The 72,089-nt window shown below is 38.7% G+C and overlaps 3 protein-coding genes across 3 annotated transcripts in view; 1 reads left to right on the top strand and 2 right to left on the bottom strand.

Annotated features, from left to right (window-relative positions):
• Positions 1–2,708, top strand: part of GCK72_017098 (uncharacterized protein) — a gene marked incomplete at both ends in the record, with an annotated part of 4,746 nt that extends 2,038 nt beyond the window's left edge. Inside the window, 2 exons of the mRNA XM_003093676.2 lie at positions 820–958; positions 2,536–2,708. Coding sequence (XP_003093724.2) covers positions 820–958; positions 2,536–2,708 — 312 coding nt within the window. The remainder of the gene's footprint in view (positions 1–819; positions 959–2,535) is intronic.
• A 316-nt stretch (positions 2,709–3,024) lies between these two features.
• Positions 3,025–26,932, bottom strand: GCK72_017097 (uncharacterized protein; the record flags this gene model as incomplete). The annotated part of the gene is made up of 24 exons (XM_053731886.1): positions 3,025–3,130; positions 3,174–3,283; positions 3,870–3,946; positions 4,380–4,619; positions 4,673–5,109; positions 6,240–6,693; positions 7,048–7,266; positions 7,415–7,720; positions 8,895–9,020; positions 11,350–11,436; positions 11,486–11,571; positions 12,005–12,218; positions 13,257–13,336; positions 20,712–20,793; positions 21,630–21,778; positions 21,966–22,504; positions 23,510–23,759; positions 23,809–23,926; positions 23,976–24,325; positions 24,688–24,917; positions 25,441–25,569; positions 25,617–25,964; positions 26,637–26,855; positions 26,927–26,932. 24 exons carry the CDS (start codon positions 26,930–26,932, stop codon positions 3,025–3,027), a joined length of 4,962 nt encoding a protein of 1,653 aa, XP_053580799.1.
• Positions 26,933–50,110: 23,178 nt separating this feature from the next.
• GCK72_017096 (uncharacterized protein) lies at positions 50,111–52,423 on the bottom strand (the record flags this gene model as incomplete). Its single annotated transcript, XM_053731885.1, has 11 exons — positions 50,111–50,173; positions 50,220–50,403; positions 50,450–50,740; positions 50,789–50,982; positions 51,033–51,131; positions 51,183–51,219; positions 51,347–51,456; positions 51,505–51,591; positions 51,639–51,818; positions 51,863–52,257; positions 52,309–52,423. 11 exons carry the CDS (start codon positions 52,421–52,423, stop codon positions 50,111–50,113), a joined length of 1,755 nt encoding a protein of 584 aa, XP_053580798.1.
• Positions 52,424–72,089: the final 19,666 nt, after the last annotated feature.

The raw sequence follows: 72,089 nt of genomic DNA, 5'->3' as shown, positions 1-72,089 counted from the left end.
TGCAAACGCGCTCCATTGATAATTTGGGATGGTGAAAATTATATGAATCGAAAGCTGAAATTCTGAGAATTCTGAATCTATTTTCAAGTTTTTTCTGAGACTTAATTCAACCGAGTTATGCCGTCTGGAACCGGGTCCTCACTCAATTTTCAAAAAAGAGTGAGTTTTTGACTCTGTAAACGCGCTCCACTGTAAATTTTGAATAGTGAAAGTTATATGACTAAAAAGCTGACGTTGTGAGGATTTCGAATAAAGAACCTGTTTTCAGAATTTGCCTAGCGTGAAAACGGGCGGAGAATTTTTTTTTTCGAAATTTGGCACTGTCTAGACATGATGTCTAAAAATTTTATCTGATGGCCTAGAACTTCCGAATTAGAAATTAGTCCGCTTATCAATCTCAGCTTGTAATTAAGCTTTCGGAAAAGTACCCAAAATCCTTGTTTTATAACAATTTGGGTCCCACCACGAAAACTACAGTAACCCATATTTACAGTAGTCTTTGTGGTGTGACCCGAATTACCTCAATACTAGACGTTTGGGCATAGCAACTCGGTCGAAATTGATCGCAGAGAATTTTTGAAAACACATTACTCACGTTTTCGGCTTTTCAGAAATATAAACATTATTTGCAAAACTAAGGACGCAAAAGTAAAAGTCAAATTTTTCGAAAGTTTTGTTCTTCAAAACTTTTAAGGACAACCGCGCTTTCAATTTGAGCCAATTTTATAAAGATTTTCGGTCGTTAGCAAGAAATTTCAGTACCTAGAAATATCAAGGAAATCCCAAAACACCGCACTTCCCGAATTTCTAATTTTCCAGGAGCTAAACCAAATGCCAATCGAAAACAGCCATATCCACATGACACTATCCACCAGGTACCTCGACAAGCTGCGTGGTTTCGTAATGGAAAGAGAGGCGAAGAAACAAGAAGTCGGTGTCCCCCAATTCCATAATATCTGTAAGTTTTCTTTTCTTTCACTTGATTGATTGATTCGGATGTGTCAGAATGACGTTCCCTTTCCTTGGAAGAGTAGATGAATGTCGTTAGTCCGGCTCCGGTATAGACCAATTTGTCGCCGAGAGGCGAAAACTCTTTTTCGAAAAAGAACGAAGAGAGGGGACCAATTTCTTAGAGCAAAACATGCCTTTATTTCCGTATATTCGGATGAATCGAGAGGAAATTCGTGTTGTTGGGAACACAGGGAGGAGGAGTCTTTTTGCAAAAGTGTTCCTCGCTTTTTGGAGAATCTGGAACAGGGGGGGGGGGGATTATGAAATATAGGGGTCCAACTAGAGAATGAGGTCCGGGATGTTTCGAAACCGGAAGTTTGGAAACCGAGACATTTCGAAACCAGATTTAAAAATCTACTGAAAAATGAGGCATATTTCGCGATTCATGATAAAATTTTTTTCGAAATGTCATGATTTTGAAATGTCCTGGTTTCTACATGTTTCGAAACCAGAGAATATTCTAGACGTAAATTTTTGTCGATTTGAGACGTTTCAAGTAGCTAAAATTATTATTCTTTTATTTTCTTGGCACGCAATTTTTTTTGCTTTCAAGATGTCCGGTTTCGAGACGTCCTTGAAATTTTTTTTCGGTTTTTTTGACAAATTTTCAAATGTTTTTCTTGTTTAAAAACGCGTTTCCGGGTTTTCCGAGCTAGTTTCGTGATTGAATATGGTTTTCCAGCTAAAATACAAAATACGAGACATAATTTTTCCATTTAAAATAAGCTTCAGAGTTAATCTGATTAAATTCCGTCAATTTTATTTTTTTTTAACCCTAAATTTTGGTTTTTCGCTTATAAAACCGGTCTAATAAGCTTTTTGGCAGATTTTTTGTTGATATTCTGATAGATCAAATCGCGATTTCTATTTTTGTAGTTGACAATATTTTGATAGCTCTTTATGCATTTGAGATACGGGCGCTCAAAGTTACACAGTGAGGAGAAGAGACGCAAACAGTCAGACACTCTCGCTTCTTTACGTCTCTCCGTAAAGTTTGAAGGCTCATATCACAAAAGCGTGAGTAGCTATCGAAAAATTGTCAACTACAAAAATAAAGTAATAGATTTGCTCTACATTGTTGTAGTTGGCAACTGTTTGATAGCTATTCACGTTATTGAGATACATCACTTTGAAGCTAGAGACACTACAAAGAGACGCAGACAGTCAGACACTTTAGCTTCTCTGCGTCTCTATCACTGCCTGTAATGTTTATAGGCGCGTATCTCGAAAGCGTGAAGAGCTATCAAAAAACTTCCAACTACAAAAATGCAGCGCTTGATGTTATCTACACAATAAATACAAATTTGAAGCTCTGCAAATATCATAAATCTCTAGAAATTCGATAAATAAGATTTTTCTCAAAAAAATTGTGTTCTTGTTTTAGATTCCGAAATTTTAATTGTCCTAAAAAGTCTTCTAGATTCCATTGCTGTCAAAAACTACTTTTTCAATGTTTATCCTTTTTTAGTATTTAAAAAATTCAGTGTTTATCCCGCCACCCGCAAGAAAATCCGAAACTTCCAGACTCGAAGCGTCGCGTAAACATCTGCCAGTACAACGAGATGGTCATGTCTGCATCCGAGGAGTTCTTCGAGGACATGGAATCTTCCAGATGGTCTCCAGTAGCATACCAGACAAATGTGCACAAGGGGGATTATGTGAGACAGATGACACTCAATTCTTTTGATGATTTTTAGTTTTTATTTCAATTATTCAATAAAATACATGTTCTGATAAAAGACAAGCTTAAATGTGTATAAGGCATTCGTCGTGGTCATGAAAGGGATAAAAAGTGAACTTTAAGAATAAAAGGGTGCGGAGCAAGTCAACAGTATTCGGATGAGCATTGTTTCTAGAAAGATGAGAAACCGGAAGAAAAAGAAAACATGGGGGAAAACACATTTAATACATTTTAAGGATTGATATCAAAGAGGGGCGTGTCGTTCGTTGTATTATAATTAACAATTAATGAGACTAATTATCACAATTAAGGGGAGGGGGTGGATCACAATTTTATTGTCTAGACGAGAGATTCTCTTTCAGAATTCCATAGATATTGGCTCCTTTCGGAGTGTAGTCGTTGCCTGACAGGTTTCCGTTGCTTCTGTCAGATGGTTTACTGGAATAGACAATTATTTTAAGACTAAGAACATTTGATCTACCTGGTTACTTGATTTGGGTTGAGTTTTTCGATGAGACGCTCGATGGACCGGTCGATCTCACACATAACTATCTTCTTTTGTTCGATAGCCAAAGTCGTATCGTCCTCCACCTGTGAAATTTCAAATTGTTGAAAATTATTAGATGACTAGAAAGCTGGAGACGTGAGGATTCTGAATCTGTTTTCAGAATTTTTCTAGCGTCAAAATAGACGAAGTTACAAAGGTTTTAGTAAGAACTTCCGTATCTCTGATCTAGGAAAAATTTTGAAAACAGATTCAGAATCCTCACGTCTTCAGCTAGAATTTTCATACAAAATGTTTTAATGACTGGAAAGCTGAAGACGTGAGGATTCTGATTCTGATTTCAGAATTTTTCTAGCGTCAAAATGGGCGGAGTTACAAGTCTTAAGATTAACTCAAATTTTGGCCCAAGAAACAATTTAAAAACAGATTCAGAATCCTGACCTACAATTTTCATATTAAGTTTTTTTTCTTGCATGGCCTAGAATCCTAAAACTAGTCCCTACGTTAACATCAGCTCGTTCTTAGCTTTGGCCTAGTTTTGGCGCAATTCGGGTCCCACTACGAAAACTACAGTAACCCATATGGACACCACAAAAGCACCTATGGGGGGATTATAAGCATATACTGGGGTGGCACTGACTATCACAAGGGAATTGACCGAAAAAATCTTACCAATTTCTTTGCCTGAAGACTTTTATCCACATGAATCCGCAGTTGTTCCATACAGTCTTGAACGTGGCAAATCAGTGCTGAAAATGGGTGGAAATGGAACAAAGGAATATACAAGGGGAGGGGGAGAGAGAGCGAGATTGCATTCAATTCAATTTTAAAGAGTGTTTCGACAAAATATAACATTTGAAATTATATTGATTGTGTAGATTAAATCAAGGGCTACATTTTTGTAGTTGGAAGCTTTTTGATAGCTCTTCACGCTTTCGAGATACGCGACTTCAAAGTCGGCGACTTTTGCAGCGAGAGGGTGAGAGACGCAGAGAAGCGAGAGTGTCTGACTATCTGCGTCTCCTCCTACCGCCAAACTTTGAAGTCGCGTATCTCGAAAGCGTGAAGAGCTATCAAAAAACTTCCAACTACAAAAATGTAGCCCTTGATTAGATCTATACAGTTATTATAAATTCGGCTTATCATTTTCCTAAAAAAGTTGAAAAAAAGTGAAAAACTCACGATTCTTAGTTCCATCCTGCGAGTTCTCCATAAGATTCTGCCATTCATGCGAGTTCACCGAGCTACGTGGACTTTCGTCGCTTCCCAAATCGGGACCCTCCATCGACTTGTTCATTTGTTCACTCATTTTAGTGACCAAATAATTGTTTCCAGTACGGCGTGGGGTACCCGACGCGGAGAGGCCACCGCTACGTTGTTGGTCGTACAGACGACGGCTCGATGGGAGGCCGCTACCGATTGCTGAACAAATCTTATTAGGTCATCTGTTTGAGGAAAAAAGTTCGGTGACTTACGTCCACTACCCATCGCTAATGAGGAAGATCCTCTTGACGAAGCGGGCGAGAAATCGGATCCAGTCGTCGACCGATTTCCAGCAGTCAACGCTCTCTTATTAATACTCAAAGGCATCATATCCGAGTTGTTTGAATCACTCTCCTCTGATGTCTGATTCCTCCCCACTACATTTCCACTTCCACTCTTATTCTTCGCTCGATACCTCTCCATCTTCTTCTGAACGGCACCTCGAGCCATCCTCTGAGCGAACGGGCTTCCGGTGTCTTCGAATTGTTCGGGAGCCGTCAAGTCGGGGTTACTAGCCTTTCGCATCATTTGGATGGTATTGGCGAGTCGTTGACTTGGTGTGTTTTGAGAGCCTTCCATTGCGAGCCCCTCGTTGAGGTTGCCGATGCTTCGAGCCATCATTCGGGATTGGGCGAGGGAGCTGGTAGAGCTGAAAATATTGGTCAATGAGTTTTTGTGTAAAATGAAAACTCAAATGTCAGTACTTACAAAATGGAAATGTCTTTGTGCAGTTTGTCTTATCAGTTTTTCGAATCAACCACTTTCTATCATTAAACAAAGGCTCCACCCATTTTTTCATACTTGTGACAAAAAGTGTGCGTGGCGGTCAGGGAAAAATGAACTTTTGAGAGGGGTCTAAGATTTTCGAAAGGTATCACCGAACCGTTTCAGGCCGTGACAGCTTCGAGCTATCGTCACCCCCGTCGTAAGGTACTCGACTATACCGAATCATTTCGGACCGCGCAAAACAATTTCAGATCAGTTATATTATTTGAGGGCCCTGTCCTCTGCCAGTTTAGGTCATGTCGTATCGTTTCTGGCTGTGCCCGATGGTTAAGGACCTCGACAAACTGTGCCGCGGTAGAGTATGACACTGTACTGTACTCGGACTGTTCTATATTCTGATTATGTCCTGGGTCTACCAGGCTATCTCATGCCGCGCCGTAACAGATTCATGTCACAGTCCCAACGATACTTTGATACCGTGGATTGTATAATATCGTTCAAAGCCATGCTGAACTATTTCAGACGGCGATTTTTTTTTGGACCAAAATCAATTTCTGGACCAAATTTCGCCCATGCAAGGTAAGTTCTTATCATACTTGTCAACCGACCCAAAACGGGCCAACTCAATATTATGAGCTGAAAAATATACCAAAATGTAGATTTCACATTATCCCGGCCCGCGGCACATTAACGATCCGTCATAGTAAGTCACAGACATAAAACTCGCCGAGATCTACATTTTGGTATATTTTTCAGCTTATTATATAGAGTTTGAAGCCAGCTAAGTGCCGGCCCGTGTCGGCCCGATTGACAAGCGTGGTTCTTATTATACCTTGCCGTATCACAATAAGCTGTAATACACAGACTCCTATATTAATAGTGCCGAATCATGAAAGGCGAGTTTATATCGGTCTCAAACTGTAGCCGGAAAGACTATTTCGGGCCGTTGTGGACCATGATCTGCTATACCAGATCTATCAAACTTGATATGAGACTGATCTTAGAATGTCGGGCCAAGTTTCGACCCTCCCTTCACCCACCCTCAACACTCACCCTGATCTCATCCTGGAATCCGCATCAAACGTGCCAAACGACTCCATATTCCCCAAAACCTCCGCATTCCTCAAATTACTACTACTCCTTGTCCGTGACTTTGGTGTCGAATAGTTCGAAGCCTCTTCCAGATTCTTAAGCAGCGCCAGGTTCTCCGTCGACTTTCTCAGATTCTCACTGGACTGGTGGAGTTTCGATCGGACCGCCATCAACTTGTTCAGGGCGTCCGTACTTTTGCGCATCTCATCTCGTCCACGTGTCGCTGATCTCACATACGAGACATCTGAATCACGACGTCGTTGTTGAAGATTCCTGCCGACGATCGAGCTTCCAGTGGTTGACGATGGGCTCGACGGAGTGTCTCGTTCACGTGAATTGATCATTTGGCTCAGTGCCAACTTGTTCGGGCTCTGGCTTCGACTTCGGAGAGAGGATGCGAAGTTGAGGTCATCGGCTGCAAAAATTTCAGTTATTTTTATATGTATGAGATTAATGAGCCGTGGAAGTGGGTCCCCGAAAAGACATGGAATAGACAAAGCGGAGAGAAAAACAGAGAAGAGGCCAGGGGTGTCTAGACAAACGACCTCCTCGGTCTATCGTGTCCTCGGTAGTATAGTGGTGAGTATCCGCGTCTGTCACATGCGAGACCCGGGTTCAATTCCCGGCCGGGGAGAAATCTTTTTTCTTCTTTTTATTATATTTTTTCATTTACAATGAAGGTTAGAGGGAAGAAATAGTAAAAAATGACACAAGGGAAACGACATGCGACGATGAGAAGTGTGTTGCCAGTGAAGTGTTGCTGTATCACCTCTTTCAGATTTTCTCGAATTCGAAACACGCCGTCGTGCCACGTCGGCATCCCGAGTGTCTACTGTTACAGTACTCGGTCTTCGTTGATACTGACCCCGTCTGTGATGAAGCGTGGTGGAGGTGATGACGTCATCGTCATCGGATTCATGGTCCAACGAAATCTCGCGCGTTTGAACAGTGGTCGTAAAACGCAGTTTTTGTGGTTGCTTATCTGTGTCTGAAACGGGATGGTCGGGATCGGAGAGAGATTATGACAATTAAAGAGACGCAGAGATATCAGAGAGAGAGACTTAGACAATTAGTCAAAGGGATGGATTCGGGAATTTTTATGTTTTCATGTTTTCTTATTTCATAACAAGACTTACGTCGTCTGGATAAATTCGTCGTAGGAACTTCTAGATTTGTCGCCGCAAACAGATTCGAGTTGCTCCTCCGTGGTGCTCCAGAATTCGCTAGAGCTGACGGACTCCAGACAGTTTTTGGCTGGGCGCCGCCGTTATCCAGAAACTTCTTCGATAGACTATTCCTATCCATTGACTTTCGCCGGAATGGGGAGTTTGCTTGGATTTGTTGGAGGGCTTGTTGGGAGGGTGCGGCTGTCAAGACTCGGGATGTTGTACGAGGAGCCAGTGGTGGAGGGTGAGTGGTGTCTGGCATCGGGTAGGAGGGCGCTGAAAATTGATTAGTTAAGTTTTGTCGACTGTCGGTTGGGTGAAGTAAGACTGAAGTTGACAAGCCAGCGGCGCAATTTTGTTTCAAATTTTTGATAAATATGTCTTGAACTTAAAATTTGTTTTTAAGACAATTTGAATGGTGGTAAAAGAAAAACTTCACAATCCCTAAGAGCCGTGATTTGAAGTTATGGGTGTAACGTGGCCTACTCAAAAATGATCATTTAATGAAATTGGTTTTGAATTTATAATTTGAAATTTCATGGATAATACAGTACTTTTTAAGGCGGTTTGATTGATAGTAAAATCACATCATCACGATTATTTTGAGCCGAGTTTGGCACATTACTTTATAGACCAACATTTACTTGAAATGGACTCGGCTCGTTTTTAAGCAAAATTTTTTGAAGTTTTATATTTAGAATATAGCTTTTCAGGCAGTTTGAATGGCACCAAAATAAGTTCTCTACGACTTTTTTGAGCCGAGTTACAAAGGATTGAAGTTTGGCACATTACTTTATGGATCAAAAGATTGCTTGAAAATGGACGCATTTTGCGGCTTGTTTTGAAATAATTTTTTGAAGATTTAATATTCAAAATATGGTTTCGAAGGCGGTTTTAATGGTACCAAAATAAATTCTTTACGACTTTTTTGAGCTGAGTTTCAAATGTTTGAAGTTTGACACATTAATTTATGTAACAGAACACTGCTTGGAAATGAATGTATTTTGCTGCTTGTTTTGAAATAATTTTTTTGAAAATTTAATATTCAAAATATGGTTTCTAAGGCGGTTTTAATGGTACCAAAATAATTTTTTCTGCGATTATTTTGAGCCGAGTTGCGGAGAATTGAAGGTTAATACACTTACAAAGACAAAAAAGTTTGTACTGCAGTTGGTATTTAAGTAAAATTCTTGAATTTCGGTACTTTAAATATAATTTTTGAGACGGATAGAATAGTTCTAAAATCGATTCTCTATGACTTGTTTGAGCCGAGTTATGAGTCTTTAAAATTCTTAATTTTGAAAAAAAAAAGTAGGAACTTTTCTATGATTTCAAAAAAAGCCGCGCAGTTCCGCCACCTGCCAGCCAGGTGGCTGAATAAGGTCTTTTTGGAGATTCAAAAAACTACTTAATTAATTGATTGCTGCCCAATTAAAACCGAAAAGCTCACCATGATGATGATCATTCCTATAACCACCACCATATTGGTGTTGCGGCGGCGGGGCCATTGAAGTGGCCATAACCGGCGAGACGTGATGAATGTCAGGGACGACGACGGTGGACGATGGATGCCAGTCTAGAAGAAGAATAATTAGTTATTCATTGGAAATGTAAGGAGGAGATGCGCGGCGCCCAGAACCGAGGGGAAGTGAGAAAAGTTTGTATAAGGAGAAGAAATTGTCCGAAATCGGACACCTTTTGGAGGAAATAGTGTGGGAATTTGTGGAGACGCAGAGATGGGGGACGACGGGCGGTCTGATTGAAAAGGACATTTGAATTGAAAAAGGTGGTGACCCTTTAAAGGAAATAGTCATAAGGAGGGGGGGGGACTGTGAGGGCTCGGAGAGATGGAAAACTAATCAATATTTGTGCATGCTTCTTCTTATTCACTATTTCATCTAAGGGGGGAACACCTGTGCGGGATTGTTGTTTGTTAGGGCCACGGAGGGGGGACACATGAGAAACGGAAATGGTGGGAGGGGGAGGTCAAAATGTTTGTAAGACGAAGAGAGAGAGAGAGGGGGTGGGGAAGATGAAATTGTGCTTGTAATGAGTCAGCGGGGGAGAGGGGTGTATGAGATTTGGTAAGTGCGCTCTATGGAGAATCGCTTGGAGAGAGGTGGAGTGTGATTGCTAGGTGACTTGGACCTATTGGAATAGCCTTAAGGGATACCCAGTTAAACGCCACCTAATAAATGCATTAGAAATCAGCATCCCTCAAATTTTATTTTGAATTTGGGTTACTTATGTTACATTGAAATAAAATTGTATCCCGTTACGATCAGGCTTGGTCGAGAAAAACTTTTCGGGAAAATCGAGAACGAAAAAATTTCTCGAAACTTTTTTTCGGGAAAATCGAGAATTTTCGAGAAATTCGAGAATTTTGTCAAACTGACTTCAAATGACTTAAAAATAACTATTTTTCGATAGATTTTATTTTTATTCATTAATGTATACTTGGTTTCACAGTTCGAGATTGGTACCCCATCAATTAAACGTTTTGCTGGAGAAACATCAGTTTCGAAAAACTTTCAGCACTCAATAGTTTTCTATTTTGGAGCACCGTAGATGAAAATTGAGAAGTATTTTGTTCAAAAACAACAAAAAATCGGTTGAAACCCTGTAAAAATAAATGGAAAATTTCGAACTTTTGAATATTACTGTTACAAAAAATTTCCCGATTTTCTCGAAATTTTTCGGGAAATTTCCCGTCGGGAAAAATTCCCGAAAATTTTTTTCGAGAAAATTCCCGGTCGGGAAAAATTCTCGAAAAAATTTTTCGGGAAAAATTCTCGTCGGGAAATTTTCCCGAAAAAAGTCGGGAAAACCGAGAAATCGAGTATCCCGATTTCCCGACCTCGACCAAGCCTGGTTACGATACCTCTTACTGTGATCTTAGCTGAGACAGTGGAAAGTTGAAAATCTCGAAACTTAATACATATTTAAGACGTCCGTAACGGGCTCCCCAATAGTCCCTCTACTCCAAATTTTAGTTTATTGTGTAGATCAAACCTAGACCTCCATTTTTGTAGTTTACAACTTCTTGATACCTTTTCACGTTTTCGAGATATGAAGGTTTCCGCAACGCTTGCTTGCAGCGCAACAGGAAGAAGCGCAGAGAAGCTAAAGTGTCTGATTGTCTGCGTCTCCCCTCTCTTTCTCTCTCAGTCACCTAAGTTTGATGGCTCATATCTCTAGAACGTGAATAGCAATCAAAGAGTTGTCAACTGCAAAAATAGAGGTCTAGGTTTGATCCACATAATGAGCTAGAATTTGAAAAAATTGAGCTATCCACAACAATGTGACGGACTCTCAAGGTTATTCAATTTTCACTAGAAACCGCAAAATTATCCCAATTTAGGTATTTTGCCCTATTTTCGCTCCAGTTTGGACGCCACTGAAGTCAAATTTTTGTGAAGAGAGACGCAGAGAAGTCAGACACTCTCGCTTCTCTGCGTCTCCGCTTCAGCCACCTAAGTTTGAGGGCGCATATCTCAAAAGCGTGAACTGCTATCAAAAAGTTGTAAACTACAAAAATGAAGGTCTAGGTTTGATCAACACAATGAACTAAAATTTGAACCAGTGGTGGCAATAGGGGATACTATTCCTTGCTGTTAAAAATAGAAAAAATTTTGTGATTTTCACTGTCTTAGCAAATATTTACAGTTTGACGTATCGTAACCGGTTAGATTTTTAATTGATTAATGTTTTAATTGCCCAAGCATAAAATTTGAAATGTTATGAAAGTATGACGGGATCTTAAAGTGGAGGGGAAATAGAGATGCACCAATGTTCAATGTTTCAACATCTCATTGTTGCATTTTGAAAAAAGAATATGAAAATGGGATCCTAGCAACCAATGTCCAAAAGACGAAAAACTATAAGAAAATCCATCGAAAACTGACCATTATTATTCGATGACTGCGCCATGTTTTCCCACTTCATTCTGCCAGATGTTGGGGTGTTCGTTGATGACAAGTGGGAGGAGGATCCTAGAAACAAGATAATAAACTTCTAGGATTCAATGATAATGACACTCACCAGACTGCGAATTACGTTGGGATGCGATATGAGACATCATGAGTTCTTTGGCTGTCTGTACGCGGACACCACCGCCCGTTACGTCTCTGAAAACATAAAAAAGTTATTTGACTGGAAAGCTGAAGACGTGAGGATTCTGAATCTGTTTTCAGAATTTTTTTTGTAGTGTTGAAATAGACGAAGTTATAGTACCGTTTTTGTAGTTGACAACTATTTTGTACAAGCACTAGCAAGTTACGTGTCGACAAAGTAATTTCTTCCTCAAATCGACCAATTTCAGTGCAAAATAGTGCGATTTTTGAGCTGTCGTCTTAAAATGACCATAACACTCTAGGGATTGTCCGTACAAAAAAGTTGTCAATTACAACAATGGAGTTCTACTATTGGTCTGTTCGATCCATGAAAAGTTATTTCGTGGGACTGCTAGTTTTACTATGACACACTCTCAAAGTTGAGCATTTTCAACTGAAAAAGGCAAAACTTAACATACTTTCGAGCGGTACTGTACACAGCACTTACCGTAAATTCATCATCGATTTACTACTTTGATATTCTCTCAGGTGATCTGGAGTACTGTACAAAGATGGTGACGCCGAACGACGCGGATCGTTGATTGGAGCCGCCAGATACTGACCACTTCCTAAGTTTGAGTCTTGGTCGTCTTCGTCGGAAAATACTCGGTGCTTTCTTCTCGAGGATACGAAATCCGATTGGGTTTCGGAGATGTCGGTTTCTGGAAAAGTATCGAATTCTGGAAAAGTACTGAGTCGCTACGCAGCGGAATTGTAACCATTTAAAGTTTGAAGATATATTACTCGCCACAGTTATTACAACTGCGCTCCACCGAAATGTTCCTTGAAAAATGCCTTTTTTTCTCTGACTCTCTCAATTTCGCTTACAATTTTCTTCGGTTTCGGTAGAACGCGGTTGTAAGAAGTGTGCTGAGCTAATATGCTAACTATTTTCAAGGTCGATGCACCATGTTATAGCCAAAAATTGTGTAGTTATGTCAGTTATGTTCCAAATAATGCAAATTTTCAACCATAACGTTATTTTTACATTGTTTAGGCTATGAAAACCAAAAAAAAGTTCGGAAATAACTGGAAATCGTCCCATGCCTAGTTTTGTAAAAAAAATCTAAATTTTTTGGGTTTTTGGTCGATGCACCATTTTTGGTATCAATGCACCAATATACGATAAAATCAGAAATTTTTCAAAAACTGATGTATTTTTTGCTGTGTTTCAGTTCATGTGACCTAATTAAATTTTGTTTTTTCAAGAAAAAAGTGCCTTTTTGATTAAAAAACCAAACATTTAAATGTCGATGCACCGTAAAATGGGAAAATAGAATTTTCGTGTTTTTTTGAAAAAAATAACAAAAATAATTTTTCAGAACTTTTTAGGCAAAAACGTATAAATTCTTAACCTAAAGGCTTGAATATTCTCAAAAACTTTCAAAACCCTTTTGAAAACCAAGGCTTTTTGCGAATTTTCGAAAAAAGAAAAAATTTTGATGAAAACAAAAACAATTATTTAATTATCAAGGCATTTTACAATATACCACTTTAATTACTTAAAACTTGAAAAAAACACTTTAAAAAATAGTCTAAAGTTATAATTTTTGATAGATGCACCATGTTCATCACAAGTTTGCAGAACTGGTTAGTTGGAAAAACGGACAATTTGAACCAAACATCTTGATAAATCTCAAAAAAGTTCAATTCCTACTACCTTAAATCTATGAAGTTTCAAAAAAAATCCCATCACTTACCGTACTGATCGTGCGAGAATAGGTTCGTATGGGTCCGCCGTTCGACTGCTGGCGCAGACTGGACCGCCGGTGAGAACGAGCTGCAAAAAATGAGAAATTAAAAGGGGGCGGGGTCAATTTTCAGCAAATTTTAGGGTTTTTAGACATATAGACTAACCGAGCACATATCATGATGGGCATTTTCTGGGGGGATAGGGAGGTTCAGAAATTAAATAAATGAGTAGTGAAAAGAAAAAGAAAAAGTGAAAAGGAGGAGAGAATGTCTGCGTCTCTCCTCTTGGATCATCTCTAATCGAGAAAAAGGGATTTTTATCACTTCTTCTCTCTTTTCTCTCCATCCGATCTTCTTTTTCTACCAATCATTTTTGTTCGTATGCATGAAACAGAGACAGCTGATATAAGAGATTCGATAGGAAAAAGAAAATGATAAAATGAAAATGATTATGACAGAAAGTGGACAACAATAGATATAATTTTATATATTGTTTACGTTCTTGAAACTTTTCTAATCGGAAGAAGAAGTGAAGGTCGTGATCCATCGTCGCGACGTCACCTAGCAATTATGCAAATTCTTTCCAAATTCTTCCCACCGAAGAAGAAGGTCAAAATCACTTTGAAGAATAGAAATGCTAAAGACGACCAAATCAGTTGTGCAAACTATTCGAGGTGTTCCAGTTTCTTGTGGGGGTACTTAGCACGAGAGGTGTGACGTGGAATGTGGCAGGAAAGAAAAGGAGAGAAAGAATGATAAAAAAACGATTCGATTAATGCAAATGTGACAAGAAATGGGGTTTTGAAAAGAGAGACTTTTGTGGAGAGAAGAATGATTGGAAATCGAAAAATTGAAAAGTCGATGCACCATGTAGTGACATTTTTATTGAAATTCGAAGAAAATTGCTTAAAAATGGCTGAAACAGAACAAATTTTGAGTCGATGCACCATATTTCGGACATTTTTGGTTTCGATCCGAATGGAAAAAAGACTTTTGTGGAGAAGAATGATTGGAAAACGAAAAATTGGAAAGTTGATGCACCATGTAGTGGTCTTTTTGTTGGAGTTGAGACGGGCGGTTCAAAAATTGAAAACAATTGCTTGAAAATTTGCTAAAACAGAAAAAATTCTGGATCGATGCACCATATTTTGGACATTTTCGGTTTTGATCCGATTTCAGTGCGTCATGACAAAAACTGTTATAAATCAGGAAAACTTAGTGTCGATGCGCTAATTGACGCAAAATGACAAAAGATGTTGGAAATTAAGGGTTGATGCACCATCTGGGGGCGTCTTATTGGGGTAGATTTACATTTTAGAAGTTTTCAAGTCGGGCCTTTCAAGATTTGAAAAAAATTGCTTGAAAATTTGCTAAAACAGAAAAAGTTCTGGATCGATGCACCATATTTTGGGCATTTTTGGTTTCGATCTGTTTTTAGTACAGTATGACGGCAAAACGATTAAAAACCAAGAAAACTTAGTGTCGATACGCCAATTTTTCGAAACTCAAATGATCTAAAATGTTGAAAAGTGAGGGTCGATGCACCATCTTGGGGAAATGGGCACAAAATATCGAGGAAAAATCTAAAAGGAAAAAAAAATAGAAGAGCATGTCCTGATTTGTGGTATTTAATCTAAATGTATTTCAATCTATGCGCCATTTTAGAAAACTGGCCAAAATGTGCATAATTAGTTGAAAATATTCAGAAAATTCAGAATCGATGCACCATATTGAAACTCTTCGGGCAAAACCAATTTTGAAAAATAAAATTGAAAATCGTTTCCAAAAAAGTTATTGAATGTCACATTTATAATTTTGTGACAGTCTAAAAATATTGAAATGTGAGGGTCGATGCACCATATTTCGGTTATACATATGGGAATGGGCCATAGTGAATTTAAAGCCGATATCAAAAATTTAGGAGTTTTTGAAATGAAAATTTTTCTGAAAATTTGAATTTTGTCATTCTATCGTTAAAAGGGGAATCTTGGTCAAGTCACCCCTTCGCCCAATACCTCTGTAATAACACCAACCCAGAGGGTCCCCCTTTGATAAGACCTGCGTCACTGATCAAACATGACCTCTACAAAAAGAGAAATAGTTTCTATCTCTCTCCCTCCTGATAACAGCTGCGTTCAAACAAAAAGGTGATGAGGGGTTCAAATGTTCATCATGATTAATGAATGTATGTTGGGAAGAAAGGGGAGCAAAAGAAAGAAAACGAAAATATAGCATTGCAGAAAAGAAGTTGATGATGCGTGGGAGTCTGGTTGACTCCATACCGAGAACGAAAGAAAAAATTGGTCAAAAATACCAGCAAAACGGATCCGATGCGCCATTAGGGCGCCATTTGTTAGAATATATTGGATCAATTTCAGTTAACCTCCAGAATAGTGTCTTAAAACTTCCAAAAAACAAAACTAAAAAAAAATTGTGTCTATGCACCATTCTTGTGACATTTTGGCTCGATGAACTGTTTTGAAAAAAATTGTCAAAAACCTGAAATGAATGGTTTAGAAACGAGAAAACTAGGTCCGATGCGCTATCTTGCAGTTTTATGTCGAACAAAACTCATTAAAATTCAAAATTTTTCACCGATGCACCATTTTGAAATTTGAAAAATGTCGAAAGTTAGATAAAAAAATGGTTGGAAATTTAAAAATAGTTGAACCGATGCACCATGTTCTGTCCCGGTTTTATCAAATACTTATTTGCTAACGCATCATGTCTTGAAATGCTGAAAATTATAGAAAAATCTGAGAAAATTGGTCAGCTGCACCATGTGGTGTTTTTAGGAGCTAACCTAGCAACAAACACGTTTAAAATGTTACAATGCACAAAATAATAACTTTCCGATGCACCATATTCAGTCCGAATTTTACCAAATGATTATTTTCCACACATCTCGTCTTTGAAATACAAAAAATGGTCTAGAATGCACAAAATTGACTCAAAAATCAAGTCGATGCACCATACTGTGGCTTTTTGAAAAAAAAATTTTAAAAACCGAGAAAATTCGGGCCGATGCACCATATTTGGCTTAATGTCATAAAATAATAATTTTTCAGTTGGTAATGTCAGAAAATGCTAAGTCGTTGTACCATTTTAGAACCAATATTAAAAGAAAGTTGAACATTTGTGAAAATTTGCAAAAAAAAATTTCAAAATTTAAGCCGAAATGCGATTTTAATAGAAACTATTAAAATGTTATTGACTAATATTATAGAGAAATGTGAATTTAATATGTTATTTGTTATATCACAGAGAATTTGTCCTCCTCCTCCTGCCGGAACACATAAACTGATATTCGGAAAGGAAGCAAATAGTTTCGAAGTGATATCGTATAGAGAAGATGTCTCCCCTCCGAACGGTTTTCATGATGACAGCAGCCGCGGGATGAAAAGAAAACGAATGCAAAAGGAAAACAAAAGCCCCGCCGCCCGCAGAGACCGTTCCTTTCCGTTCCGACGCACTACGCGTGTGAAATCACGGGGAGAAAAGTTCCAAGAGACCACAAGGTGATTAGTTTTAGGGAGGGAGAGGTGACTGGTTTTTAGTGTCTTCTAGGAAAGAGGCTTCTGCCCAATGGCATCACTAATTGAAATTGGAAGTGAAGTGAGACGAATTGAAATTCCAGCAGTAATCTAGGTGGGGAATCTTGGAACATGAATAGAGAGCATAGGGTAAGAGGGAGAAAAAAAAGAAGGGACTAATCAAAAAAAATTGGAGATTTTTTGGAAAATTTCTGAAAATTCGTGTACCGAAGATCGTGATGTAGTAAAATCAAAGAGCCAACTTTGAAACGTATGGTACTAACTTCAAAAATATTTTTAACGCTACAAATTTATATTGGGTGTGTAGATCTAACCTAGTGCTTCATTTTTGTAGTTGAACATTTTTCGATAGCTATTCACGTTTTTGAGATATGCGCCTTTAAAGATGAGTACCTAACAGGGAGATAAAGAAAAAATTCCGTGTTTGACTATCCGTAACTTTTAGGGCATTTTTCCCACCGTTTTCAAATCATATCATCTTGTAGATCGAACCTAAATCTCCATTTTTGCAGTTGACAACTTTTTTATAGCTATTCACGCTTTCGAGATATGCGCCTTTAAAGATAGCTCCGTAGAGCCGAGAGGGTGAGCGAGGTGGAGAGAGAGGGAGGGTAGAAAGGCAGAGAAACGAGAGTGTCTGGTTTCTCTGGTTTCTCTGCGTCTCTTTATTTTTTTTCTAACTAACAGAACATAAAGCTTTGAAACCACCCGAATTATAGAAAAAACAATACATTTAGAAAAAAAGAGAGACGCAGAGAAACCAGACACTCTCGTTTCTCTGTGTCTCTCCCCTCTCGCAGTTTCAGCAAAATAACTTTAAAGGCGCATATCTTGAAAACGTGAATAGCTAGAAAAAAGTTGTTAACTGCAAATATGAAGATCTGGGTTTGATCTACAATACTATATAAAAATCAATAACATTGGAAAACGTTGCAACGCTTCAAATATCGTGATTTTCAAAAAAAAAACAAAAAAAACCACAGTATGGTGCATCGACTTGATTTTTAAGTCATTTTTGCACATTTTAGACCATTTTCTATCCATTTTTGAGAGTTTTTTTGGTCAAATTTAATGTAAATGCGTAAAAAAGAAATCAAATGTACAAAACTGATCCACTTAGTATATATCCCACAAGTCATTCCTTCGCCCTTTCGGTTCATTGAACACGAACAGTTATGGAAGGTGGGACAAAGAAGAATAAAGGAAACTGTACGAAATCCGAATCGTCTTTTCAAAAAAGAAGTCTTCGGTTACAAAAGAAATCGATATTCGGGGGTGAGATGATGAAAAAGGTGTGCAAACTTCTCATGGAAAGAGAAATAGAGAGAATAGAAGAGGGAGCCTCCCAAAAACGGGAAGTGTAAATAGAGGAATCGAAATGGAACACCAGGCAGTATACGTTTGTAGAAAGAGGGATGACATCTAGTACAAATATACCTTGGAGAGCATTTGTTTTTGTGGTTATTGGTTGTCATTGATGTGGAACAAAAGTGAAAATGTCAAAACTGTATTATTCCAATTTTATGTTTTTTGTGTAGATCACACCTAGAACTCCATTTTTGAAGTTGACAACTTTTTTGTAGCTTTGCAGGGTTTTGAGATACGCGCCTTTAAAGAAAAAGTAAGAGAGGGAGAGACGCAGAGAAGCCAGAGTGTCTGACTGTCTGCCTCTCTCTCTCTCTCTCTCTCTCTCTCTCTGATGTCACTAACTTCAAAGCGCTATATTTCAAAATCAATCATTTTTTGGCAATTTTCACTCTGAAACCTTCGAAATTCGACATTTTACAGTCATTTTGAAACTATTTTTCCTAGCCAGTAAAATCAGAGAAGACAGAGAGACGCAGAAAAGTCAGACACTCTAGCTTCTCTGCGTCTCCCTCTCTCGGCTCCAAGAAGCTATCTTCAAAGGCGCATATCTCAGAAGTATGAATTGCTATCAAAAAGTTGTCAACTACAAAAATGGAGATCTAGATCTAATCTACAATATTATATAAAAATAATTAAAGGAAAAGAAGTGGAAAAATGGTGGAAAAGCGTCAAAGTTCACCAAAACTAATCAACTCCAAAATCATATTGCCCAGAACATTTTTGATTAGAAAATTTCTGGAAATCTAGACCACAATCTGAATCGGGAAATTCATGTCTTTCGGTTTTATCTCAGAAAAATTGAGTTTTGGTAGCCTCAAAACTTCAAAAAATAGTTTCTGTTGCCATCGGGGTGCTCTCACCCGAAACCGATGAGCCGCCGATGAAAAACAAAGAGAAAAAAGGGGACCGGAAAGGCAAGTCCGTTTCTCGAGCATTTAGACAAATAGATCAATTTCTCTGCACCGTCTCTCGGATTCACGTGCTCTCTCACCTTCTCTACCTAAACCAAAGTGTTAATTTGCATAAAGGGAGCGTATCAACTAAAAGAGTATGAAGACTGACTGGTTCTGTAGTGGTCACTGAGTGGTGTCTAGAGGGGGGTCATCGATGGATTATGAAACTTTGAAACTAATTCCATCAAAAATCAGATCAACACTATAGTTTGTGGTCAGAGAGAGAGTGTGTGTGTGCATTCAAAATTTTATGGGGTATACGAAATATTCACATCAAGTTTTTATTGGGGGCTCATAAATTGGCGAACAGCCGGAAAATGAGGCGGGGGGTGATGTCATAGATAGTCGGAATTTGTTGGTCAAAACTCTTCGAAAAGTTTTCGAAGAAACGGTTCGAAAAATTTTGGGAATTTCTCCTGAAATTTTGAAAATTTAAATTGCAAAAAGGTGATTGTCCTTGAAACTGTCCTTGAAATACTTAAAGTTTTCATACAAATTCAAGATTTTTGCCTCCAAAAAACTCATTTTCAGACAGTTTTCTTGGCATTATTTTTCTACCGGGATTTTTTCTTGCACAGCCCTGGTTTCTAAGCCTAAAAATTGGGTAAGGCTAAGCCTAAATATTGGGTAAGCCTGAGCCTAAGGATAGCTTAAACCCTCAGAACTAATCGATTCAATTATTCATAGTCTATGTATGTACAAACAGTAAAAAAACCGACCACGCTTCTTTTTTTTCAAAAATTTTCGAATTTTTTTTGATGATTCACAACTAACTGACCACCCTGACTAGTTTATGTGGATTAATTAGTTATATTATCTGGGCGATAGTATTTTTTGGGTTACTGTAGAATTACGAAATTCAGAAAGATTAAAAAACGTCGAAAAATTCGCTAACCATCTCACGGCGCTCTAATTTGTGATTATTGTGTAGATCAAATCTAGACCTTCATTTTTGTAGTTGACAACTTTTTGATAGCTATTCAGTCTTTTGAGATATGCACGTTGAAAGTTGTGCAAGGAAAGGGGAGAAGAAGAGAGACGCAGACAGTCAGGCACTCTAGCTTCTCTGCGTCTCCCCTCTCTCACCCTCCAAACTTCGAAGGCGCATATCTCAAAAGCGTGAATAGCTATCAAAAAGTTGTCAACTACAAAAATGAAGCTCTATTTTTAATCTACCAGAAAAATTAAAACGGATATACATAGAATATCCTCAAAGTTGGAAAACGAGTACTGTATAAAGAAAACTAGATCGAAGTGAATGACTTTTTTATATCTAATCGGATTTACTGTGTGTGTGTGCCTCTTCCTCTCAATGTCAATCCTCCGTGAAAAGAAAAAAAAGAAAAGTTTTCAAGTGGTTTAGGTGCCAAAAGTAAAGCCAACACACCCACACCCACTACTATCTACATATATAATAGTGTGTGATATAACAATAACAACAACAATATGTGTTTGTACCGCCCAGAAGAATGCCACAGGTGTAGAGGAGAAGAAGAATTGGAATATTTTGATGTGAGAAGTGTAAGAAAAGTATAAAAATGAAACGGGCTGGAGGAAACATTTTGAGTATTTTTCTGTTTAAACGCACCTATCTCCGACACGTGCGTAACTCGAATTGCCGATCAGATGTCCGCCGTTCGGGAGGGCTCGTTTTGTTCGACTGCTGCGGACTGGAAAAATTATATATATTTATATATATTTGGCTGAAAATCGCAGAAATTTTTGAATTATTTGAGTTTTGTAGATGAAATCTCGGCCTACATTTTTGCAGTTGATAATTTTTTGATAGCTGTTCACGCTTTTGAGATATGAACGGTCAAAGATAACAAAGTGAAACGAGAGGAAGAGATGTCGCAGACAGTCAGACACTCTAGCTTCTCTGCGTCTCTCACCCTCTCTCCTTCTCGTCGCCAGAGGTTGCTGACTTTAAAGGCGCATATCTCAAAAGCGTAGATAGCTAGAAAAAAGTTGTCAACTACAAAAATTTAAAGCGAGATTTCTTCTATAAAAATGTACTAAAAACATTAAAATCGGACAAGGGGAAAAATTGTGGCAAAGCGTCAAAGTTCATTAATTTCAGAGGTCTGTCACAAACTAATTTCCTGTCCAGGTTTATAAATGTTTAATTAAATGTGTAGATCAAATGTAGGGCTATATTTTTGCAGTTGAAAACTTTTTGATAGCTGTTCATGCTTTTGAGATATAACGCTTTGAAGATAGATACCATACAGAGAGACGCAGACAGTCAGACACTCTCGCTTCTCTGTGTCTCCCCTCTCTCCCACTCTCTCACTAAAAATGTAGTCATCTTTAAAGGCGCATATCTCAAAAGCATGAACAGCTAGAAAAAAGTGGTCAACTACAAAATTGTAGAGCGAAATTTGACCTACAAATTGGCAAAAGTTTTTGGGACAGTGGGATACTGACGCCCTGTCAACATTGATCATATTTTGAAAATTTCATAAGATTTACTCGAAATCGCTGAGTAGCGACTCAAATACCGTACCTGAACTCGAAAATCTCGTCGAATCGTCGTCGTCAGAATACAACGACGCAGAGCTGCCAGAAAACTCGGGTGCTCCCAATGGTCGTGTGAATGAGTTGGAGCTGATAGTCTCACTTCCACTTCCGAGTAAACTATCGGGGGTGGCAGTTCTAAATAAATTTAAATGTTATTATTATTGTTATGAAAAAGCTTCGCAGAGAAGCGTCTCCGCGCGATGATCGAAAGTGGAAAAAGGGGAATGAGCGATTAGAATCTTCTCCCTTGTTCTCGGTTCTCGACACGCTCGATATGAATCTTTTTGTCTCCCAAGGAATCGATGGCCCAAATTTCAAATACCTCATAGTAACTTCTTCCATCAGCCGAACTTGGGCGGAGATCATTCGTTCCGTCAGATTCTTTGCCAATTGCCAAACAAAAATCGCTCCGTTCGACGTGGTGACAATCACATTTTTGAAGTCATCCGAGAACGTGGCATCTGTCGGAGGGGCTCCGAAACCACAAAGTACTGCTAGACAGACACCTGTCCGAAGATCCACCACATACACATACTTATCGGAGCACACTGATATCGCATAGGATCCAGAATGATCTACAGCCAGCTTCTGAATCTTCCCACTGTGTGCCACATCGTCATCAGTTCCCTTGACTTCTCTCACTAACTTCCCATTGATATCGAATTGACGAAGCATGCGGTCATGTCCACCGACTACGAACATCTCCACGTATTTGATGAATGTCATATCTCCTATGCTAGAAGTGACGGAGATCTGTTGGACACGTGTGAACTCCGAGTGCTGGTCACTGAATGAGTTGAGCTTCCAGATTATGAGACTTCGGTCGGTGGCGGCGGTGTACAGATGGAGTTGGCCATTGTTCTGAAAATATTGATTATCAAGTTGACGGGCTTGTCAGAATGATAGTCATGTTTCTAGAGTGATTTTGACATTGGAATAGTTCTGGAAAGGTTTACACATGTCCCATAGGTAGGGACCTTGTTAAACATGATAGCCTGAAAAAAGTTGTCAGAGGGTCGATAGAGCGCGGTTACAAAAATGTGTCAAGTGGGATAAAAATTATGTTTGTTCATAGATTTTCAACTATTTTCAACGGTGTATTGCAAGTTTAAATATTTTGATAAAATTACGAGACGAATGGTACCAAAATGCAATACCACTCCTAAACTGTGAAAAGCTTCAAAAACATAGAGACTGCCGGTTCAACACCGTATCATAAAACACGTCAGTGAGTCTGGGGCTACATGCCTATTATAAATCTTTTTTTATCCGTTTTATACCAAAATGATCAGCATTTCAAGACGATTCGAATGGTAGTAAATTCTAATCGCTGTGAAAACTTGTGCACGTTTAAAGCATACTTGCAAACCAGGCCAAAACGATCCGACAGGGACCGGTGCCTAACTCGCTTAAAACTCAATATTATGAGTTAAAACATATACCAAAATATAAAACTCGGCGAACTCTATGCCTGCGACCTGCAACGGGCCGGATGGTCGTTAATGTGCCGCGGGGGCCGGAATAAAGTGTCTAAAAACTCAAAGTTATCAAAAAGTCATGCTAGCCCGGTCATCGGCACATTAACGATTTGCCATCGGGCCAGTAGTAAGTCACAGACATAAAACTCGTCAAGATCTACATTTTGGTATATTTTTCAGCTTATAAGATTGCGTTTAAGCGAGTTACGCGCCGGCCCGTTTAGAACCGGTATTTGGTTATGGAATCCATTCTCTTCCCAGACTAGGCTACCTAACTTATCGTAGACCCCTCCAATGACTCATGCAAAAATCGGAAGCAATAATTTTCCCCCGCTTATCTACCTTCCGGATCTCATTTAATTTCCCAATTTCCCCTCTTTCCTCTTACCGATGCAAACTTGATCGACTTGATCGCCGACTGATGCCCATCCAGCACTGCACAATGCACAAACTGCGAGCTATACGGTATCCTTCGAAACACGTGAACAAATCGATCCCGTCCTCCAGATGCCAAGAACATTGGTTGATCGTGAGATGAGGTGGTGGCGTGATCGGAGAAGTCGATGGAGGTCACGTCGTTGTCATGGGCGTTGATGACGTCGATGATTGGAGTGTCCGAGAAGGATAGGTCGATGAGGCTGGAAATTTTTGTATGAATTTTGGCACATGGGTACTGTAGTAGCTTACTATAACATTCCTGCGGATGTGCCAGCTATCATCATTCTGCCGTCATGAGTTACTCGGGTGCAAAGGACTCCGGAGGATGACGTGGCAGGCTCCTCGTTAGAAGGACCAATGGATTCTACTGAAAGCTTACTGGTCTTATTGGAAATCAACTTTTTAATAAAACTTACAATTTCTCTTATCAATCAATAGATCCGGATTCTCATCCAGGTAGACCACTTTCAGCAGGGAGGGGCACAAGATATTAGCAATCTCCTTCTTATCCTCACTCTCTCCACTGAAATTCCAGAATCTTACGGTACCATCGGCGCCACCGGTTATCAGAGTTCCTGCTGGTAGACATGGAGACGAGGATGGGAAGGGTTCGATGCAGTTGACAGAACCAGTATGACCGAGACTTGCTCTTCGGAATGACCATGACTTGTTTTCGCGGGCAAACTCGATCAGAGATCGATCCGCGTAGCCGACGACGAACGTAGCGTTGGAGGTGGAGGCGACGAGGCAGCGGGGTTCCGGGAATCTGGAAGTTTCAGATTTGCTGCGTAGCGACTCGGAACCATGGTAAATGGTGCAGAATCTTCAAGACAAGCTGAACTCGTGATGTTTGAAAATGATTGTTAATGGGGACTGACCGTAAAAGTCCCTCACACCAATAAAAAAATTTGCTATATGGAAGAATTTTAGATGAAATTCATATGTCTGGATAGCTGCCGTCATGAGGATTCTCAATATGTTTTTAAATGTTTTCTAGCACCGATTTGAAGCAAGATACACGCTCTCAAAGTAGGCCGGTTATCTCGGTGTATTTCTATTCTTGTCAAAATCTAACTGCAGATTCAGAATCCTAACCTCTTCCGCTTTTTCCCTCAATATTCTACTCACATTGCATCTTCTGGATGATTCTGCAACTGTTGCGACTCGTAGACATTTGATGGGTCTTGAAACAAGTGAGTGGGCGGGGCCAAGTCTGCCAAGAAATCCAGATCTTCCCCGATCAAACAGAACAGTCGAACAAGGCCATCCGAGCATCCGACTAGCAATCCTTCTGGGATTTTTGCAATGCAAATCGCCTTGAAGTCTCCACTCTCTTTCCAGGAGTAACATTTGACGTACTGGAAAAATTAAAATCAAAAAAAATGAAAACTTAGAAAAGGAGAAAATTCAGCAGTTTATATTGAAATAGAACGTTCAAATTTATAATGGCTGCGTAGATCTAATCAACGCCTACATTTTTGCAGTTGAAAGTTTTTTGCATGCTCTTCACGCTGTCGAGATACACGACTTCAAAGATGGGCGGTGGAGAGAGGAGACGCAGAGAAGCGAGAGTGTCTGACTATCTGCGTCTCCTCTCCCCACCGCCCATTTTTGGAGTCTCGTATCTCAAAAGCGTGAGAAGTTATCAAAAAGTTGTAAACTACAAAATCGTTGAAAATTTTATCAGCTACATTTTTGTAGTTGAAAACTTTTTGGTAGCGGATCTAGGTTTTGAGATGGAACACTTTGAAGCGAAATTCAAAAAGACGAGACGCAGACAGCCAGACACTCTAACTCTCTGTGCTCTCTCACTGTAATTTCTAAGGCGTGTATTTCGAAACTCTGCAGAGCTATCAAACTACAAAAATGTTTATGATCTACCTTCTTATTCCCATTAAACTCCAATAACTCCCCACTCGATGTCACCGCAACCATTCGATTCGTCGCATCACAAAACGTCGCGTCGACAAAGTTAACGTTTCTCTTATCAGCCAGAATAGCTGATCGACTCTGCAACAAAATTCACGTTTTCAGAGTGTCTTTTCCCGAAGGCTTACCGTCAACCCGGTCCTCTTACTCATCCCATCAGAAGCTAGTGGCAAGAACCAATATTTGACAGATTTGCTTCCGACAGTCACACACATGCTGCTGTCGAAAGATATCGTTAGCGCGTTGACAGGCGACATGAGCTTCCCGACTCCAAGGTCATGACCGTTCCTCCAATCCCACGTAATTATTTGAGCGTCGTGTTGACATCCGATGGATATTAGAGTGGAGTCATCTGGGGTGAACCTGACGATGGTGACGGATACGGTATGTGCTTGCATGGATCGGATGAGCCGTCCGATAAAGTTGCCCTGCTCATCACGGAGTTGCCAGAGACGGACTGCCGGTTGGTGGCCGGTCTGGAACAAAGAATATTGATGGAAGCATGCTCCACAGAGGGAAGTGAGTTACAGGATGTAACCTATATCATTAGAAAGCTGAAAAAACGCTGATTCCAAATATATACTCAGATTTTTTTTTTGAAAAGCGAGGTCAAAGTTTTGACCGCTGTCAAGAGGTACCACCAGGGAAGTGCGGAACGGTAATCGGAAATTCCGAAATTTCCGAAATTTCCAAAATTTCCTACTTTTTTCCGTCGATAAATTTCCGTGTTTTTTTTTGGATTTTTCGGAACTTTCCGATTTCCGTGAAATTGTTTCGGGAATTTCCGCAATTTTATAAATTTACACTGAATCAAGAGAAAACCAAAGTGAACGGTGCCAAAATATCACACTTGAGTCAAAATTTACAAAATTTTTAGTATTTACTGCATTTTTATTGACTTTGACTATGAAAAATATAAAACCCCAAGTTTCCGAAAAGAATAATTCGGAAAATTTCCGAGTTCCGAAATTTTCGAAATTTTTAAGTTCCGCACATCCCTGGGTACCACGCTGCCGATATGTTTCACACGTCGGTAGGGTAAAAACTTTGACCTCGTTTTTCTCGAATACCAGACCTCGAGTGCAAAAACTGAATATATATTTGGAATCAGCGTTTTTTCAGCTTTCCAATGATATAGGACACCATACCTCGCCAGTCGCCGCGTATTTCCCACACGCCGTCACAGCGACACATGTGAACTGTTGTTTTGTTTGTGATATCAAATGCCCTTCGAATCGATCGTGTCCACCCGCTGAGCTGACGATAATTGAGCTACCCGCCACTTGGAGCAAGGTGTCAGAAGAGTGATGGAGAGCGATGCCATTGACGGTCACACCGCTCCGACCGACCACGTTTTTTAGTCGGGCCTGAAAAAAGATCCCTTTATATATGACTGATGTCCTGATAGAGAGTTCCCAATTTTTTACACTTTTCACACTTCCATGGAACAGATGAATGAAAACAGATGCTGGCCATCTGGAACACATTCTCTTGGAACATTATACAATTGGGATTGAAATTATATTTTAAAAACGATTTGCAACACAAAACATAATTCTGAGCTAGAAAAAAACCAAGAGTTCGAAAACTAGACAAAATTTATGACATTCAAGATTTAAAAAAAAAACAGCCAATTTTGAGGTGTTGTCACCGTGTCTGAAATTATTTCATGGTTTCAAATTTTTGATATGTTGTAGAATGACTCTTGAGCTTCATTTTTGTAGTTGACAACTTTTTGATAACTTTTCACGTTTTTGAGATATGCGCTTTTAAAGAAGCGCGACTGATAAAAGGGGGAAAAGAGACGCAGGCAGTTAGACACTCTAGCTTCTCTGCGCTCTCTTGACTATATTTGTGTTAGCTTGGCTATTTTATTATTGATTTCAGAAAAAACTGTTAAACAGGTGTTATGATATGAGAAATGTCAATTTTCTGAAACTTTGAGCAATATGAAAAATCACCAAAAAATATAACTTTGACGCTGTTTCATTTTAATTCATATTTTTCCAATTTTTCCAAATTTTTGATATGTTGAAGATCAAACCTCTCTTTACATTTTTGTAGTTAGCAACTTTTTGATAGCTTTTCACTCTTTTGAGATATGCGCCTTTAAAGATAGCCGACAGGAAAAAATGGGGAGATGAAGAGAGACGCAGGGAAGCTAGAGTGTCTGACAGTCTGCGTCTCTCCTTCTCTCTCGCTCTCAAAACTTGAATACTTGTAACTTCGTCATCTTAAGATACTGAAACTACCGTAAAACTCTTGCAAATAGAGACGCAGAGAAGTCAGGCACTATAGCTTCTCTGCGTCTCTCTCTCTCTCTTCATGTCTCGTCTTCAGCAGCAGGTATTCTTTAAAGACGCATATCTTCTCAGGGAATTTTGGGCAATTCGCCCACCATTTAGGGCGATTTGCCCAACAATTGGGCAGGCTTGCCGCCACGATGGCGGCAAGGCCGCCCAAATCGAGGGCGAATCGCCCATTTTATGTTGTTTCTAGCGTGCGCTTCGCTTGCTCCCCTCATCGCAATCTATTCAAAAAACAGAAGAACATTTATGGATTTAATCAGCATTTATTAATTTGTTCAAAAATACAAAATCAAATGTAAAACTATGTATGTGAGAAGAGTTGGTGAGCAAGAAAGGGTTAGACGGGAACAAATTCTATCGGAGTAGTGAAGAGAACGGCGGGCAGTAGTCTGTTTCGACGTTTTATATAAACGAGAAGTCTTCGGCGAGGGACCTGGAATTATATTTATAATAGTAGAATTCGTTAGTAGCAGCAGTGCTCCGTCTTCGAAGAGATTTAGCTTTTCATCGTATCACTAGTATTATGAGATGGTTTAGCGAAGGAGAAGTCGAATCATGAGCTGACATGTCCACTACAAGATAACTTACTCTGAAGTCCCAAATTATTTTATTCTGGATTAATCAGTTTTTTCACTTACGAATATCTCCTTTACTCTCGGATGGCATCTTTTCCAGTAGTTTAAAGCATGCACTTGATAGAATAGTGTATTTAAAACGAATAAAGAAGAAAAATAAGAAATAACGTGGCAGCAAATCTTATGATTTTCAGAGTGCAATAGAGCGCATGTTTATAAAGTGGGCGAATTGCCCTACAAATGGGCAACTTGCCCTACTCCATCCTCAAGCACACCCCCACTTCTTCCACCCCACCCTTGCCCAACTCTTGCCCAACCCTTGCCCAGTGGGCAACCTGCCCAAAGTGAGGGCAATTCTCCGAAAATAGTGGCAAAACGCCGGCAAGGCGCCAAACCCTCGCCTAAAATTCCCTGAGTTAAAAACGTGAATAGCTATCAAAAAGTTGTCAACTACAAAAATGTAGAGCTAGTTTTGGTCTACTCATACCACATAAATTTAGACAATTTCAGACTAGCGTCCCCCGCCTGCCGGCGGGCTCCGCAAGGTGGCGCGGTGCCAAGCAAGCTTTGAATTTTTGTTCTACGACCATTTTAAAGCAAGTTATGAGCATTTTTCTATTTTTAGCGACCCAAGCAAGCAGTCGGCGAAGAGCTTTCAAATGGTAGTAAGATGAAGGTTCTACGATAATTTTGAGCCGAGTTATAAGGTTTTGAAGTTTGGAGGTTGGGGCGCCGCGAGGCGCGAAGCTTCTGAAGTCTATCAGTGGGCTATAATCCTGTGGGGACACATCTGAGTGCCACCACGGCAAAACTGTAAATCTACCACCCTGTGGGGACACATGTAACGTCTTGGTGGGAAGGTGAGATCCTGGGTCAGAATCCATTCTTCTAAGGAGTCAAGCGACATCAGGTGATCTATTTCTCCCGAATACAATAACATCAAAAAATCCTTCACGTCTTCACATTTTAGAAAACGGCTCATAACTTTTTATGACGTGGATCAATCCAGAAACGGACAACACGTTTGGAATCATCTATTTTTCACGAATCCAGTAATATCAAAAAATCCTTCACGTCTTCACATTTTAGAAAACGGCTCATAACTTTTTATGACGTGGATCAATCCAGAAACGGACAACACGTTTGGAATAATCTATTTTTCACGAATCCAGTGATATCAAAAAATCCTTCACGTCTTCACATTTTAGAAAACGACTCATAACTTTTTATGACGTGGATCAATCCAGAAACGGACCACACGTTTGGAATCATCTATTTTTCACGAATCCAATAACATCAAAAAATCCTTCACGTCTTCACTTTTTAGAAAACGGCTCATAACTTTTTATGACGTGGATCAATCCAGAAACGGACAACACGTTTGGAATCATCTATTTTTCACGAATCCAGTGATATCAAAAAATCCTTCACGTCTTCACATTTTAGAAAACGGCTCATAACTTTTTATGACGTGGATCAATCCAGAAACGGACAACACGTTTGGAATAATCTATTTTTCACGAATCCAGTGATATCAAAAAATCCTTCACGTCTTCACATTTTAGAAAACGACTCATAACTTTTTATGACGTGGATCAATCCAGAAACGGACAACACGTTTGGAATCATCTATTTTTCACGAATCCAGTGATATCAAAAAATCCTTCACGTCTTCACATTTTAGAAAACGACTCATAACTTTTTATGACGTGGATCAATCCAGAAACGGACAACACGTTTGGAATCATCTATTTTTCACGAATCCAGTGATATCAAAAAATCCTTCACGTCTTCACATTTTAGAAAACGGCTCATAACTTTTTATGACGTGGATCAATCCAGAAACGGACAACACGTTTGGAATCATCTATTTTTCACGAATCCAGTGATATCAAAAAATCCTTCACGTCTTCACATTTTAGAAAACGACTCATAACTTTTTATGACGTGGATCAATCCAGAAACGGACAACACGTTTGGAATCATCTATTTTTCACGAATCCAATAACATCAAAAAATCCTTCACGTCTTCACTTTTTAGAAAACGGCTCATAACTTTTTATGACGTGGATCAATCCAGAAACGGACAACACGTTTGGAATAATCTATTTTTCACGAATCCAGTGATATCAAAAAATCCTTCACGTCTTCACATTTTAGAAAACGACTCATAACTTTTTATGACGTGGATCAATCCAGAAACGGACAACACGTTTGGAATCATCTATTTTTCACGAATCCAATAACATCAAAAAATCCTTCACGTCTTCACATTTTAGAAAACGGCTCATAACTTTTTATGACGTGGATCAATCCAGAAACGGACAACACGTTTGGAATCATCTATTTTTCACGAATCCAGTGATATCAAAAAATCCTTCACGTCTTCACATTTTAGAAAACGACTCATAACTTTTTATGACGTGGATCAATCCAGAAACGGACAACACGTTTGGAATCATCTATTTTTCACGAATCCAGTGATATCAAAAAATCCTTCACGTCTTCACATTTTAGAAAACGGCTCATAACTTTTTATGACGTGGATCAATCCAGAAACGGACAACACGTTTGGAATCATCTATTTTTCACGAATCCAGTGATATCAAAAAATCCTTCACGTCTTCACATTTTAGAAAACGGCTCATAACTTTTTATGACGTGGATCAATCCAGAAACGGACAACACGTTTGGAATAATCTATTTTTCACGAATCCAGTGATATCAAAAAATCCTTCACGTCTTCACATTTTAGAAAACGACTCATAACTTTTTATGACGTGGATCAATCCAGAAACGGACAACACGTTTGGAATCCTCTATTTCTCCCGAATCCAATAACATCAAAAAATCCTTCACGTCTTCACTTTTTAGAAAACGGCTCATAACTTTTTATGACGTGGATCAATCCAGAAACGGACAACACGTTTGGAATCATCTATTTTTCACGAATCCAATAACATCAAAAAATCCTTCACGTCTTCACATTTTAGAAAACGGCTCATAACTTTTTATGACGTGGATCAATCCAGAAACGGACAACACGTTTGGAATAATCTATTTCTCCCGAATCCAATAACATCAAAAAATCCTTCACGTCTTCACTTTTTAGAAAACGGCTCATAACTTTTTATGACGTGGATCAATCCAGAAACGGACAACACGTTTGGAATCATCTATTTTTCACGAATCCAATAACATCAAAAAATCCTTCACGTCTTCACATTTTAGAAAACGGCTCATAACTTTTTATGACGTGGATCAATCCAGAAACGGACAACACGTTTGGAATAATCTATTTTTCACGAATCCAGTGATATCAAAAAATCCTTCACGTCTTCACATTTTAGAAAACGACTCATAACTTTTTATGACGTGGATCAATCCAGAAACGGACCACACGTTTGGAATCATCTATTTTTCACGAATCCAATAACATCAAAAAATCCTTCACGTCTTCACTTTTTAGAAAACGGCTCATAACTTTTTATGACGTGGATCAATCCAGAAACGGACAACACGTTTGGAATCATCTATTTTTCACGAATCCAGTGATATCAAAAAATCCTTCACGTCTTCACATTTTAGAAAACGGCTCATAACTTTTTATGACGTGGATCAATCCAGAAACGGACAACACGTTTGGAATAATCTATTTTTCACGAATCCAGTGATATCAAAAAATCCTTCACGTCTTCACATTTTAGAAAACGACTCATAACTTTTTATGACGTGGATCAATCCAGAAACGGACAACACGTTTGGAATCCTCTATTTCTCCCGAATCCAATAACATCAAAAAATCCTTCACGTCTTCACTTTTTAGAAAACGGCTCATAACTTTTTATGACGTGGATCAATCCAGAAACGGACAACACGTTTGGAATCATCTATTTTTCACGAATCCAGTGATATCAAAAAATCCTTCACGTCTTCACATTTTAGAAAACGACTCATAACTTTTTATGACGTGGATCAATCCAGAAACGGACAACACGTTTGGAATCATCTATTTTTCACGAATCCAGTGATATCAAAAAATCCTTCACGTCTTCACATTTTAGAAAACGACTCATAACTTTTTATGACGTGGATCAATCCAGAAACGGACAACACGTTTGGAATAATCTATTTTTCACGAATCCAGTAATATCAAAAAATCCTTCACGTCTTCACATTTTAGAAAACGGCTCATAACTTTTTATGACGTGGATCAATCCAGAAACGGACAACACGTTTGGAATCATCTATTTTTCACGAATCCAGTGATATCAAAAAATCCTTCACGTCTTCACATTTTAGAAAACGACTCATAACTTTTTATGACGTGGATCAATCCAGAAACGGACAACACGTTTGGAATCATCTATTTTTCACGAATCCAGTGATATCAAAAAATCCTTCACGTCTTCACATTTTAGAAAACGGCTCATAACTTTTTATGACGTGGATCAATCCAGAAACGGACAACACGTTTGGAATAATCTATTTTTCACGAATCCAGTAATATCAAAAAATCCTTCACGTCTTCACATTTTAGAAAACGACTCATAACTTTTTATGACGTGGATCAATCCAGAAACGGACAACACGTTTGGAATAATCTATTTTTCACGAATCCAATAACATCAAAAAATCCTTCACGTCTTCACTTTTTAGAAAACGGCTCATAACTTTTTATGACGTGGATCAATCCAGAAACGGACAACACGTTTGGAATCATCTATTTTTCACGAATCCAATATCAATAGGAAGGGCGGTAGGATCGGCGACAGACAAACAAACATACAGCCGTTTGCGTTTGTTACTTGAAAAGATATTTCTTTCAACAATCTTTTAGAAAGTTCATACAAAAAAAATACAAAAACAAAAGTAAATCGGTTAGATTTGAACCACCGCCCTGCTGATTCTCACCCCCGCCCTCAACCACTGCGCCACCGATGCACGAAATGACGCCCTCATGGTGAGCGTAGAAAACAGGGGCGCTTCTCGCAGCAGTACAATGACACATACAGTGACAAAATGGTCAGTGTATTCGAAAAAAATGTCAGTGGAGATTCAGGTTTCTCCACAGAATCGTCCGGCTTGAATATTTTTTGATCGGACTTTTTGGTTCCATTAGATCTCCAAAAGTTTAGATCGGTGTCAAAAATTCAGAGCGATTCAGTGAATCCAGTTCCCAGGACAGCGAATATAAAAAATCCCAACAAGACCGAAATCTAAGAAAATCACAAAATCCGGTTTCCTGAAAGTTTTACCAGCTAAAAGTATATTGAATTTTATATGATTCGATAGAGATTTTTTTCTACACATTTCCTTTTTTATGGATCTTGAAATTTCTCAAAACTGAGCGAGTTACAACCGGTGAAAGAAATGAGCGGGAATTTCGGGGTACTGTAGTTTGTTTGATTTTTTTGGCAAATCAACAGCCGTAGCGGGCAGGGGGTGTCTTAAATCACAATTCTGACGCGATCAGATGATTCCCCGTCTCATTTTGCATCTATATACCAAAATTCAAGAAAATCTGTCTAATAGAACTCGAGATTTAAGAAGGAAAGTAAAAAAAATCGGAAATTTTCAGAAAGTTCAATATTTTTACGTTTCTCTCTGTAAATTTTTTTGAAAAGAGGTATCAAAATAATTCTTTTTTCACCGCTTAGCCCTGTTTTTTCTCTACGTAGTCATATAAAAATCTTATATTTACACCCAAAACTAAGCCCACAACAAAAATCAAAAGTCTAAAAAACATTTAAAAACCAAAACTTTTCAAGCCAAAATGAAATGACTTTCACTCTACGGCTCATAGCTCGGCCGCAAATGATGGAATCACCACCAAATTTTCCAGGAATGACGGGACGACGATTTTCTAATTACCAAAAAAAGAATTTTGTGAAAAGCTCAAAAACGGGCAAAGTTATTAGCGATGCAAAAAGGGGACAATTTGGTCCCTCTGCGGCAAAAAATTTTGACAGATGCGCCTTTAAGATTTGCCACCCTCATACCTAGTGGGGTTAGAAGAAGAGGTGTGCAGACATACCTAGTGGGGTTAGAAGAAGAGGTGTGCAGACATACCTAGTGGGGTTAGAAGAAGAGGTGTGCAGACTTTTGGTGACGTCGAGACGGGCTCTCCAAACCGGTCTATACTAAATTCTTCAGATCCCTTTTTTTTACTACTTTTCCACTATATAACCAGTTCCCTCATCTCTCCCCATTCCACTCATCTTGTAAATACTAATTACACAGAGACCGTACATGCCATTCCCAAACATGGAATATATATACACATTATGCAAATCAGTTCGCTTTCTCCTCATCTTCTTTTCCAATTTCCGCGTGGGAACCGATGATTCTTTGAAGGACACACCCATCTCTTTTCATGTAATTGTCCTGTACTTTTTTCAGTGAGTCATGAAGGTTTCTGGTGTCTGATGCCTATTGTGTTATAGAAGAAGAAAAAATAGTAGTAATACTATAATTGCACAGTTTAGACAAGGAAGGGAAGGAGAAGAAAAAAGAAAAATGGTTTTATGGGTCTCGGTGGGGACTAGTTGGCTACCTAGGTCACTGAAAAGGGGTGGATGTCCAAACATCCGAATTTCCGGATGTCCGATGGTTCCCGATATCGGAATGAGGGGGTGCTTCGATGTCCAGACGTCTGGCTGTCTAGAATTTCGGATTTCGGATTTCCAGATGTCAGTAAGTCCGGATGTCCAAACTCAAAAATGAATCGTATCTCAGATTCTTAAAAAATTTTCTGATTCGAAAATAATCCGGGTTTCCAGCTTGAGGGAATGCAAATGCATACGTTCGTCTGTCAGTCTGTCTGTCCAGATGTCTACCTGACCAGATTTTGGTGTTTTAAACTTCAACGTTTTCTCTGGAGAATTACATTTTTTGAAAAAAAATCCAAAAAAATTCAGTTTGAGAAATTCACTATGAATTCAGATGTCTGTACGGATGTCCTTGTGTCCGGATGTCTGATGTCAAGAACATTCAAGCTTACAATTAGTTATCCACAATCTCAGAAACTCAAACGGGCAGAAATTTTCAGAGCTAGTTGTTCAATAGACCCTGATTTGAATTTGTTTAACTTTTTTCCAAAACTTTTTTTTCTGAAAATTTTCCATATTTTTCCTCAAGTATGATATATTACTCAAAAGCAATCGAGATCTACAAAAATCGTTCTTAAAGGAGTTTAGGTCCAATGGTTATAATGTTGGCACAGATTTTCCAACATTTTTTTTTCAAGTTTTAAAAAATCCCGATTTCTTAGTGGGTACCAGAGTTGCATGGAATTCCGACTTTCGACTTCCGAGTTCCGGATAAGAAATTTTCACTTCCATGCAACTCTGGTTGCTAGCACTTCCCCATTTTCATATCACTTTTCTCTCAAAAAAACCGTATCCCTGAACATTTGACCTCCATCCCTCTCCTCATAGAAGCCCTTCCGATCCGATCCATTTAAATGCAAATATCATGGTAAATCAATTTCTATACATATATAAACGCACGTATAGTTAGCGTATAGCATTCGATATCTTTTATGCGAAAAAGAGAAGAAGATATCACCCATAAAACGAAACCGCCATCTTGTCTCTGTCTCGACGGTGGCGAAGTGAAATGACGCATGGGCGGTATCTACCGAACCGTGAAAAAGGTTATGGTATATGTACTGTACTGGTGTGAAACTATTGATAAGTGGTATCAGTCGGAAGGTCATTTTTTCTTAATAGTGTCTTCAGAGACCAATTAAAAAGATAATGACTCCCCGACGAAAAGAGAGGAACGGACGGAAATTAGCAGGTTTCGTTTCTTGTGTCATTTCATTCCGACTGACCTGGTTCTGTTTTTTTATTCACAGTCCTGTCCTCATCAATTTAACGGGTAGTAGTGTCTTTTGTCGGGTGGGGTAGAATTTCTTAAGGAGGAGAAGAACATGCCGATTAACGGGATGATGGTGGAGGATGATGGATAATAATAGGAAGGAAGGAAGGACACGTGGCACCAGTTGACTTAATGTTGCAACAATAAAAAGAATTGATGGAGTGGCCTTGGGCGAGGGGGGATTAGGGGGGAACGGTGTAGGTAATTAATATTAGAAGAAGTGAGAAGGGGATAGGCGTAGGAAACATCGTCACTAAACCATTTGGAGTTTAAATTTTTGAAATCTTCGAGCAAAATTCAGATTGCACAAAAGCTGACCTTCTATTCTTGGACAAAGGAAAAAGGCATACTTTCAAACCGGTTCGACACTCGCTTCAAATATATGTATTATAAGCTGAAAAATATACCAAAATGTAGATCTCGACGGGTTTTATGTATGTGACCCACTACGGACCGGATGGCAAATTGGTAATGTACCGCTGAAATGGATTTTTGAACATTTTTGCGTTTTTTGGCACTTTAACGATTAGCCGCCCGGTCCGTAGTAGGTCTCAGATATAGAACTCGCCGAGATCTACATTTTGGTATATTTTTCAGCTCATAACAGTGAGTTTTAAGAGAGTTACGCGCCGGTTATGCAATTATAGAAAAAGGTTATCTGGTACATAGCCGTGAATTTTAACGTACAATTTCAAATGTGTTAATATAAAAACTCTATAACTACTTTGCGCAAAATTATAGATATTCAAAATTTTGGTAGTTTGCCTCGAACCAGAGCAATTACTTCTTACCTGTGTTTTAATCATAAGGGTAAGCTAGCCAAGACGGTTTTACTGGTAGCACAACGAAACCTCTACGACAAATTGGCCGTAGTTAGGACTGTTTTATAATCGGCAATTTTACAGCTTTGGAGCAGGAAAGGGCAAACGATTTTGTTGTCATCGTGTTCAGAATGGTCTAAACTACCTATGAGGCAATTTTCAGCAATTTCTCGAAAATTTTCTCTAAGTCGTTCCCTTGTTAGACGTAGGCTTACATATGTAATTTTTTATAACTAGAATTTAAATATGCTAACAAGCTTCTCGAGACGATTCAAAAGGTAGTAAAATCACATCTCTAAAACAGTGTAGAGCGGAGCTGTGGCGTTTTTAAGTCTTTCATCGTAACTTTAACAACTTTACATAGGTCTTATGGGTTTAGTACAACGTTTAACTATATTTTAGACGGTTCTAATTTCTAACTTGTTCAAAAGGAGTACACCGTTAAATTTTCTTACAGCAGATTTTTACTACAATATATGCCATGGCACCCTCATATTCTTCGCCCCGTACCAAACCAAAAGTTCACCTCATAAATAACAAAGAGAGGGGGTACTCCCCATTGGATTTGACTCTCTTTTCTTTAAATTAATGGGATTTTCTGATTTTCTCACATCGAACAACTGTTGTTGGGAAATAGGGAAATGAATGAAAAAAGAGAGAGCAAAACTCACATAAGACGGCGTTTCATTTTGCATTTCGTTTCCACCTCCTCGTCTTCGTTGTGATCTACCAAAAGATTTCTGATTTAAATATATGTTACTACTTGGGTGTGGTTTTCGAGGATAAGAGAGAAAGAGAGAAGGATTCAGAAGAAGAAGATGCCGATGTCAGAATGGCATCGAGATCTGAATTTGAGATAGTTTCGGACATGTGTGTTGGTATTTAGAGAGAGAGAGAGGGAAGAGGAGGAGAGAAAGAGAGAAAAAGAAGAAAAGATTTATGAAGGTGGCTGACGGTTTCTGCGCGAAAAGGTGTGAAACTGTGTGAAAAGAAAAAAGTAACATGAGAAGGGGAGACTCAGAGAAAAAGGAAGCGGAGAAAGTTATATCGAGTAAAAAGTTTGACCTGGAGAGTATGAGATGGCAGGTCTTTTTTTTGAATTCACATAGAATTTGTAGATCATATTTAGGGCTATATTTTTCTAGCTGAAAATTTTTTGATAGCTATTCATGCTTTTGTGATATGAAGGTTCACAAATAAACGAGCGCTCAAAATCCGTAAACTTTGAAAGCCCGCCACGGACTCATTTTTTGTCAAAATTTCAAATTTTCTAGTTGACTGTATAGATCAAACTTAGGGCTACATTTTTATAGTTGAAAACTTTTTTATAGCTCCTCCCACTTTCGAGATATGAAGGGTCAAAGATAACGATGTGATAACAAGAGGGAGAGAGAGCGCAGACAGTCAGACACCACCGCTTCTCTGCGCTCTCTTCCTCTCTCCCCTCTCTTTTTTTTCAGCAAGAGAACTTTAAAGGCGCATATCTCAATAGAGTGAAGAGCTAGAAAAAAGTTATCAACTACAAAAATGAAGGGTTAGATTTGAATTTTTTGAAAAATAAATAAAAATTGGAAAATGAACAAAATATGGCTTAGTGAAGAGGTGTCAAAGTTGGGGATCATGTTTTTTCTACTTTTTGTGTTATTTTCAGCCACAAAACGCGTAAATTCTATAGAACTGAAAACATAAATGTAATACCATAGCTGGGTGTGTGTAGATCAAAAATAAACAAACAAAATTTTCAGTCCAAAAACAGGAAAGCATTTCAGCGTAACGTAGGAATCAAAAAATCGTCATTTTCACAAAAAGAGTCAAAAAGCGAAAAAGTCTTAGTCGTTTAGGCGTATGTGTGTGTGTGTGTCACTGTTTGCCTCCCGGAGAACTAAATAGTGAGAGAGTGAGAGACGCAGACGTCCTAACACCTATTCTTATCACATGTATATTTTCCCATTTTCCAAAGAAAATGACAAATATTCGGGAGGGGGGACACAAATACGTATACGTATGTATTACATGCTCTGATAAGGGGAGAGGGATGGCAACTATTATGTACATACCTGTCTTCTAAGGCGCCGCAGGCGCCCCAGCGCTCTAAAACTAAACCTTAAACCTTAAGCCTAAGCTTCAGAAAATCTCCAAAAACGCGTCGGAGGCGCGCCAGCCGCCTGGAACACAAAGCATAGTAAAAAGTTGTGAAATATATGTATATTTATAAATCAATGTGTTGTCTGTCTATGTCTGCCACACTATACATGGGAAAAAAAGAACTAGAACTAGAATAGAGAGAGAGTGAATTCAAAACCAACGTAACACACAAAAAAACATGATGGACACGGGAGGAGAGAGAAGTAAAAAAGGTCTCGGACGGGAGACACTTGGAGACGCAGACATATGTAAGTTCTGCAGGGGGCGGGGCTTATTGGAGGGGCGCCGGACGCTTAGGGAGCCGGGCGATATTTCCATGGTGACTTAAGGCGTCTGTGATATGAAAAAGGTGGCGATAATGATTGATTGACTAAATAAACGGAGCAAAAAGGTGACGGGAAGAGTGGTGAGTACACAGAGAATACGGTTTGGAACCGTATTTCTTTGTTTTCCCCCTTAATAATTATTTCTCGGCTTTTGATATTAAATGGAAACAGTTTACGGAAGAATTGATGTGACATCCGGAAAGTTGCGGAGATTCTAGTTGTGAAGATAGTGGTGAGGAAATGTTTGAGAGCTTACAACCACTTTGAAAACGGTCCAATTGCTTTTAAGTTATACTCGTTGTGTAGATCAAAATTAGGGCTACATTTTTGTAGTTGGAAACTTTTTTATAGCTCTTCTCACTTTCGAGATATGAATGGTCAAAGATAACGAGGTGATAACGAGAGGGAGAGAGCGCAGACAGTCAGACACCCCCGCTTCTCTGCGTCTCTTCTCTCCCCTCCTCTCTTTAGGTGTCTATCTTTAAAGGTGCGTACCTCTAAAACATAAAGAGCTAGATAAAAGTTGTCAAATACCAAAATGGAGAGTTAGATTTGAAATTTTTGAAAAATGAAAAAATTTGAAAAATGGACAAAATATCACTTTGTAGCGAGGTGTCAAATTTGGGGATCGGAAATTCATGTTTTTTCAATTTTTGTGTTGTTTTCAGGCACAAACCGCGAGTTTACAATTTAAAACTGCACGTTTTTGATATCTATTCATATTAAGCTTCCGAGAAACAAAAAAAACAACACTCTTAAGACGGCTTCGGCTTCACAGCAGGGGAAAAGCTGGAGACGCAGAGAAGCTAGAGTGTCTGACTGTCTGCGCCCTCTCTTCCGCTTATTTTCACGTCGTCACCTTTGAACGTTCGTATCTCAAAAGCGTGAGGAGCCATCAAAATTTTTTCAACTGAGAAATTGTAGCCCTAAATTTGATCTACACAGCAGACTTTAAAAAATGTAATTTGGACAAAAAATTAGTTTGTGGTGGGCTTTCAAAGTTCGGTGACATAAAATGTCTGTTAAAATAAAGAAAGTGGACTAAACTGAAAAGGTGGTTTCGACAGAACAGACTTTTACATTTTTCAACTCCAAAATATCTACAACTAGTCCAGTCGATCCCGCTGGGTCAAAAAAATTGGATGTGACAAAAAAAATGCAGTAAAGCGATCTTTAAATTTTCGTTATTTTTGTAGTTGACAACTTTTTGATAGCTCTAAGTGATTTTGAGTTATAAGACTTGAATTGAGTATACTGAAACTGTAAAACGTGAGTAGCTATCAGAAACTTGTGAACCGTGAAAATGAACTTCTGTTTACATATAATTTCGAACTTTCTCGAAATCAATAAATTTTAATCCTCCAAAATATCATTATGCGAAACAGGAAGATTAAGCCGACAGGGAGAAGATATGATTATACATATATATGAAAAAGTGGAAAAGAAGGGGCGAAAAGAAGTTTGGAAGGGGGAAACAAAGAGAGGCTGCTTGGAAGAAGACGAAGAATAGGAATTGACGGTAATTTTGGTGTTGGAAGACGGCAGAAGATGACAAGATGATTGAGGTTTACCCTCTTCCTTTTTCTACGGAAGACAGAAAACTTCAGAAAAAATCATACTTGTCAACCGGGCCGAGCCGGGCCGACGGTTTTTCTTAAATAACTGTTTTCAAAAAAATCGCACAAGGTTGGTTGATAGCTCAAAAGATAGGTATTTTTTATTGTCATCCATGAAATATAAAATCAATTTCCCAAAAAAGTTACCCGAGCTACAATCTCTCTCGGCCCGGTTCGGCCCGGCCCGGCCCGGCCCGGACGGGCCGAAGGCTGTATTGGCTTGCCTGTTTATTTTGGGAAATTGATTTTATATTTCGTGGATGACAATTAAAAATACCTATTTTTTGAGCTATCAACCAACTTGGTACGATTTTTTTGAAAAAAGTTATTTAAGAAAAACCGTCGGCCCGGCTCGGCCCGGTTGACAAGTATGGAAAAAATGTTTGATGCAAATGCGCTCCAAGTCAGTTTTCGACCGATTCTCAATGGAGCGCATTTGCATTTTTGCTAAAAATAGATCTTATCTTGCTATTTTGAGCTCAAAAACTTTCAGAAAACCAAGAAAAAACTATTTTTAGCTCAAAAGTTGTATTCCCGCTCGATTTTGACAAATTCTCAATGGAGCGCATATGTACTTTTCACTGAAAAATTTATTTTTCTTGCTATTTTTTGCTTAAAATCCCAGAAAACCAAGAAAAAAACGATTTTTAACTCAAAATTTGACTTCCCACTCGATTTTGACGAATTCTCAATGGAGCGCAATTGCACTTTTTGCCAATTTTCGTCTAAATTTGGTTGTTTTTGACCGAAATTCTTGGTTTTGAACCGATTTTTCAGTCAAAGATTTGATTTTTTCACTGAAAAATCAATATTCCAGCAATTTTTCGAGAAATTCTCAACAGAGCGCCGCCACGTCATCCATCCGGCATTTCATTTCGACAAGTTGCAATAAAAGGTTGAAAATGTGGAAGGAAGGACAACATTAATAACAAATGAGAGGTGTACTCACTCACTCTTTCTCATGTCAAACATTTGACGCCTCACTTCAACTAATACTGGTTCTGACTAGGTGTCTGCACAAGGGCTCATTGAGCACTGACAATACTTTTTTTCCAAAAAAAATCTTATTTTCGAAAGTTTTTTGTACAAAAACTATTGGTCACACTTTTCAAATGAATTGAATTGAATTTCGAATGTCATTCTCTGTCAAGGGCGGTATAATTAGGTCAACAACTTAGTGTATGTCGCTTTGTTCAAAAAAACAGGTGGGCACTGGCGTGCCGGTGGCGCGAAGCGGTCTGAAGGAAATTTCATCCGAATAAGCTTTGTACTCCTTGTGGACAAGACGATTTTTGAAGATCACCGTTTTTCGATTTCCCAATTTTCAGAAATCAGTCACATTTCTTATTAAAAAGTAGAAACTCCTTAAAAAACGGAATAAATCAGATAAAATTTCAAAGAACTGGAACTGACTTGTCCACGAGGAGTACACGACAGGCTACACTGACTTTCGCGAGTTTCAATTCGTTTTCATGCTTTTAATCTCAAAAATAGGTTCAAATCTAATAAAAATTACAAAAACTTTTGAAAAAAAAAATGAAGTTATCAAAAAATTCAAAAAAAACTCAATTCGACTTGTCCACGAGGAGTACATTGCGGAGTTCTTAAGTGGGGCGAGTTTTGCTGGATTTTCTTTTTTTTTCTCAAAAATACGTTATAATCCAATAAAAATGTCAAAAACTGAAAAAAAAAAAATGAAGTCATCAAAATTTTCAAAAAATTCAAAAAAAAACTCAATTTGGCTTGTTCACGAGGAGCACACGGCTGAATTTTTGAATTTTTATGTTCCTGTCGGTTATACCTAAGAAAAAGAAAATGCAACAAGAAAAAAGCTCCCACTTATACACGAGGAGTACACGACGGGTCATCTGGATTTCGATGGAGCGCGATTGAGAAAACTTATTCTAGAATATATTAGCACGACATGCCTCTTACAAGCGCGCTCTATCAAAATCGAATAAAACTGTATGCGAAACTGAGAGACTCAGAGAAAAAGAGACTTTTTTCAAGGGGGTTTCGGTGGAGCGCAATTGTAAGAACTGTGTCGAACTTATAAATAAAATTCAACGGCAAATCATAAAGAACTACGCATGTGAAAATGAAAAACACTCGAAATACAATTTTCCAGTCGAGAATCAGACTCTCGACCAGATTTAGTAGGGGGATAATCCTAGAGGGATGAACACCACTGCCACCAAAGAAAGTTGACAACAACACACAGGAATAATTCATAGAGAGAGAGGGGAAAGAGAGCGTCGTATTTCGTTTAGTTTAAGAGTAACAAAAAGTGAAAGAGTGATACTTTGAGGTGCCTGTGGGGTGCCTGAAGGAAGGTGTCAAATGACCGAACGGGCCGAGAGAGTCCTCTAGACAAAACACATTGGGCACAAAAAACTTTTTTTTTTCGCAAAATCGCAAATTTTTGGAGGTGTGGTTGTTGGTAGTGGTCGTGTGCACTTGCTCTCCGAGAGGAACAAACATACCGGACAGAGAGACCTGTGCGCAAGGATTATTGGAGGAGAAGAAGCAAAACGAAAGGAGGAGAAAGAGTCGGAAAGAAGATGGCCGGAAAAGAGAAAGAAATCGGAAGATATAATTAGAGCGGTGAGATGGTTGTAAAGAAGGGATTTGGTTACTGTAAGAATATGGGGTAATGGTACCAATTATGAAACCGTGCCGCACGAAGATGCATCATATACCATATTAGCCCAGAATTTCTTACAACTGCGCCCCACCGAAATCGCTTCGACTCTATTTCTCTGCGTCTCTCATTTCCCTACTTTATTTCCCCCCAGTTTCAATAGAGCGCAGCTGCGAGAACACTGTGAAGTTAATTCCTTAGGAAAGTTTGAAGAATCATAACTATGCAGGATTTGGTACCACGTTTTCAAAGTTTAGCTCGTTGTATAGATCAAATCTAGATCTTTCTTTTTCCAGTTGACAGCTTGTTGGTAGCTATTCACGCTTTTGAGATACATCGCTTTGAAGCTAGAGACTTTCCAGGGAGACGCAGACGGTCAGACACTCTCGCTTATCTGCGTCTCACCCTCCCTTCTTTTCAGTAGGCAATCTTTGAAGGCGCATATCTCAAAAGTGTGAATATCTATCTAGAAACTGTCAAGTACAAAAATTTAATCCTGGAGTTGATCTACACAACCTGATTCCCTAATTTTTCTTCTCAGTTCTCAAAAACCATGATTCCTATTTGTTCTATCTTAACACACTCTCTCAAATAGCGCAAATGTTCGAAAAATGATCAATCGGAGGGATAGAGATTGAAGTGTTTTGTGGACACGAACGGAACTCGTCCATTCTTCTACGATCATTTGCACTTTTTTGTTGTAAAAAATTCATGTTTGTTCTGGAAAGAGTTGAACTTTGACATAACTAGTTCCAGTGATAAAAAGTCATGTTGTGTAGATCAAACCTAGCTCTCCATTTTTACAGTTTACTACTTTTTGATAGGAATTCACGTTTTCGAGATATGAACGGAAGAAAGTGTTATAAGCTTGTGGTAGCAATCTTTAGACTGATTACACTGAAATCGAGAGACATTTTAACGATTCTTTGTCTTTCATATAGTCAGATGATAGTCAGTAAATGAAACAATCAGGTCACATCGTAAAGCCAACAAAGTCAGTGATCATCGACATAGAATTTGCTAGAATTTGACTTTATAAGAGTTGGCTAAAGCTGAGGTATGTTGCCTATGGTGCACAAGAGCGCTCTATTGTAACTATGAAACTAAAAAATCTGGTACTGTGAAAAAAATAAAGTTTCGACAAGGATTTTCAAAAAAAATTTTGGCGGGAAAAACACTTTAGTTCACAAATGCACTAAAGTGTTTTTCCCGCCAAAATTTTTTTTGAAAATCCTTGTCGAAACTTTATTTTTTTCACAGTAGTGGCAACACTGATAACTATAACTACGCACTAACAATAATTAGACTTTGTCAGGGAATTGTACCAGTAACCGTTATAGGATTTTTGATCAGTCGAATAATTTTTGTAGGCACACCAGTTATGGATTATAAACAATTTGTTCACATTTTTTAAAACTTACCGAAAACATTAATACTTGAAACCGGGCAGGAACTGACTTCAAACTTAATGTTCTTAAGCGAAATCATTGCTTCCAGATTTTTCACGAACTTTATAGAAACTCCTAGAAACTTCCAGAAATTTCCGAAAATCCCAAATTTTTTCGGGCGTAACTCGCGTCAAACTCATAGTCAGTATTATGAGCTCAACAATAAACCAAAATATAGATCTCAGCGAGTTCTATGTCCGTGGCATACTACCGGCCGGATGACTATTCGTTAATATGTCGCGGGCCGGGCTAGAACGGCTTTTTTAGCCATTTTAGCGTTTTTTGGTACTTCTTCCCGGCCCGCGACATATTAACGACTAGCCATCCAGCCCGTAGTAGGTCACGGACATAGAACTCGCTAAGATCTACATTTTGGTATATTTTTCAGCTCACAAAACTCAGTTTGAAGCGAGTTACGCGCCGGCCCGTGTCTGCAAGTATGTTTATAACACGAAAAACCGGAAAAACTACGAAATTTTGAGGAATTGAGTAAGAATCTTGTCCGAGAGGACTACACGGCCGCGCGGAGAAATTCTTCCACCAAAGTGGCGTTCAGAGCGATTTTTAGCATATGCGTCAATAATTAAAGTCTCTTAGAATTTTCTGAAGAATTGGAATCTGCGATTAGAAAACTGTGACTTCCTCAGTCCTCCTTGGTGATATCACCAAAACACACGAAACACTATTCTTGATCTTCCCCCCTTCAAGTCTGTCGACACTTCCTTCTTGACTGATTTACACCTTTCCATTTTATAGCCCTTCCTTCCGCTAACTATAAAACCTTCACCCAAATTCTCAAAATTCCTCCCAAAAGATATATCGACACTCACCGCAAACTGTCCATCTGCCTCCTCGGGTTTCCCGTATCTCGCCACACTCACATCACACACCTTCGTCGTGCTCCGTCGACGAAGAAGTGCTCCACGACGACGGATTCGGGAGGACATGTTCTGAAGAATTAGATGGAATTCAGAAGGATGAGGAAATGGAGAGACTAGACATGAATTATTGAGGAGAGAGGGTTCCAAGTGGTACCCCTCCGCTCCAAAAAGAGTTAGAAGCCATTATTTCTGAATGAGATGGGCGGGAGAGAGAGGGAGGAGAGACTTAGAGGGAATGAGAGAGAGATAGATATTTTTGCAAAAATGTGTGTTGAAGCCTGTCAACTGGAACAGTTATCAGAGAACTATGGCGCGTTTTTGAACTTCTGGACTTTGAGACACACAGATTCAGAGAGCTGGGATTCATCCGACAAGGAAAGTCCCCAAAGTGTAGTAGATTCCGAATCTGAAATAAAATTCTGCTAAATCCTTCTGTGAGCAGAGTTATGACCAATTCGGTGGCGCAGCTTAATCATAGGACAAGTTTTACAGGTCATAACACGGCTCACAGAAGGATTCAACCAAATTTTATTTCAGATTCGGAATCTACGGACTCGAAAGTATCAGGTGACATATTCTTGAGTCGTTTTCAGTTCTATTACATCTACAGTAATCCTACTCAGGGAATTTTCGGCAAGGGTTGGGCATCGGGTGGGCATCAGGTAGGCGAATTGCCTACAGTATCGGCGATGAGCCTTCATTTAGGGCGAATAGCCGGTGTTTTGGGCGAAGTGCCTAGTGGGCGAGGGTTGGGCGACGGTAAGATTGTAAAATTGAGAGTGGAAGAGTGGTGGGGCAGGGCGAAGTGCCCATTTGCAGGGCGATTCGCCCAGTTTATGAACGCGCGCTCTATCGTACTGGAAAAATCATTTCAATTTTTCATTTCTTTCATTACTATTCTGCATTAATTCTTTGTTTCAAACACCCTATTATTTTATGAATATGAGAAAAGGACACCGTGCGACCAAAGAAGAAAGGTTTGTAAGTGATAAATTACACAAATTAATTCTAAAAACATGTTTAAGACTTCGGAAAATTGTTCGTCGGAAAGGATAGGGGGTCATTTTTTGTTGCGAACAACAACCGCGTTAGTTGCTCAATCTGCAACTCATGCCCCGAGGATGGATTTCTAATTGAGGTTAGTGTACTTTGATAGAGTAAAAACGCTCGCGAAATTTATGAAAATATATTTTTCAAAATCTCCACTCTGTTAAATCGTTTCTTTCTGCAAGTGATCCGCCGGTTGATGTGAAAAAAGATTTCAAAGAGGACCAAATGTTATATGGTTCTAACTCTTCATGCTTTCATAATTCATGTTACAGATTTCTCCCCGATGAATACGGATCATCGTGAAACCATACTCCCACACCAATTCGTGAATCGATGGTTTTCTCTCAATCACCAACTCCTCCCACAGCCAACAACAAAAAGAAGTGCCAGAGACTTGATAAATGTTTTCTTTTTAATTGAATTAATAAATATTGATGAAAACAATAACTGCCTTCTGTTTTTTACAAGCAAAATATATGATAATCGGCAAGGAAAGCAAGCGCTAAAAACATCACACGTTGGGCGATTCGCCCTTGATTTGGGCGGTAGTGCCCAACCCGGGTGGGCACGGCCGCCCAATTGGTGGGCAAATCGCCCAAACAGTGGGCGATTCGCTCAAAATTCCCTGAGTATAATGCGATTTCTTCTCAAAACGAAAAAACACGTAAGATCGCCACAGCTATCTTACAATCGCGCTCCACCGAAACATAAAAAATTGCGTGGAGACGCAGGGAAGCTAGACAATTGTTTGAATTGAGCACTGTTATAAGACTTGTGCTGTGTTAATAAATAAAACGAGATTTAAATTTTAATTCTACCGGAAAAAATAGTTGTTAACAAGGTTAATTTTACATATCAATCAATTTATGTCAAAATCAATGGCCTTTGAAATGGTGCGCGGAGTATTACGAGTGGAGAGAGCGCAGAGAAGCGGGTGTGTTTGACTGTCTGCACCCCCTCTCTCTCTCGTTATCCTTTCGTTATCTTTGACCGTTCATATCTCAAAAGCGTGAAGAGCTATCAAAAAGTTGTCAACTGCAAAAATGTAGCCCGAGAATTTATCTACACAGAAAGTTAAATAATTTAAAATTTGGACAAAAAATGAGTACGTGGCGGGCTTTTAAAGTTTACTAATTTAATCAATCGTTATATTCGCATATCACTATGGCATGAGTAGCGATCAAAAAGTCGTCAGCTAAAAAAACGACAACCTACTTTCGATACCGGCACACTCTCGAAGATAGAAAACGAAACGCAAAATGACGAAATGTCTCTGTTTGCTGGAAGCCAAGCAGATCATGAGAAACATGTGAAACAACAAAAAGCGAAAAGGAAATCATATGGGAATTTCCATATATTCCCATGCGTTGGCAGCAAATCAATAGAGATGATAATGAAGTATTCATTCCCACCACTCATTTCGAGAAGCCGCTTAACAAAGAGAAAGCAATAGGCCCTGAGGGGGAGAGGAGAGGCGATTCAATTAGATTCCTCCTCAGACGTCTAAGGCAAAATGGAATAAGGAAATGAAAAAGTGAAAACGAGGGTCCGGAAGGTCTGCGGAATAGGTTACACCCGTGTTGTTTTGATGGGGTGCCTGCAGGGAGGACCCCACTGGACACTGGCGTCCAGTAGTATCATGTTTCAATATGGAGAGAGCAAGTCGGACATGTGGCCTCTTAGCTTTTGATGATATGTTTCATAGTCAGTTTATTACAGCGCATTTGGTTTTTAGTGGGTGGTAGGAATGTGTGAAGTTTTTGGGTTTGAATGGGAATTGAGCTTGTGTGGATTTACGGAGGGGGCTTCGTAAATCCACAATCTCAAAAACGCGAGTAGCTACAAAAAGTTCTCAACTACACAAATGGAAAGCTACTTTTGATGTACATAATCAATATACTTTGGCCCGATATTTTGCAAGTCTGTATACTTTTTAACTGTTGTGTGAATTAAGTTGTTCATGTCTCACTATTCATTGATATTTGATGTTTTAAATCATTTTACTCATTCACAGTGGTTTTTTTGTTAATATCATTTATCTTTTGAATTACTATACAGTTTTTTAGATCCCAGAGATTCGGTTTTTGTTCAAATGCCGTGAGTGACTGGCGGCTCCGCCAACAATTGAGCATTTTGTCCTAAAAAACTAAAAAATATTAAAAAATTATCATTTTTTATTTGGTAGAACAAGAGAGAAAAGTAGTAGTGGCAAAAAGAAGAGATCGATAGGAAATAAATCAAAATTGGAGGGGAGAGAAAGATTACAATAATCTGATTTCGAAAAATTGGACGGGGGACAATAAAATGGGTCAATGGAACAATAAAACTAATTAATTTGTGAAGTATTTTCTGAAAATACAAAAGAAAAGGTGAAGACAGAAAATTATGAAAGTATAATTTTAATATGATGCAAATGTACAGTACAGAATCGCCTTTTTGAAACCACTGAAGAAAACTGCTCTATAGATAGACAAGTCTGATCGAAAAACTGCCAATATTCACCGACTATTACTAAGACTTCAGACGACCACAATCACTCCAGAAGGTGTCGAAGTGCTTCTGCAGGACACCCACACTTCAAGATAAAATGGAGGAAGTAAATGAATGGGTGTTAGAGCACAACGACAATGAATGATGGGGTTGGGAGCAATGGTGGAAGCTATTCGATGTATTAATAACTACTGCTAGATGAATACTGACAAAATTTAGAGCAGAGCGAGAGGGTTAATTTTAATCAGCGGCATATGTGCCTGCTTAGAGATAATGAATCGAGTGATAACTTGTATGGAGCTAGTCGAGAGGGGGGATAAGGGTGTGGGAGGGGAAAAGAAAAAGGAAGAGAGATCAACAGAAACAAAAAGGGAAATAAAAGGTAAAAAAGAATGCGTCAACGTATTGATCAAATGAAGATAGTACTGGTGACTTTTCATAGAGAAAATGCTTCGACTGGAATCGAAGATCTTATTTCCTTGAACTTTGCGCAGGCCAACTGAAATACGGTTTTGTTTTGTTGGACACAACTTGAGTCTACTCACTGCATAATTCCATTCGCAATCAGCGAGACACTTCTCACTGTATGCTGCAATCATTCCACTGAACTGGCACATCGCCTCCGTCATTGCGTTTTTTGCTGCTTGGTCAATCAACTTTTTGAACTTTTCTAGTCGTTCCGGTGATGATGTCGAAATAAATAGTTGGTCAGAAAGAACAGCCACAGTGCTGAAAAGAAAATTATCAATAGTCATGGAACTAACTGGAAACTCACTTATTCTCTCTGGGAGAAACTAGGAAGGATCTGCTGAAGTAGCTTGGAGATGGGTCCTTGGTAAGGTCTCCGTCGAGGAATAGTCCTTGAACTGTGAATCCGAGAAGATTGTTTGTGTGCAGGAAGACGTCAACGATGAATGTATTCTTCATGTGGTGAGTTGTTGGTAGCTTCGACAAAGCAACTGCGATATCCATAGCTCCGCGAGCTTGCCGGCTTTCGCGTTTGTGAGCAAAGTATTGTTGTTCGAGGACATTATGCGATAATTGAGCATATTGACGGTAGCAGTCGCTAAAAATGTTAAGACTGAATTGAAGTACACTGAAAAACTTTGCTTACTCATTGTGATGTCTTTGGAATTGTGATCCACTTAAATGTTTGATAGTAAGTGTGAAAACAGACGCATCAGCATCATATGCGTTGTGTAGATTCCTCCGATTTCTTTGACCATCTGTTCCATCATAGAGGTCAAAGAATGATACAACGAAATGCTCGACAAGAATACGAATTTGTTCGGTTGGGTAGTATCCGGCCTGTAAATTATTACTTGTGGGTATTAACTTTCATGTATTCCTCGTCTCACTCTGAATGGCATTACATCATTGATGTTGACCTCAGGTTCAGTGACCAGTGGTTCAGTGGGTTCAGGTTCAGTGACCAGGGGTTTCACTTCGACTCCATCCTGGAAGTTTATTAAATTTCACATGAATTCTTCAACTTCAAAAAAACTCACCAGCAGGTTGCATCTCGGGAACGTCTTGTGAATATAGCTGAATTGGCAGATTTGAATTAAGAGAACAGAGGGAAAGCGATGATAACAGGGGAACAATGATATGGAATAATAAACTAATAATGGAGTAGAGCTGCTGATTCTGTAAAATGTTTAAACGAGGTAACCTGATATATGATGGTTTCTGTGTGAATGTTTCGACGATTGGATTTCCTTCGAAGAAGAACTTTTCCACTGGTAATCCGGCAAATTTATCCAAATCCTTTTCGGCAGAAATCTAAACAACCGAAGATTAAACTGAAGACTATTCGAATTTTCAACTAACATGATTGTGGCTGAAGTCCAATTCTTTAACAAACTTTGCGATGGAGACAAGACCTGATGCGTAATCTAAATGGCGAATTCGATTTCTCTGAAAACGTGAAAACAATTATGCAGCATACACTATGATCAACTTACAGCAAGTGAAAGCGCTACGATGTTTCCGTATTTATCATCGATACGATCAAGAACTGTGAGCATAACATTTCCTTTAGTGAGATTCATCAGCATGTCTCTTGACGTGAACTCTTCGTCAGCGTGGAACTCGGAAAGATCTAGAATGCGGTATTCGGCGTCGTAACGCTTGTCGACAACTCTCTGTAAAATGTGTCGTATCGATTAGATTTTTCTATAGAGCTTACATTGATAATTTCTATCTCTGATCGTTTCAATTGCATCCATGGAGCTGGAACTCTGGTGTAAACAAGCACAACTCTTGTTCCAGTCTCTTCATGAAAAATACGGCGACTGTACTTCTGGATACTAGACGCGATGGCCTCATCACGAACGAACCATTCAAAATCGCCACGGTTGTTCTCATCCCAAAGTAATGGCTTGAAATTCTCGATTTTCTGATGGAGTTGCTTGATGAGCCATTTCGCTTCGACTTTCTTGGCTGCTCCGACGGCTCGACATTTGAATACGAGAGCTGCGTTACGAACACCGGTATTAGCGATAGATGCTGAGGAACGATAGAACGGATTTCGTTGAGCACCCTCACGTCCGCGATTGTTTGCAGAATTGGTATTGGTACGGACTGAAACTAAAATATCAACGATAAGAGAGATAAGTAGCACAGAAATGTTACCTGGTACTGCAGGCTCGTCATCGTAGTCGAATCGACTTTTATTTCGAGATAACTGTTTGACATCGCGATGTGCTCCTCCACGGAAACGATGATTTCCGAATGATTTTCGATTCATGACTGAAAGAAAGACAATAAATATAGAAAATAGGTGAATGTGCGAATGGGTGAGTTTGAAACGAAAGGTGTGCTTATGATATGAAACAATTCCAGAGCGAGAGATTGGAAAGATAAAACGCGAAATAATGCCAAATCAAAAAATAGTTAGAAATGAAATGTGGGACACTATATGAGGAAGAGATGACACCATGTGCAAAAGATTTCGAAATAATTCACAGTATGAACCAGACGTCACTGACGATTCTTTAAACAAACATGGCTGTGTTGGAAATGACGAGGATTGGTTGGAAAAAAACTGATAAGTGATGGAAATAGTGTTCACTACAGACTAACAAGGGAAGTCTTTAGAGACGCCACTTTCAAACGACCTATAAATTTGGTCATAAGTATTTTCGACCACAAGGAGTCCATTTCTGTAATCAAAACCTGCTAAATATCTCTGAGAGCCAAGTTACGAGCTCTCAAAGTTTTCATATGGTTATGCCTGTTTACATGGAATTCCAAATCGGCCGCTTATACGCCACCGCGCGGTTCCATTTCTCTTGCATATACTACTTGCCGATTTGGAACTCCGTGTGAAATGGCTAAACCATATGACAAGTTTGAGAGCTCGTAACTTGGCTCGCAGAGATATTTAGCAGGTTTTGACTGCAGAAATGGACTCCCTGTGGTCGAAAATACCTATGACCAAATTTATAGGTCGATTGAAAGTGGCGTCTTCAAAGACTTCCCTTGTAGGAAACTGTTGCATATCGGAATTCTATAAGTTTTTAGCATCAAAAATGAAGATTCGATGCACAAAATGAACTAAAATTTGGTAAAGTTGGTATGACAATATGAAGTTATGGCAAGCATTCGAAATTTACACATTTTCACTGAAAAACTTAGAATACCTACAAATGTTGTTTTTCTTTAATACGCATAACGTAATGTAATAATATAACATTGGGGTTGTGAAAACCATAGAACTCTGAGGTCTAGCGATATATCTGGAGGAGACATCCTATAACACTTGCTCATCTTAAAATATTCAAACAAAAATCAAACAAAAGGTAAGACTCACAAAAACCGATCTCGAACAGTCGGACAGGACAACGCGACTTATATATACTCCTTATCAATAGTGTTATAGAAACAATTAGAAAAAGGGTTTGACGTCAGAACGTGCGTCCATGACAGTAAGAAATATTTTTTGAAGGATTAAACTGTTCTAACAAGGGAAGTCTTTGGAGACGCCACTTTAAAACGACCTATAAATTTGGTTATACAGTAGCGAGCATAAGTGAGTACCCCTAGGTACTTCTATGTGTAACTCAGCTGAATCATGTCCGTTTTGCCTAAACTTTTTTTTAAAAGGAAGCCAAAATATTCAGCAATACGAATATACGTTTTTTGAAAAACTTCCATCACTGATTTTTTCGATAATCGATTTTTCCTGATCTTGATTTGAAAATCCGAAAAAAACTTTTTATTTTTCTCTTGGAGTTATTGAGTTTTTAATGTCAAAATGATGGAACATGTTCAAATAAACAAAAAATTATGTTGAATTGGCTTCTCAACTCCTGAGCATCGTGCTAGAGCTCCAGAAGTCAAAAGTAGTGCCTTCGAAAAAATCTTCATAACTCCTCAAAAAAGGCTTCAAATTAGCCAAAACATGCATCAAAAGATGTGTCTTGAGTTTTTCTACAAACCAACATCAAAAAATTACAGTTTAAGAAAAAATAACTTTTCAAATTTTTTCACTAAAATTTTTTTTATTCCTATTTTTTCTCAATTTCTGGTATTTTCTGGATGAAAAACAAACATAACTTTCAAATACTGCATGCAAGATGTTTTATCACACATAATAAAACACATTTATGTGTTCCTTGTTCGTGTTGTAGTCAGAAAATACCAGAAATTGAGAAAAATAGGAATTTAAAAAAAATTTAGTGAAAAAAATTAGAAAAATTATTTTTTCTTAATCTGTAATTTTTTGATGTTGGTTTGTAGAAAAACTCAAGACACGTCTTTTGGTGCATGTTTTGGCTAATTTGAAGCTTTTTTTGAGGAGTTATGAAGATTTTTTCGAAGGCACTACTTTTGACTTCTGGAGCTCTAGCACGATGCTCAGGAGTTGAGAAGCCAATTCAACATAATTTTTTGTTTATTTGAACATGTTCCATCATTTTGACATTAAAAACTCAATAACTCCAAGAGAAAAATAAAAAGTTTTTTTCGGATTTTCAAATCAAGATCAGGAAAAATCGATTATCGAAAAAATCAGTGATGGAAGTTTTTCAAAAAACATATATTCGTATTGCTGAATATTTTGGCTTCCTTTCAAAAAAAAGTTTAGGCAAAAAGGACATGATTCAGCTGAGTTACACATAAAAGTACCTAGGGGTACTCACTTATGCTCGCTACTGTAGGTATTTTCGACCACAGGGAGTCCATTTCTGCAGTCAAAACCTGCTAAATATCTCTGCGAGCCGAGTTATGAGCTCTCAAACTTTTCAAATACTCAGGCCTGTTCACATGGAATTCCAAATTGGCGGTATATACGCCACCGCGAGGTTCCATTTGTGTTCCCCAGCGGTTCGCCTGTGCTCGTACGTTGCAAAAATGAAAACATCTTGCGTGTACTACTTGTCGATTTGGAATTCCATGTGAACAGGCTTAACCATATGAAAAATTTGAGAGCTCATAACTCGGCTCGCAAAGACATTTAGCAGGTTTTGACTGCCGAAATGGACTCCCAGTAGTCGAAAATACCTATAACCAAATTTATAAGTCGTTTGAAAGTGGCGTCTCCAAAGATTTCTCTTGTAAGCTTGTATTACTGATCTTTTGACTCCTTACACTGAGAAGATGAGGAAAGATACATTTTAAGCATTTCAACGATTCTTTGTCTTTTGAATAGTCAGTTGGTACTTATTCAGTAAATGAAACACACAGGCCACATCGTAAAACCAACAAATTCAGTGGTTATCGATATAGAAGATGCTAGAACTTCGCTTTAAACGATTTGCCTAAAGCTCAAGTACATATGTTGTTTGTGGAACACATACAAGAGCGCTCTAGTGAGAAACTAAATTTTATTATTGAAGCGAACTTGTCTGGCTACTGTACCAGTCGAATAATTGCTGTAGACACATTAGCATGAGTTATTTGATTATATGTTTTTTGTTTTTGCTGTGGACCCTCACTGTTCGAGATATTAACGTCTGAAATTTCGAATTTTTGCTACTCCACGAAAATTTCTAACTAGGCCAGTCTCGCGGAATCTTTCGGGATTATTTATACACAGGTACAAAATATTTGGATGTTTCTGACACTTTTTTCAACTCAGTATTCAACAAGTGACCACCAGTACTCGAATTTCCCTTCCCACATTCATTGTTTTTTGACATTACTTCTCTTTTTTTGCAATTTTTTGAAATTTCTCGCACTTGTCTATTTCCAGACGTTTCGTTTTCAACTATTTCATCACCACTATTTCTCCTGATCTACCTAGAAATCCCATTTTCAAAAATTTTCGGGCGCGTCGCATTCGGTGTTTGCGTACCCCACGGTGTTTGCGTACAATGCGCGAATTGTCGTCAAAAATCTTTGAATAGAAATAATAAAATAGAGAAAAACGACGCGGAAATTGTTCATTTCCGACTCGAACAATTTTCCGACGACCACAGGTTTTTGGCCGTTATGTTGTAAGCTTTTTTCTTATTCAAAAAACTTTTTTATTCGAATTTTTGCCGTAGATTTATCTCCGCGTAGTTATCTCTCTTGCCCATCTTTTTTTTGAAAAATTGTATTTTTATCTTTTGGAAAAATCTTTTATGTTAGTCCACATGAATGCGTAATTTTCTGCCAACATTGTTTGTAAAAATTGGAGGAAAAACCGAAAAACATTTTTTTTTCAAAATTTTGAACAGTGAAGAAATCGGTTTTTTGCGAGTTTTTCATTAAAAAATTCAATTTTTCACCATTTTTTACTCGAAAAATTCAAATTTTATAAAATTTTAGAAGAAAAACGTTGTTTTTTAATGCAGAAAACATTTTTCTTGTAAAATTTTGAAAAAAAAATTAATTTTAGTGAAAAATCGGATTTTTAGCTGAAATTTCCGATTTTTACTCACAAACACTTGTATTTTCGATTAAAAAATGCTGTAAGATATCAATTTTCAACTAAAAATACGTGTTTTCGGCTGATTTTTTGCAAATTTTCGCTCAAAAACTGTTTTTTTCAGATATAAAACCGTAAAATAGTATTTTTCTTTTAAAATAAGAATTTTCTTGTCGTAAAATACTAATTTTCAGCTGAAATATGTATTTTTATTATTTTCTAGTCGGAAATTCTTATTTTTGACTGAAAACTCCAATTTTAGAAGTTAAAAATGCCGTTTTTCGTCGCAGAAAACATATTTTTCATTAAAATACACCAACAATTTCCGGAAAACGGTTTCATCGGTCAAAAATGGTGTTTCCTCGTTAAAAATGCTCCAATTTTCTAAAAATACTTGTTTCTGGCGGTAAACTGCTCGGATGTATCATTTTCCGGTATAAACCAGTGATTTTTCAGTCGAAAATGATCGAAAATCATATATTTTTTGGTAAAACCTACGCTTTTCTCTAAAAATTTCGATAATTTTCGAGTATTTGAGCTCCCGACGCTTGCTCTCAAATTCTGCCTAAAGACTGCAACTTATGTCGGAAATTCCCTTAAAAACTATCTGAAAATGACGTTTTCCTGTCGATTTTTTTTAGTAAAACCAAAGATCGCCCTCCTCCTCCACCGAAAATTTTTCGTTTAGTGACGAAATTTGAGAAGAATCTTCCAGAATTGTTTATAAACCTCTTCCTCTCCTCCTCCTCTCTCACTTGAAAAAAGAAACAATGAGTCGTCGTAGTTGTAGCCTCTCGTAATAGTGGAAGAATTGAAGGGTCCGTTTAATTGAATCAGTCGTTGAGTGGGAGAAGACGTCTTCATTTAGTTTTCTTCTTCCTTTTTCCTTTTTCAGTTCCCTTCTGGTTTTTTCAGTAATAACTCGAAATGTGGCTGAATTCGTCACAATTTCAGTTTCTGAATATTAGCACGGCACGCTTCTTACAAGTGCGCTCCACCGAAATGCCCTTGAAAAATGCCAATTTTTTTCTGAGTCTCTTTTTCTCGGTAGAGCGCGGTTAATACCTCCCTCGCGAAGCTTCGTAGACTTCTGATATGGCTATGTAGAGACTGAATGAACCACAGTCGTGATCTGAGCCTTCAGAATCCAAATTTCGCCGCTCTCTGCTCATTCCTGAATAAGGCGCCATAAATCGTCTGGAAAAGCTAAAAGAGCCGCATTTGGTGTCGACTTAGAGTGTTCAACACTCCAGATTCTGGACAGTCTGAGCACTTTTTTATAGGTTTCTGACAGTAACCATAATTTTGGGCTTATCTGAGAGAACTGGAAAAGCTGAAAAAGCTATTCTTCATCAGTTTACGAAAAAGCTGAAAGTTTTGATTTCTAGCCTTCTGAAAGTTTGTGGTTGTTATCCTGAAATTGGTCTCAGATCTATAATTGAGCTCACCTCAAGATTATGGAGTCAGTTTGGAGATATGGAACGTAAACTATATCATTGGAAAGCTGAGAAACCACTGATTCCAAATATATAGTCAATTTTTGCCCTCGATTCATGGTGTCCGAGAAAACTAGGTCAAAGTTCGGAAAAATCACAAATTTTTGCAATTTTCGTGTGTAAAAAAAGCGATTATTTGTCATTTTTCAAAAAAACTGAATATATATTTGAAATCCGCGGCTTCTCAGCTTTCCAATGATATAGGTTACGTTCCATATCTCCAAACTGACCCGACCCCAATCTCCACGATAGGACGATTTTCGATAGCTCAGCAACTTTCGTAAATCCACAAAGCTCTTTAACTGAATCTTCGGTCACTAGAGGTCAATCGGCAAAGATTTTTCAAGTGCAAGCAAATTACACACTGAAATCATGTGATCTATCAGATCTACCAGGATCACCTGTTACAAATTCTCTGAACTTTTTTTGATCGCTTTCTTGTCTGATCTTCCGGAAGTCTATTTGTTTGGCCCAGTACTTACAACTGCGCTCCACCGAAATGCCCTTGGTAAAGAGACTATACTCCGGATGGACTATAGTAATCGGTATGGCTAGACGGTTCAGTGGTAGATGAATTTATTGAGGTACAAAATATAAGTAAATAAGTCAATATAAGAAATGGGGATATCAAGAATAATGAGGGGAATTGTAGATGGGGAATGGTAGCAAGGACGGCAGACGGGGGCAGCAGACGATGGGCAGCAGGTGAAAGTGATTGACAAAGGAGATGGTGGTTCTCCTTCGGCAGAAGAGGGTGTAGATGAGGCGGCAGGTGTTCTTATATAGTGTTCCGCTTATCCAGTATTCCAGTTTTGCCGGTCGTTAAGGGCTTCGGTAGGTTGGGTAAGAGGCATTGTTGAAGATTGTCGATCAATTAAGCATAGGTATTCGCCATAGAAAGGGAAACACGGCTTGTTCCTTTGTGGGAGATGACGGTGACGTAATCGTGTTCTGGTGATCAGTAATCGCGAGTAATTCCTGGTCGCGATACTCCGGCGGCGGGAAGATTGAATGATACGCAGTTGAATGGCAATTTGGATCGGGCCGCCAAAATGGGTAGTTGTCAAGAGTTGCCATGGTTATCGGGGTTCCGAGCATTTGTTGGCAGAGAGTCGTAGTTGAAGCACGCATTTGTTGAACAGGTGTGGTTGCTGCCGTTGTCAGTGTCCATTTGCCAATTGAAAAAGGGGGGGGGGGGGGGAAAAACAAAAAGGAAAACAAAGTTTCAAGGAAATCTGAATTCCAACTATTGTTGGTACATTATAGGGATGAAGACAGGCAGGATGAAATACAGAAAAAGGTGGGGGGAGAAGAATTAACTAAATGACGGAGCAACTCCGTTATCTTCCGGGGGCCACGCAAGATGGTGGCGTTATAAAATTGATTCTGTAAATTTTTATTTGATTCTGAAATTTTCAAAATGTTTCTAATAACGTTTTTCGGAATTTTGGAATTTTCACCAAATTTAATTAGTGAAGAAAGAAGTTTGACGAGTAATTGGAACATAGTGATTTGAAATTTTATTTTTGCTTGAGATCGAGGGGTTTCATCATCTTGGTTGGGGTTTTAACGCCGGATATGGCGTCCTTTTCTACTTAAGCATGCTGTGCATGCTGGGATGCAGCATAAGTAAATCAGGATTGATGAAATGATCATCCCTGCGATCGCGAGGACGATAGGGATCAGTCCTTTTGTCAAATTATTCCACAGCGTCCATACATCAGGGATGTGCCACGGGTGGATTTCCGAAATACTTTTTTCAGAATGGAGTACTTGGTTCAGATATTCAAATAATGATGTATGGGATACATATGTCAGTGTTCCTTCTATTTTGTAAGAATTATTTTTAGTTCCACAAGTAACTGCGCAGACGCCAGTTAGGATAGATTTTGAAAATTTCCTATGAATTTCATTTACGATTCCGGTTTTATCGCAGGTCAAAATGTCTACGAATTCACCGTTATCACAGCTAATTTTAGCATGTGTCGGTTCTTTAGATTTACACGTGACGTTTTGGCTGGCGCCCTTGAGACAATTATAACAGCCGGTGTACGGGGTGGTTTTTTCAATACTACAGTCAATTTTTGATTCAGTCACGCTAACATTATAACTTTGTTCCATAATTACTTGAATATGGAAATTACAATGTTTTGTCCTAATAGTAGGAATGTTGTCAGGAGTGGTACCTAGGTGATATCTTTCGGTTATCATAGGTAGATTATGATCAATGTCATCTAAAATTTTGTATAGATCAGGGACTTTGCAAACGCAAAGTGCTTCGGCTTCTCCTAGGTTGCATGAACAAGTTTCTCTATAGTTACATGCACCAGTTTCAAAACATTCCAAGGGAAAAATTTCATCCGAAATTGAAGCTAAAGCAATTTTTTCCTTATTTTGGATGAACTTTTTACCTAAAATACTTAAGCCAGTTTCTTCTGTGATTGTCAGTAATCTCAATTTGATGTCAATTTCTTGGTCCTTATTTTGACCATATTTAAAATTGATTTGGTAGTCGTCACCTTCTTGAATTAGAAAGACTTGTTCAATTTTTTGATTGTCGAGAGTCAGTCCAGCTTGAAAATTTATAGCATTTGACCAAGCCTCACAAGAATAGATTTGGAACTTATCGTCAGTCGTAGGGACTGCATAAGTTCTATAAAAAAGACATCCTTCAGTAGGTAATAAGCATTTACACCATAAGCCTCCACAACTGCTAGAACAGTATGTATGCCCTGGATACTTATTTCCTTCTGGGAATTCACTGAGTTTGGAGTTAGGTCCTACATCTAGGCATTTCCTATCTACACATTCTCCCATACCGTGGCACCTTTTAGCGCTATCGGCATGTACGGTAACGTTTTTAGTAAACAAAATTGGGCCTTTATGGCATTTCCGAAAATGGTGATCGACTGTTAATTTGAACTTCAAAATAACGTTCTTTTGAGATACGACTTGTAGACAGATAGTTTTGGTTTGCGGTGTAAAGAAGATATCTTCTGTTTTCTCAATACGACAAATGCCATGTTCATTGCACGCGGTTTCCTCGTGTGTGATAGGGAAAGTTTCGTCACACACGTCTGCCGCCGCCGAGGCGATTAAAAGGCAGATAGTTGCAATGGCTAACATAGAGGGGGACGGTGTCCTAGATGCGGTTTTTTGAATTTTCAAAACTTCTACACCATTTTCTACAACAGTACTTATTTCAAAAAGTTGCTTTCTTGGTTGAGCGGAAGTTGTATAACTTCTTTTCATAGTCTTAGTACTAGGTTCAGATCTGGAATAGTTTCCATTTCTTCTAAATTTATGTCTCCAATTTCTAACATTATTTAGTCTTTGAGTCACTGTTGGTTTCCTTAATGGGACCATTTCTATTTCCTCTATTTCGAGATTCTCGTCTCTTTTCTTTGCAGAAAAGAATCTACTAATTTTTTCACAAAAATTGCACCAGCAACACATAAGTATGAATAGTTTCCATAATTTCTTTCTATGCCAAAAGAGTGAAATTATTTTCATTATAATTGCGATCAAAAGGATTACTATACTTATGGTTGTTTTTGGGTGACACTGAGGGTTGAACAGAAATCTTGTGCATAAAATGCAATCGAAATGTTTCAATGCTTTCCAGCAATAGTCTATTGGTGGACAAGTTTTCTCAATAATTATGTACTGGGTTCCTATCGATTTTTTCCAAACTACTCTATGCTTATGCAAAGTAAATTCAGGAGGGATCAAAACTTCAGTGATTTTCTTTTTAGTCAAAATTGTGTGATCACACCAATTTTCGGTACACACTGAATTAGAGTGGTTGGTCATGTTTTCTTCGTCTAATAGATTTACACCATATTTAGTACAATCTAGACGAGACTTACTGTCGTGAATTTCCTGGAGAGTTTTCATAAGTGAGTTTTCTGGTGGGCTGGTTGTAGACACTGTGGTCGTGATTTTCTTCGTCGTAGGGACAGTAGTAGGTCTTGTCGCAGGGACCGTAGTGAGTTGTGTTGGAGGCTCAGTAGTGGTTACTGATCTTCGCTGTCCTTCTGGTTTTGGTCTAATTCCATCTACAATTTTTTCCAAAATTGGAGCAGTAGTAGTTGTGGTTTGAAAAACGGTCGTCGTAGGAGACGGTGTCGTGGTGGACAGACTGGTCGTCTCAGTTGTGGTACTCTGAGTAGTTGAAGGGGTTGTTCTGGTTGTAAGCTTTCGAGTTGTCACCGTGGTCGGTGGGTTTGTTGTTGTTGTTACCGTAGTCGACGGAGTTGTTACCGTAGTCGACGGGGTTGTTTTCACAGTAGTTTTTGTAGTGATTTTCTTCCGAGTCGTGGTCACTTCGATAGTGGTGGTAACGATCGGTGAGGTAGTTGATGTTGGTGGGACCATTTCCGTGGTTGGTGTCGTTAAGGTCGTAGTGTACTCATTACTATGCTGGTTTGGACTCAGGTTTTGTAGCATATTTGCTGATGCTGTCGTTGCAAGAATGCACATCATGAGGAGGATGGTCCATATATTCCAAAGACTGAACTTTGGTCTTCTTTGGAGATTTTTTCTGAAATCTTCGTTTTGAGTTTCGATAACTGGACGAAACATTCGTTTCTCAGTTTGCTTAAATTTTGGCTCTTTTATTCTAGCCAGATTTACAGTTACGGTTTTTGTTTCAATTTTTTCGTCCTCTTCTTTTGGTTGAGGTCTCAATTCTAACGGAATGACTAATCGCAATGGTCGCGTTATCTCTTGAATCTTGAAAGGTTTGTAAGGGAGAGTGCCATCTCTCTTTTTGCGTTTTTGCGTAGTGCGGACACGAACAGATCGTATCTCTCCGTCTCTACCTTTTAGTAATTCAGTTAGAATTCCAATTTTCCATTTTCCACGGGGGACGTTTTCATCTACGAGAAGAACTACTTCTCCTAAAATGGGTTTTATCAAATTCGAATGAGCTCGGTTTGGTTGAGCGACAGATTGAAAATTTTTGGTTTGTTTAAGATAATCTCTTATGAAAATATTCCAAAAACGTTTGATATGTTTTTGAACTTCTCTAAAATTTTGAGTATATTCGTAGTACTCATCTCTTAGACCGTTATCATCAAAGATTGAAAAATACAATCCTGGTGTAATAATGTCTATAGGTCTCAAGACTTTACAGTCTTCACTATCTTCGTCGATATAAGTCAAAGGTCGTCTATTTACTAAACTTTCACATTCAGCCATAATAGTTTCGAGGTCTTTAACTCTATGATGGCTTTCGCCTAAACTATGTTTTAGTGCTTTTTTAACAACTCCTACGAGTCGTTCATAAAAGCCTCCTTGCCAAGGAGCTAATGCGGTATTAAAGTACCATTTGATACCTTTTTTCGTCATTTCTTTTTCTAAAACATTAGTTTTCAATTGGTCAATTTTTTCGAAAGCTAGTTCTGCTAAGAAATTGTCTTCTTTTTCGGAATGTCTATCTAATATCTCCGCTGTCAACTTAAATGTTGCGGCGTTATCAGATGTTATCGAATCAGGGTATCCTCTCCTACTCATAAAACGAGAGAGTGCGAGAAGAAATTCGTCAGTGGACAGGTTTGGTACACGTTCAAGATGTACTAGCCTAGTAGTCGTACAAGTAAAAAGTGCGATATGACATTTTTCAATATCATTCGAATTTCTTATATAAGTTTTAAACGGACCCATAAAATCTACACCTATGTGTTGAAAGGGTCGACTTTCAGTGGTACGTCTTTCTGGAAGGTTTCCAGGTGGAGCTTCTCTAAATGGATGGTTGTTAGCTTTTCTACAAGTAGAACAATTATCCAAAACTTTCTTTACAGCTGCTCTCCAACGAGTGCCAGCGTACGATTCAAGAACAATTCCTAATGTAGTCATTGGACCTACATGTAGGTTTTCTCTATGAATTTTTTGAATTATTAGATTTGCTAATCTAGACTTGGTTTCTATTATTGGTAATTTGTTTTTACCACTAATTCGATTGTGTTGGTATACAATCTGATCAGAAGGTGAATTGACATTATCTTTGTCTAAGAATTGGTTTTCCTTAGGATTTTCTTCGATTTTATAGACTAATTGATTGTTTCGAATCAAAAGTTTCATGGCTAAATTTAGCTCGTCTAATTTAACCACTCCGCCAAATTCATTTGGAAGGTGCTTAAGTTCAGGAAAGTTACGTTCTAGCTTTGTTTTGCTAGGTTTACTCAGTTTTTTATAGATCCTATTTTTCAAGAATCGTAGTACGTACGACGTGATTCGCTTAGTTTTCTCGAGGTTGTTGATTTTTTCTAGAGGAATAATTCTATTCTCAATTTCATAAAGATTTTTGACTTGGATAGTCATAACATTCGATTCTACTGGTGTTGATTTATCAATGATTAAACGATTATCCTCTTTTTTACGAGGGTGATTTGCATGGTTATCGTTTTGCAACCAGTCTGGTCCAAAAAACCAATTAGTTTTTCTCAATTCTTCTTCGGAATCGCAACCACGTGTTATGTGGTCTGCGGGGTTTTGATCTGTCGGAACATGTGAAAGTGAAATTTCCGTTTGATCGTTCTTTGACTTAATGTTTTGAAGGGTTTTCCAAATTTCTAAACATCTATTATCTACAAATTGAGCGTGTTTTTCGCCTTTTGTAGTTGGATGGTTTTTAATCTGAGCGAGAGCTATGGTTGAGTCCGAAAATAACTCAATTTTCTCAATATTCAAATTCATTTCTTTAATGGTATAGTCAAGAAGTCTTACGCCTATTAGTATACCTAATAGTTCCAATCTAGGGATTGTAAGAGTTTTTGTTTTTGGTGCGATTCTTTGTTTTGCAATAAGTAAATGGATGTCAAACTGACCTTTCAAATCAGGTTTTTCTATCTTCAAATAGATACATGCGCCGTAGGTATGTTCCGAGGCGTCCGTGAAGACGACAAGTTGAACCGGTTTACGGCTGTTGAGATTCGAGATGTGACGTCTAAATTTTAATGTTGAATTCTCGATTTTTTGTCTATATGAAATTATCTGTTCGACTATATCGTCGCTTACGTAATCTAACCATTTTATAGTATGGTCAGAAATTTGTCTAAGAATATTTTTTCCTTGTAAATACAAGGGTGCAAAATATTGAGTAGGGTCAAAAATCATCGTGATTTCTCCTACTGCTTTTTTCTTATTCATACGAGGAATTCCTTTTCCGTTTATGACTAGTTTAGGTTTTCTAACTTCGAAAGTATCATTTTCTAGGTCATAGATATAACCTAACATTTTTATGTTTTCAAGATTTTGGGCTTTATCTTCTTCCTTTATGAAGTTTACTGGGTGATTTACACAAAATTCTCTGATATTCATACCAATGCTACCAAAAAATTCTTTCAAAAGGTTATAAAATTTTGGTAATTCATTGAAATCATCTGTTAGCATGAATACGTTATCTACGTAACACATTGATTCAATAGCTTTGATTATGTTTTCGGGAACATTAGCTTGTCTTACTGCGTACAAAATTGACATAGACAGTAAAAACGGTGAACAGTTTACTCCGAATGGGAGGTTTCTGAATCTCATTAGTCTAATGTTATCTGGGTGGAGTGGCCTTTCTGGGTCTCTCACTCTAATAAATCTTAGTGCATCTCGGTCTTTTTCATTGACTTCGATGGCGTGAAAAGCTTTTTCTATATCTCCGGCTAGGAGATATTTACCTTGTCTTAATCTTAATAAAATTCCTTGAAGATCAGGAATGAGTGATGGTCCTTGATGAAGAGCATTATTTAAACTAATCTCTCCTCGTTTTTTGCTGGATGCGTCGAAAACGGTTCTTACTTTGGTTGTATTACTACTTTTGTTGAATACTAGCCCGTAAGGGATGTAATATCCTAAGTTGGGGTCATTATCAATTTCTTCGATAATACCGGTTTTTTCCATAGTATCAAAGTTTTCTTCAAGTTTCTGCCATGCCTCTGTATTTTGAGAGGTGCGTACTAGTTGTCTAGCTCTACAGATTGCCACATCGTAGTTGTTAGCTAAATTTTCTCTTTGCCCTTCTTTCCATGTAAGAGGGGCTATAATCCTTTTAGTTTTTTGGTTTATTTCTACTTTTTTCTCAAATTCCAAAATGATTTCTTCATTAGTTGGATCAAAAACTTTATCGGTGATACCTATGTTGCTTATCTCGAAATATTCTTGGAAGTCATTTTCTGTAAAATGTTCTTCCTGGGAGTCTTTAATTCTTGCAATTAATGCATGCATACTAGAAGTGGATCTTTCAGTTTTTCCGCATACTAAAGGTCCAATATGTGTTGGAATGATAAATTTACCCGATGGTAATTTTTTCTTGCCTTCATCAGTGATGAGGTCCCAAAATACATCTAATCCTAAGAGCGCTACTGCTTTCTCAGGTCTGGTGATATTAACGGTTTTCTCGTTAACGTTCTCAAGATATTTTTTATCTTCATGAGTTAGGTTGATTGGTTCAAAAAGATCTGTTATATCTGGTACTGTCAAAGCTTCTACTTTAATTACTGAATCATCGTTCGTAATTATTTCAAATTTGACTACATTCGAAATTATTGAGGTTGGGTCTTTGCCGAACACACAAAGGTCAATTTCTACGTTTCTTTCTAGAACTTCCATTTTTGCCTTTTCTGCAAAACTGGACAAAATGAATGATTGGTCTGCTCCTGTATCAAGGAGTACCGGAATTTTCTCAATTTCCTCACCTACTACGATTGGTGCGTTCACTACCATTAGTGACGTCTTATTTGCATTTACTTGGTAATTTCTAGTTTTTAAACTTTTCTGGGGTGCTGACTGACCTTGGTTTCTCTTGTTGTATCCGTTGTTGGATTGGTTTCCATTGGTTTCGTTTCCATTGTTTTGAATTCTCTGATTCGCTGGTTGCGACTGATTTCGCTGCTGATACCCTTGTCCTTGGGTTCCTTGGTTTCTTTGCTGGTACGCGGCAGCATTGCTGGACTGGTGACTATTGTTCTGGTTGCTGAAATTATTTCTTCTATAATTTTCATTCTGGGATTTGTAGGTGGGAGGATTTTTCTGAAAGTTGTTTTTTCTAACAACGTTTGGGTTTCTGTGGCATATTGCCTGATTGTGTTTCACTTGACACTTTCTACATTCTGAAGATTTGCATTCGCTTAGTCTATGTCCGCTATTTAAACAATTGAAGCATAGGTTATTCATTTTTATGAATTCTCTTCTATCTTCTAGCGACGCGACTGTTTTACACTCAGCTGATGTGTGATTTGTTCTCTGACAGAATCGACACTTTCTGTTCTGCTGTGGTTTTCTTACGGAGAAGACGTTTCTATCTTCTTTTTCATTCACTTTCATTTCCGACCGCTGCGCTGATTCTTCAATCGTGATGATGATATCTAGCGCTTCCAAAATAGCGGAGGTATTTTTAGGTTTTGTCCTAAGGACTTCAATCAAAATGTTTCTTGGAATTTTCGATTTAATAACCGATTGGAAATTTTGAGTTTCGATACTACCATGTTTACTTAAACTATTAATTATCGCATGGAGCTCGTTGTGTAAGATTCTCAAACTTCTAGGGCTATCCCGTGCCATTGGGACTTCATTTAGCCTATTCCAAAGATAGTCATATTGCTTTTCAGTTGAGCCGTACATGGCTTCTAGTCGCTTAACTGCTGTGGCAAGTTGCGTGCCATCTGGGTCGTACGCTCTAATAAGGTCAGCGGGTTCATTCACTAGATGGTTTCTTAAGATGTTGTGTTTTTCAACATCTGTATATTCGTCGTTTTCTAAAACGGTAGGTTTGAAAATCATATAGAATGCAGGCCATTCTGATATATTACCGTTAAAAGTTGGTAGCTTTACGTGCTTATACTGAAGCATGGTTGGTCTTGTTTCGGTTGTAAAACTACTTACTTGAATGTTGTTTCCTGGTGGCCGAATGAAGTCGGTCTTCAGTTCGACGTTGGTTTGTGACCTTCTTGGGCGGATACTGTACGAAGTATCCGCTATTCCTTTCACCTTGTTGGTTGCTGCAAGTGTGTTTAAATGTTCATGCCTTTTGTCCATTCTAGCTTCAATATCACTTACCAATTTTGTAATCTCTCGATCCTTTTTGTTAATTTTGATCGAAGCTTGTTTGGCGGTCTCTGTTAGGAGAGTTCCTACAGGAGTCATGTGGATGTTTTCCAGGACTGTCGCAAGTTGCGACTTGTACAGCTGGTCTTTCGGTTTAATGGTCTCTACTTCAGAGGCCATGAATACTGCATATCCTGCAAGAAAATCTTGAACTGGGGTTTGTGGCTCTGTAGCTGGGTTTGGTACGGCTTTCAAAGCTTGGAAAGATGCTTTCAAAAACTTTTCATAATCTTCCTGGTGATTCGATATAATCTCCTCCCAGTTTTTAATATCATCATGAGTGATGCTCATTGTGAACGTTTTATAACTAGAAAATAAATTTCCTGGTTATTAATCTCAATTTAGCTACTGGAGCTGATTAGAGATGGCTTTGGAAATGTAAGCAGTGCTGAGTGACGAATCACCAGCGGGTTCGCTTTGTAAGCAGTACTAAGTGACAAGTCACTAGTAGGTTCGCTTGTTTGGGACTTACCTTACAATTTGCACCGTTCGGTCGATGCACCATAAAGAGACTATACTCCGGATGGACTATAGTAATCGGTATGGCTAGACGGTTCAGTGGTAGATGAATTTATTGAGGTACAAAATATAAGTAAATAAGTCAATATAAGAAATGGGGATATCAAGAATAATGAGGGGAATTGTAGATGGGGAATGGTAGCAAGGACGGCAGACGGGGGCAGCAGACGATGGGCAGCAGGTGAAAGTGATTGACAAAGGAGATGGTGGTTCTCCTTCGGCAGAAGAGGGTGTAGATGAGGCGGCAGGTGTTCTTATATAGTGTTCCGCTTATCCAGTATTCCAGTTTTGCCGGTCGTTAAGGGCTTCGGTAGGTTGGGTAAGAGGCATTGTTGAAGATTGTCGATCAATTAAGCATAGGTATTCGCCATAGAAAGGGAAACACGGCTTGTTCCTTTGTGGGAGATGACGGTGACGTAATCGTGTTCTGGTGATCAGTAATCGCGAGTAATTCCTGGTCGCGATACTTGGCACACAATTTTCTTCGGTTTCTTTAGAGCGCGATTGTAAGAAGCATCCTGGAAGTCTAATAACCGAGTTTTTTTTGCCATCCATCAAAACTATGACCTACCTAGACATTCTTTGGATTGTTTTTCTTCCCCCCTCCCATCACTTTGAGAAGTGTCTCTTTTCTCTTCTCGTCATAGTCGTCGTCGTTAGAGCGTGTCTCCTCCGGACGTGTGTTCGTTCCACTTTCACATTTTCTTCCTCGTTTTCTCTCTCTCCATCTCTCTGCATTCCATGAGGTCCACTCGAGTAATTTGAGCTGAATGGAAGGGGGTCCAAAAGCATTTTGTAACTATTACACTTGACTCGTCATTCTCTCGAGTTTTCGATGGTCGCCCGCAAAACACACCTGAAGTATTTCACGCCGTCTTTCTATAGTTTCGATATTCGTCTATCGTCGATATAGACTATCGATTCAACCATATGGAAGAGGAGAAAGGCGTACAGTTTGTGTGTCGCGTGTGTCGACGAGTGTCTTCTCTAACCGATCTCTGTGATCTACACACTCTCTCGCCTCGACTGACTTTGCGCTTCCGGTGAAGAGACAGGCAGAGAGGCGCTCCCTGCAGCATCGATGAAGTTTTGGGTTCAAACAGGAGCCATTTTCCTCCTTCTCTCTCGGTGAACCTGATGCTTCCTGTCTGCTCTTCCTGAAGTGTTTAGGGAAGGCACAAGCTATTCAGTTTTTATTTATATTATATACAAATGTTGTTTATAATTTGCCTGTTAGTCAGCAGCAGTATTGATGATAGTGTGTCGACTATATTGTTTTTGTTATTTTCGATTTGACTTTCAGTCCACCCGCACTCGATTATACAGATTGTATATAATGAGGGTGTTCTCCGGTCGGTCGGTATATAAATACCAGTTTTGAGTCATCATGTGATTTATCAATTTTTCTGGTTTTCTACCTATTTTTGAGACTTTTTGACACTGAAAAACCGAATTTCAGCAAAGCAGGAGAATTTCGGGATTTTCATATTCCGAGTGTCTTCAAACCCTGATTTTCGCATTCTAGCCATTTTGAGATGTTTTGACTCTGAGAAACCTTTTTTTTTGCCCAATTTTCATCACCCAAGATGGAAATGTGTGAAAATGCTATTTTCAGACTCAAATACTTCAAAAATCTGCTCAAAACCCCGAAAATCACTATTTTCCGGCCATTTTTAAGTTATTTCAAGAGATTTTGGCTCTGAAAAATGCGATTTTCAGCCGCTAAAACCTCAAAAATCCGCTCAAAAGCTCTCCGAAAACCTGAAAATTTGTCCTTTTCAGTCATTTTTGAGTTAGTTCAAGAGATTTAGGCTCTGAAAAATGCATTTTCAGCCGATTTGACCGGAAAAATGCGATTTCCCGACGTTAAAACCTCAAAAATCCGCTCAAAAACCCGGAAATTTCTACTTTTCGGTCGTTTTTGAGTTATTTCAAGAGATTTTTGCTCTGAAACATCCATTTTCAGCCGATTTGAACGGAAATGCGATTTTCAGACAAAAACTCAAAAAAATCCACTTTTGAACGGCAAATTGTCTTTTTCAGCATTACTGAGGTTATTTTGGCTTAGATAATGTTCTTGTCTGAAAATTGGCGGATCTTCTCTAAAAGTGACGGAAAATCCATCTTTTAAAAAAAAATAATTATGAATTTTTTGTTCCTTCTAGAAATTTCTCTTATTTCATCACATCCAATTTTCGAAACTCTCCGTCTTCTCCCTCCATCCCCTCTAGGGACTTGTTGAACGGAATGAGATAAGCGAGGAATAGAGATTCCCCGGGCAAGCAAAAAAAAGTTAACGTAGCCGAGTAGGGCAAAATGAGTGATGGTCCCTCATTCGGGTTTTCATTCCCTTTTCGAAGAAATATACAAATTCTTGTGGCTCTCTTTTTGTTGAGTGACTCTTGAGTAGCTTCTTCTAGTATCTAGTAGCCGACGTCGTCTTCTGCAGAAGTAGAATTCTCCAGAAGACGTCGTCGTCCCTCAGAAGCACCTGTCCTTGAAGAGGCTCTTGGTTTAATAACCAGTCCTATCCCTTCTCCCTCTCATCCCCTTTTTTAGTCGTAATCCTTCTCTTCTCATTTTTCGAATAGGCAGATGGCATAAACATAATTAGCCAGCAGATGCCGTCTCAGATATAATCCGCTTTTTCTCTTTTTTCTCTTCTCCAGTAGATTTCGGAACGTTTTTGAAGATAGATGACTAACCGAGTGGTGATGCGTCATAAAGTAAGATTGCGAAACGATTTTTATTACTGATATCAGCTGATTTTATAGCAGTAAACCGCACGATGAGGCCAGGACTATCTATGCAGACGCGCTCTGTTGCTAACAGGGTTAGAACTTTTAGTAGCGGTGAGCTTTCGAACTTAGTGCAAACCGACGGTGAACATTAGAATTTATATTGCAATGATATAATAATGTTCAACGATGGTATGCACAAAGTTCGAAAGTTCACCGCTACGACAAGTTGTAACCCCGTTAGCAACAGAGCGCGTCTGCATAGGTAGTCCTGTCCTCATCGTGCGGTTTACTGCTATAAAATCAGCTGATATCAGTAACAAAAATCGTTTCGCAATCGTACTTTATGACGCATCACCACTCGGTTAGTGATTGCCTCATAGTGAAACCGTCAAAAAGTTCATTGGAGCGAACTTTCCTACTGTAGTCGAGTCGACCATGTTTCCACAGCTTTGCTGCTGGTGCACTTGCTCACCGAGCACTTCCTTTCCAGTTTTCCCATAACCCTGACTTTTCCTCCCCCCATCCGCCGTATTGTGCAATTTCCCCCCCGTGTGCCTGCCGCTGCAGCAGATTCACCCTGTACACGGAGAAAACGTGAAGCTTTTGTCAATATTTGCCCTTCCGCACCACCGCCGATAGAGACTGAGCCATCCTAGAGAGAATCTGAGGAACAGCGCGCGGACGTGTTTGCCATCCGCACCGCGC

The sequence above is a fragment of the Caenorhabditis remanei genome, chromosome V, assembly GCF_010183535.1.
Source record: "Caenorhabditis remanei strain PX506 chromosome V, whole genome shotgun sequence".
Taxonomy (NCBI): domain Eukaryota; kingdom Metazoa; phylum Nematoda; class Chromadorea; order Rhabditida; family Rhabditidae; genus Caenorhabditis; species Caenorhabditis remanei.
This window is presented reverse-complemented; position numbering and strand designations above follow the sequence as displayed.